Raw genomic sequence first — 72,089 nt, 5'->3', positions numbered from 1 at the left:
CGAATTCAGGTATGGTATTAGGTGCGTTATAAAAAAAACGAATAAATAAATAAAATAAAACATGTTTTAGCAGCTCTTTGAGTGCAAGTAATACATGCTGTATTCTGATGTAGAATAACAACTCCTAATCATAAGGGACCCCCGCCCCCGAGTATTATTGCTGAAATACAGTAAGTGGGAAATTCCCCACGAAACCTTAATGAAGCATAGGCTAGAAACATGTAGTACTAAAAACCTAGCATCTTGTTTACTCTGATCTCCGAATGCGCCCCTTGAAGTGATGCTAATCTCACCAGAGCATGGCAAAACAAATTCCCGGAAATACCCAAGCAGCTAATGTTTATTTCAATTTATAAAGAAACTGCAAAACATAACTAGGGAAAAAGAAAAATCCAAGAAAGCGAGACCAATCATAGGAGTTAAAATCAATTACGTAAATGCCCAGTACCCTAGCCTGCCGAAAAGCACATTTCTTCACAAGATGACAAAGCTAGTCTCGTAAAGTGCAGCACTAACACTTGCCTTCCTACTCCCATTGCACTGCGTCAATTTCATTGCTTGACAGTTACATCGAACTACACTTGGACCAATGCAATGTTTCTGTAATCGGATGGCATTGTTCATTTCTCCCACTGCATTCCCTAATCCTGCCTTTATTAGTACTGCTAGTGAAGATGCCTTAAGAAAACGCGAACAGATGTGTATTGCCTCTGACAAAGGTAGCCTGTGGACCTCTTTCAAGCACCTCTCCTAAATGTAATTGCATACCTTTAGAGAGAGAGAGATATCATGTAACTGGATATAAAGAGGAATTGTTTACTGTACTGGTGAAGTTAAATTTGTCAAAGATAAAAACACATATTGTTAGACTCTGCTTTGCAGGGCTGCATGCTCACCCTTGTGCCTGTGGTTTCTATTGAAACTTCTTTGGAACAAATAGGGGCTAATTTTCCAATCACCCAAAGTGAGAAAAGAAAAGTGCAACACCAGGCGTAAAAGTATTAGGGTCCATTTTACAGCTCGTTTTTCACTTGGGGCATTTTGCAGTTTTGGATGGTGGAGCCGGAACACAGAGGGAAATGGTCATGCCTGCCTTCCCATATCCGTTACACCGGTCAAAAAGTAACGCATTCGAGCCAACATCTGATTTTATATTATATTATATTATAATTGGTTATTTATAAGGCACTTGACACCCAGAGGTTTCGTACCCAGAGATGGAACCTGTGTTACTCTGCGTCATCTTGCTTCCAAGGCGAGAATGGTGCCCCTGAGCTATCCTCCAGGTCCCATTTTGATGTTGGCATTATTAAGCATTAATTAAGCAATAAACCACAACGGGCGGGGGGCTTTCGCAAGGGCTTTAACGTTAGCCCTTCTTAACTACTTCGTTAACTACTTCTGAGAACTTTGGCAAAGACTTTTCCGTTTAACTACCAGAACTGCTTTATCTAATACAACACTTTAGCCCATTGACTTTGGCCTATCCTATTGCATTGAATTGGTTCTGCTGGTGAACTCAAACTATTTGCACTGTCTAAGAGAAACTGTAAAATTATTTTTATTAACCTAGGCCTCTTTGCTCCTACTTCAACATACTCTGAGTGCCATTTTGCTCCTCCTTCAAAGTAGTTTAAATGCATCGGACCCGTACCTTGTAAAGTACTGAAGTATATTTGTGTGTGATATAGATTGCCTCCTTCTAGTGCATGTTTTATAACTGACTGTGAAATAAATTACTAAGTGTTTTATCAAGAAACCTTGAGCGTAAGAGTCTATTTGTATACTTATGATTGTAGACCTCTGTGTAAAATCATTACAGCTCACATTCCCCTCTTGAGATAAGCCTGGCTGCTCAGCAACGCTACCAAAACTGTGTAGTACAGACTTATACCAAAGGTTGGTTTTGCTTACACCTGTTTACACCTGTAGTCCTAGTTGTATGTAGTGGTCCCAAATGTTGTCATGCCTGATATGGATAACTTTAAACAGGAAGCCCTGATCATTTTAACAGTAGATCAACTGAAGGAAATGTGTAAGGTCAATAATCTCCCTGTTAAAGGCAAGAAAAATGAATTGATTGAAAGATTGTTGAATTATCAGAGTCTGAGAAGTGGGTCTGTTACACCTACCCCTTCAGCAAATGTGGAAAAGGTTGATGAGGATAATAATGATTCAGAGTCTAACTAAGTTAGAGGAGTCTTAGGATGTGAGCCCCTCTGCACCTCAACAAGCTCTTAAGACTCAACCTTTAACCACAGGGACCCTACCAGGTCCAGTACTGAGTCCAGAATGTGTCTCTCTTGAAAAGATGAGGCTTGAGTTAGAGTTTAAAAGACTACAACTGCAAACTGAAAGTAAACATCAAGAAATCAGAAATGGAAATGCAACATGCTCTTGAAATGAAGAAATTGGGCCTCATTACGACCTTGCCGGTCCGGAAAAAATGGTGGCAGTAAAACCGCCACCATTGTTGTTTCCGGACCGGCTGATTAAGAGTCCCGCAGGCCGGAAGTGTCACTCCCGCCAGGTCTGACCTGGTGGGATTTACACCACCTGCCTGCAGGCAGACATGGAAACACCGGCTCTCTCATAGACGGAACCTGTGTTTCCATGGTCCCCATGCCCATGGAGTCCATTTGAATGGGGACTTACAGAATTCCGCCTCTGGAATTCCTGGGTCACGGGGGTCAAAATGCCCCTGTGATTCCGGGAATCACGAAGGCGGAATGGTAATACGGGTCCGGCGGTAGCCTGCTGGTTTTTCCGGCACGGTTACCGTCGGCCCATTGTCTCTTGAAAATGTTTTTATCCCAGAGTCTTCTAGGTCTTCCAGTCCTAAGAGACCTTGCATGCCTAAGGAAGCTGTGAGAATGAATGAGGTGAAGCTTGATATTTTGGATTGGTTAGCTGCTTTTGAGTATAATTAGGGGATTCAGGGTTTCCCAGGGAATCCGTAGATTCCTTGCCTTTTGTCTAGGCTCCCCCAGGTTGCAACCGATGCTGTAATGGAGGTGGGGGAACTTGAAAGACAGGAGTATGAGAATGTGAAGCTAGCTTTGATAGCTAGATGTGGGAAAACTCCTTCCCAGTACCTTGAGAGGTTTAGGACCCTCAGAAAGCATGATGGTACCCCTTAGGGTACCTGGGTATGTGAATGTTTGAAGAACTTAGATGGTTGGGTAAAGGGTTACAGAGTTAACACTTTTGAAGGAATGAGAAATCTATTTTTGTTAGAATCTATTTTTGATGCCTGCTCTCCTGACTCTAAAGGGATTGATCCCAAGAAACTAGCCATGGATGCTGACTTGTGGATTGCCAACAGGGCTACTCACAAGGATTCTGGGGCAACTCAGAAAAAGGATGAAGGGAAGCAGCAAAAGAAAGATGGCAAAGAGAATTCTAATACCTCCAATTCAAAAGAGGGCCCCAAACAGAAAAAGGGTAAGCCACGAGGGAAACCGAATCAGGCTAGTGAAACCTCTGGTGCCAAACCAGAGGGAGGTCAGCAGAAGCCCCCGTTTGTCAAAACATTTGGAAAATGTTATGCTTGTGGGTCAACTGACCACATGAAAGGGGACCCCAGATGCAAGGGTAAACCTTCAGGGATCCACACTGCCTCCTTAGCCTTTTCCCCAGAGGGAGAAGTACATATGGCAAGTGGAAACTTTCAACTGCTGGCTGAAGACCCCACTGGAGTCTCTGCCAGTGTTTCTTTAGTGTCCCTGGGTCTATGGGAACAGCAGAAATTAATGTCTATAATTAAATTCCAGATAACACAAAAGAATATAAGGACAGGGTACTTATAAATGGTCAGGAGACACCTGCCATTAGAGACACTGGGGCCAGCTTTATAGTGGTGGATCAAACTTTTTTCAAACCTGAGGATGTTGCTAAGGCACCCAAAAGCCTAACTAAGCTTGCTGGAAGCCCTGCCCAAATGCTTCCAAGACACCAGCTCTCATCCAGTGCAACAACATGACTGTCAAAATACCTGTTAGTGTACAAAGTGAGGTGCCAGGGAGAGTTCTTTCTGGGGAATGACTTACAAACTCTTGGAGTTGTATCAAGAACCGCCAGGCCTCCCAGTAAAAGGAAACAGGAGCAGACAAAGAAGGCCAGAGAGAGTACCTTAAAAGACTTGCAAGAGGTTGTTACAGAAGAACCTATAACACCTAGTCCACAGGAAATGCCAACCTCCATTTCCAAGAAAGAGACAAAGGGGAAACCCAAGGTCTCAAGGAAAAAGCAAAATAGCACTCCTTTGTACCCAACAAGGACATCCCCGAGAGGACTGTACAAAGTCACACCTGTGACTACTTCACCAGCTGAGGCTGAGGCTGAGTGTGAGAAACAACCAGGAGAGGTTGAATCAGCTGCTGAAGATTCAGAGCTGGAAGAAGACCCTCCCCCTGTTGGAGATATGGATCCTAAAGACCATCCTGAGCTGCAGTCTTTACTGGCAGAAGGTGGCCTCTGTAGGGCAGACTTCAGCAGAGGTTAAAGAGTGTGTTCTACTCTTGAAGGACTTCGCCAACAGGCAGCTTCCCAGCTGGACGGACAAGAGCCAGGGAAGCACAGGTTGTACTGGGAAGATGGCCTCCTCTACAGTGAACCTACTGAGTCTATCCCAGGGGACTACAGAAGACTTGTAGTGCCTCAGGAGATAAGACCCCAGTTTCTACAGTTAGCCCATGAGATTCCCTTAGCTGGTCACTTAAGTTGTAAGAAGACCAACAAAAAGATTTCTATGTATTTCTAGGGCCTAAGTTGGGGTCTGATGTAAATACATTCTGTAGCAGCTGTCACACTTGTCAGACATCTGGCAAGAGTGGAACCAAGAATGTGGCATTGTTGGTGCCGCTCCCAGTGGTGAGAGTACCTTTTGAGAGGGTAGGAATCGACATTGTTGTTCCCTTAGACCCTCCAACCTCTTCAGGCAATCGATTTATATTGCTTGTGGTAGACCATGCTACCAGATATCCTGAAGCTATACTTATGAGGACTGTTACTGCTCAGGCAGTTGCTAAGGCTCTACTTGGTATTTTTAGCAGGGTAGGTTTTCCAAAGTAAGTCATCTCTGACATGTGATCAAAGTTTATGCCCCACTACTTATTTATTTATTTACATTTATAAAGCGCACAGCTGCCCTAGGGCATTGTGGCGCTGTTACAGTATATTCACTTGGGGGCAGGCAAAAACAGTGTACAGTTCTCAGTACAGGGTCATAACGATTAGCCAATAGTCAAGTTCCTTGGTTACAGTGGAACAAACAGTCATTTGAATAGTATGGTTTTCAGAGCATTTCTAAAGCCTAGGAGTGATGTTTCTTTCCTGAGTTTGGGAGGTAGTAAGTTCCAAGATTTTGGTGCCAATACTTCAAAGCTGGTACCGCCGGCTTTGGCTCTTTTAAAGACAGGGACCGCGAGTTGGTCAGAGTAGAGTTCTCGCTTGGGTTTGAGTGATTGTGCAGGGTGTATTCGATCTGCTAGGTATCGGGGCGCCGATTGGGAGAGACATCTGTGTGTGATTGTGAGTGCCTTGAACAATATGCGTTGTTTGATAGGGAGCCAGTGGGCATCTTGTCTGGCCTGGGAGATATGCTCTCTCCTGGGGATACTGAGAGCAGCTCGGAGAGCATTATTTTGCGCAATTTGTACCCTGTTTATGTTCTTGGCAGACATACCTAGTAGGAGGACATTGCAGCAGTCCAGTTTTGCTCCTATGGTGGCTCTGGCAATGTTGAGACAGTTCTTGGCGGAGAGGTAGGGTTTTACCGCATTGATGATTTTAGAGGTGTGTGCTGCTGATGAGGAGATGTAGCTAACTTGTCTATTCATGGAGAGGGTGGAGTCAAGAAAGACACCAAGTGTTTTTACTGCAGTCGAGACTGGGATGACAGTGTTTTCGATGCTGAAATTGCTGTATTTGGTGTCAAGTTTTTTTAAGGTTTCCTTGGGGCCAACAATTAGGAGTTCCGTTTTATCCCCGTTAAGGCATAGGCCGTTTGCCGCCATCCAGGTCTGGATGATTGCATAGGTCTGTTGTAGTGTTCTGAGGTCTTTCTCGTAGTCACCAGATAGAGGGAGGAGGATTTGTGTGTCATCGGCATAATTGGTGAACGTTATGCCGAGACATTCCAAGTCATTAAATAATGGCAGGGTGAAGAGGTTGTAGAAGGTTGGCGAGGTGCATGATCCTTGAGGCACTCCACAGCTGATGGGAGAAGGAGCGGCTGATGCCTGGTCTAAGAAGACCCTCATGGCACGGCCCTCTAGGAAGGAAATTATCCATGTGGAAAAACTGTGGAGTGACTTACAGGTTCTCAACTGCCTACCATCTGCAGACGAATGGGTTGGTAGAGAGGTTTAATAGAACTATGAAGAGAATGATAGGTGCTTTAGAAGAACCCCTTAGAAGAAAGTGGGACCTTCTACTGCCATGCCTTCCCTTTGCTTATAGAGAAGTCCCTCAGGAGGGAGTTGGATTTAGTCCCTTCGAACTCCTCTATGGTCATCCAGTTAGAGGTCTGTTGGCCCTAATTAAGGAGGGGTTGGAGAGTGCTCCTTCCCCCAAGCCAGTAAGAGTCACTGACTATGTGCTAGTTCTCCGGAGGAGAATGACACACATGATGACAGAAGCAGCTGATAACTTGAAAGCAGGTCAGGCTCTGGTGAAGTATTGGCATGACCAGAAGGCCAACATGGTTGAGTTTACTCAAGACCAGCAAGTTCTAGTTATGGTACCTACAAGGCAGAGGGCAAATGGATTGGACCCTTCAAGGTTGTGGGAAAGCTTGGAGAGGTCAATTATTTGGTGGACTGAGGCATCCCTAAGGAGGCCCCCAGGGTCTTTCACACCAACCGTCTAAAAGCCTTTGTCACTAGAGCAGAGGTGGGTGCTTTGCTTCTAGCTTCTGCTCAGGAGGAGGAGGAGAGTGAACCTCTGCCTGACCTCCTCAGGGGACAACCTTTAGATGGAAAGATAGAAGGAGTTAATCTCTCTTCTAATCTGACACTGGAACAGCAGCTGGAGTGCAAATCTCTGTTAAATCAGTTTGCCTTTCTGTTTTCACTATCACCAGGCTTGACCCCTTGGGGCTAGCATGATATTCTCACTGGTGACTGTTTACCTGTTAAAAGCAGAGGTTACAGGATGTCAGACCATGTAAGAGCCCACATAAAGGAGGACGTCAACAAGATGCTTGATCTCGGGGTAATAGAGCCATCTACCAGTCCATGGTGTAGTCCAGTTGTACTAGTGCGAATGGCAGGATCCAAGGAGTTGAGATTCTGTGTGGACTATAGAGCTCTTAATGCAGTCACAAAGACTGCTGCCCATCCTTTACCTAGGACAGATGAGCTGGTGGACAAACTTGGTTCAGCCAAGTACCTTAGTACATTTGACCTAACGTCAGGCTATTGGCAATCAAACTGCATTTTCGGCCACAGCAGGCCTCTACCAGTTTAAGGTTATGCCTTTTGGATTTAAAAAAAGGCACCTGCTACATTCCAAAGGATGGTTAATCAAGTTCTGAATGGTATGGAGGATTTCTGAATGACATACGTGGATGACATTGCAGTGTTCAGCCCTACTTGGAAAGAACATGTTCATTAATTAGGATATGTATTGCAGGCTCTTGAGCAGGCCCATCTGACCATAAAGGCAAGTAAATGTCAGAGCAAAGTGGTCTACCTTGGACATGAGGTAGTAGGAGGTGAAATAAGGCCATTGCCTAGCAAAGTACGAGCTGTACAAGAATGGCCCACCCCTACTACTCAAACCCAAGTGAGAGGCTGTTCAGGTCTCACTGGTTACTATAGGAACTTCACAGAGAACTATGGGTCCATAGCTTCTCCCTTGAATGTGGTCTCCTCACCCAAATACCCCAAAAAGTTCAGGTGAAATGAAGAGGGCACTAAGTCATTTGAAGGACTTAAGAAAGCCCTTTGTCAAGCTCCAGTCTTAAGAGCTCCTAACTACAGTCAAACCTTCATTGTGCAAACAGATGCTTTGAATACAGGTATAGGTGCAGTTCTGAGTCAGCTGGATGAGAAAGACAGGGAACACCCCATCTGCTTCATCAGTAGGAAACTGAAGGAACCTGTGACAAGGTAGGCAACCATAGAATGTGAGTGTTTTGCCATTGTGTAGTCTCTGAAGAAGTTTAGACTATACTTCTATTGATCTACTTTTGTGATGCAGACAGACCACCAACCCTTGAGATGGTTAATGAAGATGAAGGGAGAAAATCCTAGATTGTTAAGATGGTCAATCAGCCTACAGGGGTTTGATTTTACCATTGAACACAGGTCAGGGTGTAGTCACCAAAATGCTGATTGTCTCTCTAGAATGTATGACCGACTGGAGTAAGGAGATTCATCCAGGGTTGGATTAAATCCTCCTGTCCCTTAGTCTGGGGGAAGGGGTCGAGTGTTAGGGAGAATTCTCAAAAATGTGCTAATTCCCTTCACCTTAGAGACCCCCAGCAACTTTGCTGGATTTTGAGGACTTCCTGGAGAGAGTGTGAGCCTTTTTTCCCACTCTCTCATGTATTGTCAACGTGTTTTACTCTTGTGTTTTCTTTGGTTATGGAGTTTTAGACAAACTCCATAGGCATCATCTTTTCGTGTGTCACACAGCACTCTCAGTGCAGTGACACAGGGAAGTCTTTTTAGGCTGTCCCAAGGTTTAAATACCTTCTCTGGGATAAACTACTGTTTCTCAGAGTAAGTAAAGTGAAATTGACTTTACTAGTCTTTTTAAATTCCTAGACCCAGCACCCCCTATCTTACTATAGAGTGCTGGAGGGGTTACCTAGTATCCCCTATGTCTACAAACTCATGTAGCAGTCAAATGCTACCCTTTCCTCTCAAAAAGGCTGGTGGCAGTGGTTTTACAACAAACCACTATGATTTTCCCTGACCGTGAACACCGGTAGCATTAAATCGCGGGAGCCATGTTTTTCAAGATGGCGTCTGAGCCCCCTTTGTTTAAACAGGTCCCGGTCTTCTTTTTTCACCATGTCTTTTTGGAAAGGTCCTTCTATAGTTTGTCTCTGCGCGCCAAACCCCAGGTTTGGGTGCTTTGTTCCTACGCCTTTGGCGGGCTTCAGGACTGAAGACCGCCTCTGGCGCCTGAGTGTCTGGGTTTGGCAGGAAGAGAGGGATGTGCCCAAAACTCCCTATGCTTAGTCCTCTAGGAGACCCAAATGCACTCTGGTGTGATTGGCTGGCTGACTGTCCGGCAAGGACATCCACCCTGCTAGGTGAGTGACAGCTAGGCTGTACTGAATGGGAGAATGACTAAAAGGCGAGTCTTTTGGCATGGAAGGCAGAGTCGACCACTGGAATGAAAGAACCGAAGACGAGCTTGAAGAGGAGGACTGCTGCAACTCCTGGACCGTTGGTTTGCCCGGTGAAGCCCTGCTGCAGTTACGAATCACCAAGTTCATCCCGAAAGAGAAGCCCTGCAAGGACGACTTCTCCCTTTGAGTTGGTGGGACCAATCAACTCGACCCGTAAGCCACCTGGATACCATGCTTGGAGCGGGTTGTATTTTGTTCAGAGTGCTGCAGGAACCAAATAACCAGGGAGAGGGACACCAGTTTGTGTGCTTTACTACAGCTACCGGAATCGAAGATTTGCCAGTTGCCAGCTTTGCGACCAGTCCCAGTGCAGTTCAGGAGTCCCCCGACATCCCCCCTCTTGTCCCCACGACTGAGGCTCAGGAACAGCGATATCGGCAGGAACTGCCAGGAACAGAATTCTTCAGCTGCCTCTTTTTCTTCATTGTTAGGTACTGTGAAAACCCGACCGAGAGAACTTACCTCTCACTGCGAAAGTGCTTGAAACTTTGGCAACTTGCATGCCTAGTCAGCTTGTGACCCAACATATGAACCTTTCTTTTACAAACTACTTCTGAGAACTTTGGCAAAGACTTTTCCGTTTAACTACCAGAACTGCTTTATCCGATACAAGACTTTCGCCCATTGACTTTGGCTTATCCTATTGCATTGAATTGGCTCCGCTGGTGAACTCAAACTATTTGAACTGTCTAAGAGTAACTGTAAAATTCTTTTTATTAACCTATGCCTTTTTGCTCCTACTTCAACGTACTCTGAATGCCATTTTGCTCCTCCTTCAATGTAGTTTAAATGCCTCAGACCCGTACAGTGTAAAGTACTGAAGTATATTTCTATGTGATATAGATTGCCACCTTCTAGTGAATGTTTTATAACTGACTGTGAAATAAATTAATAAGTGTTTTATCAAGAAACCTTGAGTATAAGAGTCTATTTTGATACTTATGATTGTAGACCTCTGTGTAACCTCATTATAGCTCACATTCCCCTCTTGAGATAAGCCTGGCTGCTCAGCAACGCTACCAAAACTGTGTAGTACAGACTTATATCAAAGCTTGGTTTTGCTTACACCTGTAGTCCTAGTTGTGTGTAGTGGTCCCAAAGGGTACTGCAAACAAACTCTGCCTAACATTGCCATGGAGTAGGGAGAGTCCCTTCTCCCTCTCCATGGTGGCCATTGCCATAACAAAGATGAGCCAGGAATGCCAGTGAGGGACAAGGGTGCACCAGGTAAGTGGGGTGCAGTGGGTTGCAGGTGAAGGGCATGAAAATTGGGGTTAGGGGCTGGGGGAAGAAGGGGACAACGAACACAGCGCACTTACCTTAATTCCCGGTGGGAAGATGGCAGCCTCCCGCTTCCCTTCTTAGTGGCATCCGCATTGTGCACATGGCAAGATAAATGTACACTTGTTTAAACTATGAAGTGCAAATAATGAACATAATGCCAGGCCAACCAGATTTGAATACATTTTGGGTACTTCATCATGCAAAAAAGGACAAATTAATGGAGGGGGAAGCAGTGGACAAAAATTGACACGTTGGCTGTCCCTCAATGCAAGATGATTTTTTGTTTAAATGGGAACCATGGGAATGAATGTGTTATTACATCATTAGGGCGCATTATGTAGCCCAAGGAATGCCGTACAACTACATCTTGATGGCAGTCATGGGTTTGAAGTAGAAGCTGCACCACCACCAGCAGATGCTCTTTCTGTGATCGCTGATGACACTTGATCCACTATTGACGTTGGATCTAGGGAATTTCAATGTCCTTGCTAGTAATGGTTTCTAAGATGCCACGTGTTCCGAGAATGTAAAGATTCATTGTGCTTGCGGAGAACAGCTGAAGAGCCAGTTTGGGATTCATAAAGAAGGATGCATGCAAGCATCTCCAAATTCTCTTCTTTTCAGCTAGTAACATAGAGTTATGTTAAGTTATGGGTTTGGGGTTATAAATAACCACTCGGGAGCCTTGTTAGATTTAGGTATCTTTAGTAAGTCCACAGGAACACAGGTAAGTACATTAGGAATAATACAGAATAAGTTCATAGGATAGAAGCACCCACCGGTCCCCCTGTGCCAAGCTCAAGTTTCCAACTGGCAATAAAGGAACACAGGCACTCACATCCAAACATTCCAACCAGAAAACTCCATACCAAACATTCCAGACTCAGGCACACATACATACAGGGAATAGCCACATAGTCAGGATAGGTAAAACACAACAAGTTAATAGCTCCCTACTATGGTTTAGTCCAAAGGAAAATTGACCAAAGACTTTATCGTGGATGGCAACTCTCCCTCAATTTATGCGGCAATTTTACATTTAAATCACATAATTTTTGTAGTCTAGTTTCCTCTCCTTTGACAATATTGTCTAATCTGAGCGGGGTTGGTGACATAACACAGCTTCATTATGTGCCCCAGTGGACTGGAGAAAGGAGTTATATGCATAAGGCTAAGTACAGTTTCTTTCTCTGACAGTTAAAAGAAAGGCCTTACCTTTTATTGATAGGTGATAAAGGGTAGTGGAAAGGTTTTCTCTTCTTGTAGGTACCCCATTGAATGCCACTACAGCACGTGAGTCCATGCTCATTCACACATCACACAAAGGGTCCCATTGTCCAAGTTGGGACTTGTTGCCATAGCAACTGGTTGTCTGGGAATGGGTTATGAGCAGGAAGCTAGTCCTGCGGTTCATTTGTTCCACTCGATTGATGTTTTCGGTAAGTTTATTTTTATTTCACAAAAAGCATGAAACAATATGTGATTGCATTCTATTTTTTTTACTTCCCAGATATATGTGCAGTATGAAATGTTAACCTGTTTATCTTGGTAGTACTTAAACACAAGAAAGAAAGGGAAGTTACACAGTGTTGCTAGTGGTGGAAAAATACATTTTCGGATCACTGTATTTGTTTGAAGTGGTAGTACAGACATCATGGGAAAATCTCTTCCGCCACGCGCATACTTTCAAAAGTCCAACACAAAGTGGAAAAATAATGTCTTCTACTGCATAATATAAAAACTGCCACTGTCGAATTTAGTCACACATTAATTTCGATTTGTTTTCAATTTGTTTCAATATTGGCTCATGTATATTTTCTCATTTGCAGTTTAGTAGGACCGTTCGTTCCATGTTATAATGTCACCGTGATAAAGTCGCCAGTTAGGCAACTTTTTTTTCCCTCAGCCCTTAAATTCCTTCCCCAAACATTCTAGGGGGGGTATAATTATGTATTATTTCCTTCAATCCTAGAATATTTGGGGAAAGTGTTTGAGTGTCTAGAGGGTACCGTTTTTTGGGAAATGTCGCCACCTGGAAAAAACATTATCATTGGATACCAGTAGGACCTGGTCTGTGTGTCTAAAATGTTCCTGCACCTTTTTTGTCACGATTTGTTTGCTCTTTTTTTTCTTTTCATGTAAGTAGCGTGATCAATATGTCTATTGTTTGTAAATAAACAACTTTCAGGTTGCTCTGCAGCAACAAAGAAGGGGCGATAAACCCAGCCGGTGCCTTTTCATGTCGTCTGCATTTATGGCAATACATTTTTAGCGCCTGATCTCGTCAGCTAGGCAACATGTCCTAATTTGATACATAATCTAAAAGGCATAAAATACACTGCACATTATGTGACCAAAAGTGGTAATTGCACGGTGGGGCCGGCATCCGGATGCACTTTCCGGAAAAAGGGAGCCATCCGTCCAATTTTCAAAATGTCTAAAACACACAGTGCAAAACAAAGGTGTTACATCTTGTGGTTTCAGGTCGGCGTGTTGTTTCTCACTATGTTCTGGGAACATTGTAAACGCCCCCCACTATTAACGATTGGAGGAGGCATTTACAGGGTATTTCTACGCAACCCACCTATTTTTTCCAGGTCTAAAAGTTCGGTGGATTCCATAGCAATCCGTTGGTTCAATTGCAGCATTTAACAGCATGCGAGTATTCAAGCTTTTAAGCAGGTTCTATTTTAAGGTGGAGCGTAAATGCATGGCGGCCATGCTTTGAGCCACGCCTCCACTGTGCTACAAAACACCGCGAGAACGCCATGGATCGGGAAAACGGCGTTAAAACGTGTGACACGTATGCGTCTGTTTATTGCACCTTTCGTTCCAATCTGATATAGGAAAAATGGCACGCTGTTTCGGTTTCTCGTCCGGGATATAAGAGAACTGTTTTTTGTAAATAAATGCTTTTGGTAAATTACCAGTTGTGGAACTTTTCATCGATTGAAAATGTTGTTCTCAAAAGTCAATGGTGTGATTTAAAAAAAAAAACACTAGCACTGGGACGACATGCGTTTGCACTTCTATGCAAAAGGCCCCCTCCGTGCAATTTGCAATTTTCACACTACGAAGTGCAACAGTAAAGTGTGAAACGGAGGTGAAATTGCCTTTACCCTTTACTTTTCCACTATGTTTGTGAAAACGTGTGGAAGCTTCCTGCATTTAAGGATTGTGGGACACATTTACAATGGAGTGCTATTGAATCCCAATGCTTTTACATGGTGCAAATGTCAGGCAGATGACACAGAAGCTTGTTTATAAGCGACTCTATGGGACTCATTATGAGTTTGGCGGTATTTTCGGCTGCAAAGCCACTGAAATACCACCTAACTCAATTACCGTTGCTGCAGGCTTCAATGGCCAGTAATGGAACCCGGGGCGGCGCGTTAAGACCCAAGCGAAGCAAGGGCCCGTGACTTGGGCCCGGGCCGTTACTGGCTGGTGAAGCCTGCAGGGCGGGTCGTTATTACTGAAATAACAGTTATCTCGACGGTTTCGAAAAATCAACCATCACAGAACCTAGCAAGTCATTCCTAAAATTGCTCATCCAACAGGTTATTGGTATCTTTCTGACTAACACAGATAGCATAGAATTACAAACTACCTCTAGTTCCACATGCGAGCACATGGTCATCACAATTTCTTGTATCTTTTTTTTGTTGCGCAGGGATTTGGGGCTTGACATTCTCTTATCATGGGGGACGATGATGATAGTGATGACGATGACGATGAAGAAGGGTAAGATTTTAATATATGAACTATATAATACAGATTGCATGGGATCATCAATAAGTCATGTCAGAAACACCACGCGGCATATGGGGAAGCGAGTGCAGCTTCTGCATGCTCACACGTACTAACACAAATGCCATGACCAGTTTGACCATTAAGCCACAACTCTATGTACACAAACAGAAAGTATGCCACCCATATTATTGTCCAGTATCAACATGCTCCCCTGCAGTCATGCCCCAGCACCAAACAGCAGTGCACAGTCCACTTGTGGTACTGCACAATACAGGGCACGTGTTCAGTCTTTTTGGAACTGCAACGAAGTAAACCTGAGGTAGCCATGCATTGCATTGTGCATAAGCAGTCATCTTGAACAGCACACATTTGCAAACACGCACAAGCCTGCATGTCTTCTCATTTCTTCTGCAGAAGGAAAACACACAGCCTCCACTGCCCCTCATCTTGCCCACAGCTCTTCTACTTTCAGCGGCAACCTTTCTCCAACGGTATGTTCCTCAACAAGGATCAAGGATTTCAGGCAGTACCAACTTTTCTCACTTCTCCCTCACCCTAAATGCAAATGTACTGCTCCAGAATCCACACCATACCGCACACGCCTGTGTGTACATAAACTCCACATGAATCCGTAATTTGCATCATGACACACACTATCCACCCTTGGTATCCTGTGCCTCCTGTATAGTTCAGAACAGAGTTCCCATCACAGGCAGTTGCGGCTGCTATGTAAAGTGTACTGGTGCCATGCAGATGAGACTGCACCACAAAACACACCCATGCATACATCATCTTTGCACCAAAACCCACATCCACGAGTACATCAACATCACCCCTCTTTGTGACTATTTGGGATCAGCGCCAGGGGCGTTGCTAGGGGGGGGGCTAAGGGGGCTATAGCCCCTGATCTTTTGGTTGTAACCCCGGATAGAATCTCAGGAGCTACAGCCAAAAGACTAGCTAGCCCCCAGTCCCAACAGTTCTCATATCAGCTTAGCCCCGGGTCTATTCCAGACCTAGCAACTCCCCTGATCAGCGCCATAAGCATTGCGTACTGTCACAGGGTTGCCTGGGACTAAGAAGGGTGCCAAGACCATCGACTCAAGTTAAAACGTTTATTTAGGAAATATTATCACAAAAAAAGGACCAAATTGAATATAAAGGGAATCTTCTCAAAGTCAAAAATGCCAGGATAGTTCTTCATCATTAACTAGGTCTCTCCACCTCTCGGAGGTCCCTGCGATGTCCACCCTGGATATCCCAGGCTTTCGTATCCTCCTGGCTTCTTTAATATCCTTCCCAGTCCTTACCTTTCAAAAACAAGGTCCATCAACCTTTTCAGTCCCCTGGGTGTTGCAGGCTCTAAGGTTTCCTGAACCTTTCATCAGGTGATGGACTTGGTGCAAGCTTTCTGGAGTCCCATACCCAAGGAGTAACTCAGGAGTGTAGTCTTGCCAGCCGATGGGCCAGCGGAAGCAGCAGGTGGGGAGAGCTGTAGAGAGGTCCATTTAGGCCTTTCCTTCATAGGAACCATTCTCTTTCTGCCCCTCTTACTGTTCTGATCTTACCATATCCCCCATTGCCAAATCTCGATCCACCTCCTGGTCCTACTTACCACTGGCTCTACCCTCTGGAACTTGTAAACTGCAGGACTACTACCCTCATTGTATTCAGTTTTGCTCTCACCACCTGTTGTTCCCTCCTCTTACTCTGCACCACCCACTCCTTCTGATGGTATCACCTTCTTTCTACCACTTCTCCTGTTGTTACTACTTCCTCCTCCACAGTACCACCCTCACTTCCTGAAATGACCACCTCCTCCAAGTCCGTACCACCTTTAGCTCCTGATGCTACCACTGCCTCTGCACCGCCTTCACCTCCTGATGTTACCACCTCCAGACCACTGCCTTTTACGCCTGATGATTCTATTCCTACCTTCTATGTACCAGAGAGGTCTTCATGGGAGGACAAAAGGTCACTTGTCCCTGGGCCCCACATCTTCATCAACAATCTTCATCCACTGCCTATGCTAGGACATGTGTAGCTTCCACCTTGCTTCCAGATGGTCTCCTGTATCCATGCTTGAGCACTTTTGCATTCTGTGAGGCAACTGATCTGAGCCATCTGTCTATTTTGGAGTACGTGCACCTTTTTCATACGATCGGTGTCCTGCATTTATAGTATGGCCCGTGTACCTTCCTTGTGGCTGCTGTTGATGAAACGTGTCCTGTACCTACGGTAGAACACAATGCTACTTGTTTATCATTCTGATTACAGCAGCTGAGGGTAGGGGGATTGAAAGGGAGTACCCAAGCTGATTTTGATCACTGTGAAGCAGCATATCAAGATAGGGGTTGCGATCGCAGCAAGGGGGGAGTGTGCCCAGATAACTTTGGATCCCTTCATTAATTTGGTTCAGTGGAGGGTGTCCCAAAGAGGACCATGACCTGGGCCCCAAAAGTGCTTAAGATGGCCCTGCCTTGTACCACTTTCTCCATGAGATGTTATCACCTCCTGCTCCTGTCCCCCTGGTCTTACCATCTCCTCCTGACTTCAACCTTCTCCATTTTCCCCAACAGATGTTGCAACCGCCTCCTGTCCCCTTTGTTTTACTGCTTCTTCCTTTAATCTCTTAGCTCTCACCAACTCTCAACACCAACTCTTCAAAATAACACCCTCTGGGCCGCCCTAAGTCTGTCCAAGCACGACCATGTCTCAGAAACCAGAAAAGATGCCCACTGGCTTCCGATCCGTGAGCGAATCAAATTCAACATGCTGTCCATCCCACACCGGTGTCTCCCCAACACTGGCCAGGCTTACCTCTCACGTCGTGTGGAAAAATACATCCTTCCATGCAAACTGATATCCACGAACTGCCACTACCTCAGAGTAGCCAGCTTCAATCAAAAGACTGCAGGAGGCTCAAGCTTTCCTGTCATTGCTGCAAAGCTCTGGAACAATCTGCCCATCGCACCAAGAAAATAACTATCCTACTGAACTTTTAGGAAAAACCTGAAAACCTGGCTCTTCACCTAAGACGCCTTGCTCTAAAGACACATTGCTGTAGCAACGTCTCCCATAATGGACACACCAACTCTTTCATTGACTCCATGTCTGATTGTGCTGTCTGATACCTGCCACCCTTTTCCCCCTCCCCATTGTACTCATTGTGCCTCCTTCCCCAATGTAACTAGCACCCGAGGGTTCAATACGCTGCCACAAATGCAAGAATAAATAAACTCGGCAGGCTCTCCACTGACAGTACCTCTGCAGTCACCTTTTGCTCTGCATCCTCTGCTTTCTCCAACTCTCCCCAATTTGCATTCACTACCAAACTCAAGCCTCCCGCCCTTGCACTGGCTGACTGTGGTCCCTGGGTTGTGTATTGTTCTCCCTAGATTGGACTCTTGGCAATTGGCTGCATCCGTATCAGGTAATTAGAGCAGGGTGGGTATTGATTTCTTACTGCTCCTGGTGGTCAGTGGCTTCACATTGGGCCTATGGAACCAGACTAAGCCTTCATCTTGCCAGTGCACCTCAATGCTACCTCCCAGACAGTCTCATGTCTGCATGTGGAGGTCCCAGGTCCCTGCTTCTCTCAGCGTTTGATTTGCAGGTTTCAAATGCTCCTGGTAAATGAAAACCTCTTCAATGTAAAGGAACTGGAGTCTGGCAGTGGATTTGAACCATTGTATCCTCAGTGAGGGAACACTGCTGAGGGACAATGACTTGGTAACTTTACATCACATACAGAGAGGTCTGCGGTGAACAACTGCAAGCTTGTCATATTATATCATGGGTAGTTTCTGGTGCACACATATGGAGAAGCCTGCAGTCTGGATACCGCAACTTGCACAACTGTATCAAGCACAAGTAGGCGGTAGCAGTATCATGACAACGGAGTGGGAATTAAACTGACTCTGCATAGAGCAAAGTGTCTTTTTTCCTGTTCAGAATTTTGGGTCTGCCTAGAAAGAGTTTTCCGTTCTCACTTCTTGTCTGTGAATATCCACGTCCTCATACCACACCATCACGCATAGACACCCCTCCATACATGAACTCACCAGCAAAATTAAAACAGTATATTTTCTTAAAACTATTCCATACAAATCTACAGCTATAAGAACAACCTAAAATAATACATAATTGCAAATTATGTAAAACATGAACGTATTACGGGAGACATCTTAAAAAAAAAATTCCTCACTTACAAAACACACCAAACCACAGTCACAATTACATTGTATTTTTAATTGGTCTGACATGGCACCTGACCTTGTGCGTTCAAGCCTATTGCATGGTGCCTGTTCCCTGGCCACATTTTGAAATGGAAACTTGAAAATGTTCTCAATGATGTATATGTTTACATTTTGAATTACTGACTTTCATACATGTTCATGTTTTTCAATGTTTGCAATTATGAATTTGTTTTTGTGGTTGTACTTTACTAGTTGATTGTTTCAATTAAATATATTGTTGTTTAACTTTTGTTGGAGAATGTGTTCTGTTTAGAGGGGTTTATGAATGCGTGTGTGTTTGAAGGCACACCACAGCCATTTGTATCTGCGTGTTGGGGTTTGTGTGTGTTGTGGCGCGTATTCCAGATTTGGTCATTCCTAGGAGGAGCACAGGGGTGTGTATCGTGGTGTGGATCTCTGGCCTCGGGCATTCACAGTGAGTGAGGACAAGCTTTATCTGTGCAGCTATGGGTTTCTCATGGTGCTGTCCAAATTCAACATTTTGCCAAAGGGACAAGGTTTATGTATGAGAAGGTGTTTGTCATAGTGCTGTTTACAGATTTTGTATATTCAGAGATGGTCTAGGTTTGTGTAAATTGTGGGTGTGGGGATGGGGGTGGGCACAGGGGACGAAGATTATGCATGTGGGATGCACGTTGTGATGTGTATTCCAGATTTGCATATTCACACAGAGGAAATGACGTTTCTGTACGCCATATTGGGGCTCATGTTCTATTCACGTAAGTGAAGTAAAAGCCTGGCAAGGCTTTTACACCATTCATTCACGTTACGGCTCATATTCCATCATATGTATGGTGATGAGATGGGGCGGAACGCAACTTGTGTTTCCGCCGCCTCCCTTCCTCTCTGCCATACAAATGCTCCAGCATTTGGGCAGGCATGGGTTTCTATGCCTGCACAAATGCTGGAGATCCCTATGGGGTTGCCAGCTTTATGCACCAGCATAAAGCAGGCGGACCCCATAGCGATCCATTGTATACGCTGCTTGCCATGCGAGCAGGCAGTGTGTATGATTACAATGAAAAGGAAAATGGGATCCAAAAATTCCCCTGCACACCTTTGTACTGGAAAATCAGCCAGTCATTAATTATGAATTCACATGTTTAAGATATGAACATTTCTTGACTAAATCTTTCATGAAAAATAGTTTCTGTAATACTTAAATGAAATATAAACTCAGAATCTTGATAGATTTTTCTTTAGTTGATTTATTTCGAAAAAGGTTTCTCAATTTATCATGTATCATTTTATCAATCTGCTAATTAAATTTAAAAAAGAATGTATAGAATGTCACTTAATAAAGTTCAGAAACAGTTCACGAAGCCAACAAATGTAGTCAAGATATTTCCAAAAATAAGTGCATCAAAAAAGAAAAATTCCAAAAAGTTGTTCTGGTCTGTACAATCCATATACCTAGTTATTCCAATGTATAGCCAAAAAGTAAAAGGCATAAGCAGTGTCACTACCTGTAACAGGACTTTAGACAGGTGGAGATCTAAACAAAATGGAAAAGACTATTAAATGTAGTCTCTCACAAGAATGTAGGACTAAGTAAATCAAAGTTGTATAGAAAACGTGAAAAAGAGGCATGTAGTACCTGTGTAATTCAAAGATCGGATGCCAATAAAAGTCAAGCATTCCTAGACTCCATTCATCTAAAATGTAAATCAAAATGGTCTAAAAATCAGTACACCATGTAAGATGAATGAATGGCATAAAAGCCTTAGGCTTTTACGTCATTCATTTACGTTACATGCTGTGAGGGTCTATGAGTAAGAGATGCACACAGAGGTGGCATGATGTTTGGCAAAGACTTTTATCACCAACAAACATGGGGGGGGGGGTAGTTGGAGGAAATCCTAACTACGCCTACCTCTAAGAGGGTTTTCCTGCCTCAACAAAACTAACTAATGCAACTGTCGGTGTCAGAATGTCCCAAGTAAAGTTCGCCGTCCTGGGTCCAAATCCTAACCTGTCCCTTACACAAAAGGCGAAAAGGGAAATGTCTCTTGGCTGTCGCCCTGCAGCCCCACTCCAGCTTCACAATTCCCAAAACACAAGTTCCAAAAAGTTGTAATAAAGCAACCAAAGGTTTCAATGGACTCAAGGGTTTGATTCCCTTTCCATGGTCTTTCTAGCTTTATCCAAGTTTATCTTCTGTGAGCAGGCCCATCCCCTAGGTACTGCGACATGGGGAGATAGCTTGGTTCTCTTCTCCCACGCTCTGCCCTGATCCTCAGTACCCCTCCTCTTGGCACACTCTCCTGCCAAGTAGGGTACACACTATTCTTGTATTCTCAGTTCTGTCTCTCTGCTTTCACTTACACCAACAGCCTTAGGTTACTCTCCTGCCAAGGTCTCTGAGTGTCATTCGTATTTCTCTTATAACTCGGGGAGCACTTCCCCAAAATGGGTCCCAGACCCTCTGCACTTGATCATTCACAATATTCTGTATGTCTAATTTCCCTTTGTCCTATAGCCTAGGTTTATTCTTCTGCCAAGGTTTATGAGAGTCGCTGGTGAAAGCAAAGTTTGTATTTCTTCTTGTTGTGGTTAGGAGTGCGCTACCCCAGTATGGTTCGCAGACCCCCTTCACTTGTTCATTCTTATAGTTCTCTTTCTTTAATTCCTCTTCACACCACAGCCTTGGTTTACTCCCGTGCCAAGGGTTTACTCCCGTCAAGGTCTGTGGATACTACCTGTGCACATAAAGTTCATAGCCGTCTTAATTCTGTGTGTGATATGCCTTCCCAGGATGGGTCCCAGACCCCCTTCACTTTGTACTTCTTCCCCAGTGAGTATTCCTTCTGTATTTTGTTTTTTGCTGTACTTGCTTTCTGAGTCCCCCTAACCCTCAGGTATCCCAGGAGCTGCGGTTGCAGCCTTTTCCGGTTCTCTGCACATCTCGTCTGTGGTTCAGCAGCTTCTCGGGTACACCGTACCCTCCTTCAATCCTCTGCGCATCTGCTCTGCAGTTCGGCACCTCCACGGGTTCACCAGAGTTTCTTCTGTGCCTCTGCATGTCACGCGGCAGCCGATGCCGTTCCAAAAACGAAGACGCCATCCTTCTCTTCCCTCTCCTACTTTGATTGGGAGCTGACCAATGACATTGCTCAAAAGATTAGAGTGTGAGAGTTTGTTCTAGTCCTTAATCCTGTCGGATAAATTTGGACACTTTCCTTGCTGTCACAATTTGTCCACATGTTTCCAACTAAGCATCTACAGACCTTGTACTGTGCATTTGTATTCTAGACAAACCAACAACAAACCAGACACAATAAGTAACCACCACACACTTTCACAGTTATGCTCTTTTTTATGCATATTCATCAGAAAGAACAGATATATAATCAACCCAGTTGAAAACATGGAAACATGTGTGGTAAGTGTTTGCATTGGACACACGTGAGGAAACAGAAAAACACACTTTGCATCTATAATTATTTTCCATTGGATCAGCATAGCACCTCAAACGTAAGTGATTTCCCGCTAACCTGAGACATATTAGCTGGGGTTTTTTGGCTTTGAAAGCAATACACTATGAATACAGTTTCATTTCTAATTTACTCTCCTGCCCGTATCTAAGGGGGATTAGTAGCAAGGTTATGATATTGTGAGATTACAAGATTATGAAAGTGTGACCCCCTCTGCGTGAAAGAGACAACCCCCAGCTATCATTTTGGATTTTGGCTACTTTGGACCCTTTGGTACCAGAAGGATTAAAAATGTTCTGCCTTCTGTGATCAGCCGGACACTTTGCCAATTATAATACCCTGCAGAAGTCGGTCCTGATTGATAGTCGCTCTATTTATACTCACACTGACCCCTTTTCTTTTCAAACCACCTCATCTTTGACTCGACAAACCCTTTTTGCAGCCTAGTGAGATACGGCCCGTCTCTGGCAGGACACTGCCCCCCCCCCCCCGATTCAAAACCCAGCCTTCAAAGCACTCCCTCGCAGCTACATCGGTCTCCAGCCGAGAAAACCTCAGAGACAGCTCTCCGACCAGCCAGAAACGGCATCTTAGTCTCCCCAGGAAGCTAGAAGCCCGGCAAGGCCCCAGCAGCTCTCCCTCTCACCAGGAAGCTCCAAAGACCAGGGCACTCGACCCAGCAGAACCCAGGAAGCTGAAACCCAGCAGAAGAACCCTCTGTCCTCCTTTTAAACCTTTCAGTGGGAACTGCCTCTCATAACTATGTCCCCTTACATTTCCTTTACCATTTGCCAACCTCTTTTGTGGTGTCATCTGTCATACCACGTGCTAGAACTTTCCAGCACCTACCCTGCCGCATCTCATCCCGCTTGTGTAATTTCAGCCCCTGGCGTCATGACCTTTGGACAATATTCTGCATAACAGCTCCCAATAATGTTGCTTATCCTTCCTTCCTCTCTTCCTGCTCTGAACAATGATCGTTTATTCTCAAGAACCATCGCGCACATTCTGCCTTGCAAAGCACTGCTGTGCAACTTTCCATTTTGCTTTATTTCTGAAACAAGCAATAATCAGTCAGAGGTGTTCATATGCCTGCTGCACATTATTACACTCAGAGCCTGTGGCCTAACAAATCTAGCCCTTTCAATTCACCCCTATGATAAATGTTAGTAACCAATGTCACCCCCTTCTTATCCCCAATACTAAATGTTAGTAACCCATGTACTACACTACACACAAACTACAAAATGCTGCACAAATTCATTAGCACCTAACCTTTCCTACAATCCTCATTACTCGTTGTCCCTTCCTCTTCCAAGTGATTTTTACTTGGTATGTGTTATAGAAGTACATTGGGGAATTAAGGAACGGGGATGTTGAGGGGTTTTGAGGAAAAGTAGGTGGGTTAGAGGGATTGGTAGCAGCCTAGCCCAAACTGCTAGGGCAGGTCCCCTCTGAACGGAAACACAAGCCACCCCATGCATGTTCTGGCCTTCATGCAATGCCAGTGGTTCAGATTCATTCAAAATCTTCCACCCATCACTTTTGTGGTTATAGTTTGTCTCACTATGTGACAGAGAATATGCACAGACGCGGGTCCCTTGCTCGCTGCGCTATAGGGAACCAAGCTGCACCACACTGAGGAGGGCCAACAAGGCCGAAACATGTCAGGGGTTGCTTGTGTTTCCATGCAGAGGGGACCTGGCCTAGCAGTTCGAACTGGACTGCTACCAATGTTGGCAGTACCTGACTAATTTGCATATGGTTGAAATGAGCAGAAATCGTGTTTGTGTGCTTTTGTTTTAACATGGCTACTTGCCTTTTTCCACGTGTGGCTTCTTCTTGGGGCTGCATCCTGCCTCACTCTGATTGGCTGTGACTCCCCTTATTGCCCAATCAGGGCCACCGTGAGGCAGGAGCTGGCACCATCTACCAAGGCCCGCTTCTAAGGCCCCTGTCAGCTTTCGGTCCACTTACAGGGCACTAAAAGAGACTTCTGCCACAGACCAATCCTCCCTGAGGCAGCTACCCCTAGACTATTGGACTACTACGACTCTCTAACCATATTCTGCATGGGTTAGCTCCCTCCCTCTTGATTTCCCTGTACTTCCTTTCTCGGCGGGTACTCTCAGCTCTCCCTGTTATGTACTCATTTGAAGCTGTTTCTATACTCACCTTTACCATCTCACCCCCATTTTAAATTCCTTAACTACTGGGCCCTCATTTAACTTGAATGTCAAACTTGTGTGTATTTTGCATTTAACTTGAATATCAAACTTGGATGTATTTTGCATTTAACTTTGGCCATTGATTGTAACCTGCTAGCCCAGTGACTGTTCTATACCGCTGTACTTGCTTACTCCTCCCTCTGCCTCCTCTATTCCCATTCATGGCGCTTTCTGTTTCTCCCATCTATTCTAACTGCTTCTCTATCAACTATCCTTCCCTTCTCACTAAGTCTGGAAAGAAGAAGTTTAAAAAGGAAATCTTGGCCTCCAACCCTGGTCTCCCTATCGCTGATACCTATACCAGCGCCTCTGCTAGAGAGAGCTTCACCGACATCCTCTATGCTGTTCCTTTGCCGGATGTATGGACCCCCCATATGATCTCTGTGCTCTGTCCTGTCTCCGTCTCTCCCAAAAATGGTGGCACTCGCTGGGAAGTCCTCATGGCTTTTTTCGACTCCTCCAGAGTTATCCTTAATGTCCACCTAAATGGCACTGTCATGGTCCAAGGTCCTCAAGCCAATCTCCTCCTCTTCGATAGGCGGTTCCCTTGCCTCATCAACTTCCTTTCATCTCCGGCTGTCTCCTCCTCTCATTCCTTGGCTACCTTGCCCACTTTTCCCTCCTCCTCTGCCCCTCTTCAGGCCACCCCCACAACTCTGCAGGGCGTACCTCTGATTTGTACCCCTCCCCGGAATGTCTTTAAGGCCGGCAACCTTCTTCATCTTGCCACTCTCAACTCTCGCTCTGCTGTCAAACACTCCTCTGACATCTGCCACCTCCTTGAAGAACTGGACCTTGATGTCCTTGGTCTTACAGAGACATGGTTCAAGGGCAGCTCTGTCCCGAGCTTTGATACTCTCCTCCCAGATGGCTACAAGATCCTCTCTGCACCCAGATCCACCCAGCCTGGAGGAGGCGTAACCCTAATCTTTCCTGAGTGGATTCCTGCCCTATCATTCAAACTCAGATTTACTCCTCTTTCGAATGCCTTGTCTGCAGGCTCTCAATCTCTCCTAGTCACTCTCTTACTGATGCTACTCTCTACCGGCACCTGGGCAAATCACCTCTTTTCTTTCTGAGTGGGCTGACCTCTCGTCCTCCCTCCTGACCTCAACCACTCAACTCCTCCTCCATGGTGACCTCAACATCCACCTCGATTCTCCCTGTAACTCATCTCTGCTCTTTTGCGACCTTTGTGATTCTCTCTCCCTCTCTATCCTCCCCCTGGCCTGACGCACTCTGCAGGACACACACTTGATGTCCTGATCTCCTCTGGCCTCCCCCTCTCTATCCCTCTGACCACTCCTCTCTCCTGGAGTGACCACTGCCTTCTCTCCTCTCATCTCTCACTCTATTCCTCCAAGCCAAGCTCACCCCAACACTGCCTCCTACCTTCTCGGACATCCGACCTATGAAGCATGTGTCAGTTGAGGCTTTCGCTGCCACCTTCAATTCCCCCCTCCTCCTCTGGGAGACTCACACCTGGACAACTCTGTCCCTTCTCTACTCTTCTATTTCTGATACTCTTGATGCTCTTGCCCCGGTCATGAGAATCCACTTGAAGTCCAAAGATAAGTGCAATTCCTGGTATGACTCTGACCTAGCTACACTTAAACGTAAGTGTAGGGCGGCTGAGAGGAAATGGAGAGCTTCTTGTTCATCCTCTGACAAACTGGCCTGTCACCTGTTCCAAAGGCAATACCGACTCTGTGTCCGTACAAAAAAGAGAGTCCACATTCAAGCTCGTATCTCTGCAGCATCTAACAACTCGGCTGAACTCTTTAAAATCTGCAAGGAGCTCGCCAACCCTGCTGCAGTCTCTACCCCTCCTCTTGCCTCTCAGGCTCTCTGCAATGCCCTTGCTTCTCACCTTATCTCAAAAACCCAGGACATCCTGTCCACCCTCTCCTCCCCTGCCACTCCTATTCCCCATCAGTATGTGCTTGCTGACCCCCCTTTAAATGCCCCCCCACCCTCCTTCTCTTCCTTTCCTCTTTTCTCCCCTGATGAGGTCGCTAGACAAGTCCGATCTATGAAAGCCTCGTCAAAACAGGTTCATCCCTGTTCCTCTAAAACCATCAAGTACCACATTGACACCCTCGCTTCGGCCCTTGCTGATTTCTGCAACCATTCCTTTGCCTCAGGATCATTCCCCTCCCCTCTGAAGCACTCCCTTGTGCATCCTCTTCTTAAGAAACCCACAGCTGATGCTTCCTGTCCGGCTAACTATCACCCAATCTCCATTACTCCCTTTCTTGGCATACTCCTGGAAAATCTGGCCATCTCTCATCTTAACCTTGATTCTGATTCTGTTGGCCATCTCCATGACCACCGGTCTGGCTTCAGATTGGCCAGAAGCACGGAAACTGCTCACCTGAACATCCATGAAGATCTGCTCTCCAACCTTGACTCTAACATTCCCCCTGTCCTCATCCTACTCGATCTCTCTTCTGCCTCCGACACGGTCAACCATACCATTCTGCTGAACCATCTGTGTGATAACCTGGGTATCACTAATCAGGCTCTGGCCTGGCTGACCTCTTTCCTCTCTGATCGACTCTCCCAGGTCCAACTGGGGTCCTTCCTATCATCTATCTTCCTCTCTAACTGTGGTGTTCCCCGGCGGTCTAACCTCTCGCCCTGGCTTTTCAACCAATACCTGGCAACTCTTGTCCACTGTATTGCCATTTTCTGCTCAAATTTCCAGTGCTACACTGACGACACTCAACTCATTTTCAGGCTGCCCTCAGCCACCTCCTCTACCTCTCTCATCTCTGATTGCCTAACTGCCATTCAAGATTGGTGTGCCGCAAATGATCTTTGTCTGAATGCAATCAAGACAGAGATCCACCTCACCTGCACACTTTCACCATCCTTTCTCCTCATTCTCTTGCCGGCCTCTCTTGGCCCTGCTTCTACCCCGACCTGCGAGGCTAAGAACCTTGGGTTCATCTTTGACTCCACACTTTACTTCTCTGCCCACATCTCTGAGGTCTCTAAAAAGTCAAACCTCCTACTACACCTCCTCAGAGGTACTCTGCCTTTCCTCTCCTTCCCTCAGAAGGTCACTGTCTCCCAAGCTCTGGTTCTCTCTAGGTCAGACTATTGTAACAGCCTCTTTCTAAATCTACCTGCCTCTACTTTCCGCCCTCTGCAACTAATCCAGAACAAGACTGCGAGACTTGTCCTTGGCCTCAAGCCCTGGGATCGTATCTCTCCATTGGCTCCCAGTGGATGCAAGGATTAAATTCAAAATCCTCGGCATTATCCACAAGGATTTCTGTGGCCTGGGTCGAAAATACCTTCAGCTATCCCTCTGCAAATACCTCCCCTCTCCAGCTCTTTGCCCCTCTACCTCTAACTCCCTCAGGGTCAGTCGTTTTTCAAAGAAACAAGCTGCAGGTAGATCTCTGTCTTCAGCTGAGGCCTCCCTCTGGGACAGCGTCCCTGCCACTCTAAGACTTGAGGAGAACCATCTCCGGTTCCGAACGCACCTCAAGACCGTCCTCTTTGCTTCTGCCTTTGCCCCCCCCCCGTCCCCTGCTGATCTGCTCTATCTTGGCACTGTGCATCTGGCCACCCTCTGTCCCCTGGGCATAGGTACCTGCTCACTCTGCCACCCTCCTGCACTGCCTCCTGGCCCCCCTTGCACTGTGGGCTGTATCTGTACCCATACAGTCCCCCACCTCCCACATTTTCTCCTTTTTCTCCACTTATCAAACTTACTCACTTCTGCTTCCGTAAACACAGCAATTGCCAGTTGCTGGCTGCACTACCACTGTTTATTGCCTCCATTATCTATTCATTTGTATTTATTATTATTTATCTGTTCTGCTCTGCTCTGCTCCGCCCTTTCCACTCTCCCTCTTCCATGCACTTTTCCCCTTTCCCTTTCCCATGCACTTGAACATTCTCAATGTCACTGGGCCTAGTAAGATCGCTGTTGTGTTCTCCCCTGCTCCCTTGCCTTGTCACACTCTGAATCACTTGTGTACGAGCGCGATACAAATAAAATATCATATCATATGGCTGGACCATTTTTGCAATGGCGCAGACGGACTCAAAACACTGGTGCAGAAGGTTACCCAGAGCAATGCCAGTGGTTCAGATTTATTCAAAACCTTCCACCCATCACATTTGTTGTTTTAGGGTTAGAGGGATACCATGTTCTCCCAAGATGGTCCCTTCTCTCAATGGGGTCCTCCCTCCCCACGAGATCCTCCCACTGAGCACCACCCCCAGGCAGACTATCCCTGGCCTTGTGGAAAGGGGCTCCCCCATCTAAAGCATGACGACATCTCGGGATTCGTCAGTGCCCATAGAACATGAGCCCCATTGTGTGTTGTGGTGTGACGTTTACACACACAGGGTGTATTCTGGATTTATATATTTGCGTGTGTACTCTGGTTCAGATTCTGGATGTGGATATCCGCATGAGGAAGGAATTATGTACTCTGGTGTTTGTGTCATGGTGCATCATTTAGGCGTTAAAGAGGTAGTCCAGCTAAAAATGTTATTTAAAAAATAGATAGGCAACATTAAAAAAAAAAATACTAGCACTTTTTTTTTTAAAACTTCCTATGTAAAATTTTGAGCTATTCAAGCTCAAAATTCGCAAAAGCAAGCACATTGGCGCATCCATTTTGCGAAATGGATGCCCGCCTGTGCTGGCTTTTGCTTTTGCGGCACTAATGAAGGAAAAGCCAGCCAGCTGTAGTAAACAAAAGCTACCGCTGGGTGGCTTTTCCTTCATTGGTGCTGTACGCAGAGGACGGGGACCGGAGACCAGAGCAGGAAAGCTGCAGCTGAATCTCGGTAAGTGCTATTTATTTATTTTTTTAAAATAAGCACTAGCTGCGTTTTTTTTTCTAAGTTTTCCGGGCTGGAGGAGCCCGGAAAACTTAGAAATAAAACCGCAGCTTTAAAAACATTGGGCCTCATTACGACCCTGGCGGAAATGGAAAAATGATGGCGGAAATGCAATACCGCCATCGAACACCGCTCGTTGCGATTATGACCCGTCACCGTAAAGTACGATGCCATTAGCGACACCGCAGTGAACGGCAACGCTAACTGCACCAAGTACGCGCACGCGCGCCTTGCAAAACCGGAATCACCGCCATGGCGCAACGGTACGCGAATTCTGACCCTAGCGGACATGTACTGAACGCCATCAAGCACGTCGTAAAGTACCATTCCGCCATGGCGAGAAATACGGCATCGTGAACCAACCGTAAATGGCCCACTGAGTGCCTGTACTCCACTCCCTGGCCACATTGCACAACTCCTGGCAGGCGCAATGTACTCACACTATGCAACCAGTGAAATCTACAATTCACCCATGCATGCCAACGTAGAAATGCATGCAGGGGCTCAAAGCGCCCCGTGAGTGGGCATCCATGTACGGCATGTCACCATAGCCGTACTGATGCAGCACAGGCATGTGAAGGTACAATACATCAAAATGAAAATCAAGAACACATGACACAAAACAACAGTAGTCCCCCATCGCTTGCCACCAGCGCAAGGCAACATCCAAAACAGCATCCTGAGGGGGATTGCACCAGCCCTGTACTCTTGCCAGTAAACAAACCAACCATCAGCAGAAGCATGTACCACACAAGTTGGCAGAGTGACTGAGCAGCCAGGCTCATCCCAAGAGGGGCCGATGGGAGCTGCAGGGCACAGATGGCATGAATACAGAAGCTATTCCAATGGACATGACCCCAGTCCCCCTCCAACAAACGCACGCAAACACAGGCACCTGTGACCAGCCACATTCTGAACATCCCATCATTCCACCAATCGACCTGGCTGACAGGCACCAGTCGGCCAAAAGCCAATCCCCCGCCCCTGAACAGCACATCATGTAAACAGTCACAATGGCAGCCCCTATCCGTGACCATACTGTGCTACGTAGGCAAACGCGGCCAGTACTGTACCACACAACTCAACTCAGAAGGCGGAACACAATGCAGATCATCTCGCAATACATACCGCCACAAATCGAAAATCGCCACATCACCTGCAAAGAATAACGCAACACGACAAATATCGGAATACAATTTAAATGCACATCCAAATGACAAAGGCCCCACAGCAATTTGCAAAATAACACCAAAACATCCATCATCACCGAGGGCTGCATCTGCAATAATTGACCAGCTTCCACTTGTGTGACGCCCTGTACCATCATGGCACACAGGGCCTACATCAACGTTCCAAAAGGCAACATGGAAGCGGCAAGAACCGCAGGTCCGTCCCATGAGGCAGGCACTAGTCGAGCTGAAAGGCCGAAATGTTGCACCTAGCCACCAGTACAGCGTAAGGGCATGTGGCCCATTGGCGATCGTCCCATAAGATCGAAATGGTGCTCCACTGATTCACCCGAAGCTGCAGGTGTCGAGAGTAAAACCCATCTGGAGGAGTGGCGTAGAGATGGCATCTGCAATAGGGCAGGAGATACCTGTCACCCAAATGAAACACAAATTAACCGATTGCATTACGGGACTCATGATGCATTACAATCTTCATTCAACACACCAAATCCACACCCATATGCATGCTAGCCCACTCCAAAGGAATATACACACCCCTAAATCAGTATCGATTCATAACGAAATCAATCGAGGTAAATACACCATTGGCAACGTCGGTTACTGTGCATGCGTCCGTCAAGATAGAACCCATGACATGGGATTAGTAACGTGCCTAGACACAAGTGTATGAAGGCGCGTCGAGACAGGGAGGATCCGACAAGGGCAGATAGACGTAAGTCCCACTATGGCAGCCTTGCATCACATAGCGCAGGGGAAGGGGAGTGATTCAAAAAACCCATGTACATGGCAGACCCTAAACGGAATCATCTGTCCATGCATCCATTCATCATTCCCTCATCCCGCAATGAAAACGCATGAATATTCACTCACATAATATGTGAAACTTCCATCGCGTCTGTGCGTAATGCAGTCTGCAAAAACCACTGTGCTCCTGGCCGGATCTGTAGTGTTGTGAAGCAAGATGGATTTGGGAACGTCCTGCCTTATCGTCCACTACGCTATTGCGCATCCCATTCAATTCATATCATTCATTGCTTGCTCGTTATGGGCCATGTCCCAAGGACATTCTACAATAGAACGTTACATTTCCAGCCAGACCTGTGGGCGTATCCTCGCCGCTACTTCAAAACCAAAAATGCTGGCCTTCGAATTCCTCACTTGCAACATTACGTCGAAAAGGCTTCTGTGAACGCTTGCATTCACAATTACATCAATGTAGTGCGGCTGTGTGTCATAATGCTAACTGGCTGCAATCACAAATGGGACGCCACGCCCGTCGGTGAAGTACGTTACTGTGCTGCATGAGGGTCGGCCATCGATCGAGCCCTACATACCACTGACTCTTCACAGGTATGTAAGCGGCTGCAATCATAGCATGTGTAACAATGGGAGCATAGCATGAAAATCAGTCAAAGTACATCACACTGCCATCGGGATTTGATACATGATTCCAATCCCAAGATGCCATGCGGCCAAATGCAGCCTTACGTGCGGGACGTGCTCGGCCAGAAGGGATTGCATCTGCCACAGATTCATTCAATCAGCACAGGTGGAGGCCATACAGGCCGACAGCACATATATAGCAGACCCAAACCCCTCCCACAACCACTCCCACTCCAAAATGCTACCGGCAGGACTAGCGATGTTGGGCCTGGGGGACCAGATAGCACTGCAAGTGCTACAACTACAAGAAGACGACGAACAACAACAGGTACAACAACCGGGCGCACAGGGGAGACGGAGGAGAAGGAGGAGGAGGAGGGCAAGGCAGGGTCAGCAAGGCCCACAAGCACTGCCACTACCACCACGCAGGCGGCCCGCAATCCCACGCCTCCGAGCTGATCCGTTCAACCTCACTGCTGAGCAGATCCACACCCTCTACCGTTTGGACCGGGACACCATAATCGCCATTGTGGACATGACACATGCTGACCTCGTGAGCATGATAGATAGCCCAACCGCCATCCCACCCCTACTGAAGGTGGTGTCTGTACTCCACTTCCTGGCCACAGGCACCTACCAGCACACAGTGGGACAGTTGCATGGCATTTCACAGCCACTGTTCTCACGGACACTCTTCCAAGTGCACGATGCCCTCCTGAAGCACGCCGACGACCACATCACACTACCACGCACGTACCAGGAGATTACCAACGCAAAAGTGGGATTCCATGCACTTGGCGGCATCCCGGGTTGCATTGGTGCCATCGACTGCACCCATGTTGAATTGGTTGTCCCACATGCCATGGAGGTCCAGTACCGCAACCGGAAACAATTTCATTCAATCAATGTGCAAATGGTGTGTGACTCCAACAAGATCTTTACGCATTGTTGTGCCAGATTTCCAGGATCTACCCATGATTCTATGGTCCTGAGGAACACAAGAATACCACGCTACATGGAGCGACACGCAGGGCACAGATCCTGGCTACTCGGTGAGTCTCATTCCATGCATGACATCGTGGCCCATTTGATGCGTCAATGACCTTGCAGGAGGGGGGGGGGGGCTACTTAGCACTATCATTCCACTGACACCCTTTATTCGTCTCATACAGGTGATGCCGGGTATCCACTGAAGAGATGGCTCCTTACACCAATCCGGAACCCACAGAACGAGCATGAGGAGGACTACAACCATGCCCACTCACGTACCCGTGTGGTCATTGAACAGGCATTCGGCCTACTGAAGGCTCGTTTCCGCAGCCTCAGCAGGTCTGGCGGGGCACTCATGTACAGCCATGAGAAGGTTTCTAAGATGGTCATGGCATGTGTCATGCTGCACAACATGTGCATACGTAGGAATGTGCCCATGCCCCCTGACGCTGTACTGCATGCACCTGAAGATGATGATGATGATGAGGGTGGGGATGTGGAGGCACCTCAAGGAGTCCATGAGGCACAGGATGCACGTGCAATCCGACAGAGCATCATAGATGCATGCTTCTAGCAACCACGCATGGTGCCTATTACACGGAAAGGGGACCTGTGGCACTGTGTGTGTGTAGTACAGGCACATTGTGGACTGTACGCCTATGAAGGCCTCGTACGCAAATATCAATGTCCACACATGTCATTGGATGATAATGAGGTGCTGTATTGTTAATGTGATTTGATTTATACACCCTATGGACCCGCCACCCAGTGAAGCCCAACACACCCCCTCCACCCTACTACCTCCCCCCCCAACACCAGTGTCCAAATATGCATGCTGTCCGTGGGTAGACGCTATTGCAAGCCCCCTCTACGGGTATCAGGGGCACCCCTGCCCGTGGAGCGCAGGTTCCTGCCAGATCTGCGTTGGGGGCTGCCCTGGACGGAACTTGCCACGGATGATGTCTCTGCCTGCTCGCGTCCATGCATGTCTCTGAGGGTTTGTGAGAGCTCCGAGAGCACACGGCGCACAGCAGCAAGTTCAGCACAAACGTCTTTGGACGTCGCATGCAGTTCCCCCCTCAGGCTCTCGGTGCTTTTCTCCATTTGTGCTCTCAGGCTCTCGGTGCTTCTCTCCATTTCTCCCCTGAGGCTCTCACTACTTTTCTCTATTTGTGCCCTGAGTGTCTCGGTGGATGTTTCCATGGCTGCCCTGGAACCCCCGCATTCATTTGCATGGTCCTTGAGTAGCGTGGACACTTCCTGCTGTTGCTCGATCAGCAGGTCGAGGGACTGTTGCCTCTGCTGGGCCATGGACATTTGCGGTGGTGTGACAGGGGGGCTGCTCAACACATGTTGCCTTGGCACAGGACTTGTGGGGGTTGGCCAGTCGTCGTCTTCAGGGTGCCCCTGCGTGGTTTCGTCATGGTGTAGGGGATGGAACATGCAGGGGGATTGGGAAAGGTCATGGATGGTACCTACGTCGCCAGCACTGTTTTCCGTGTCGGAGCATGCTGGCATGACAGCTGTGTCACCTATGGTGCTGCTACCACCAGAGGCAGTGCCATCAGATACGTTCTTTGGGGGGACCTGTGGTGCTGGGGTTGTGGACTTGCTGGCTGCTGGGGTGCCTGTTGCAGTCCCCTCCAGTGTGCTGCCACTTGATTCCTGCTGCTGCCGTGTCTTGATCCTTGCACCTGAGGTGGAGGCTCTTGGGACGTTGGTCCTGGCCCTCTTTGCAGGCGTGCTGGTAGGGGTGTCCTGCAGCTCGTCGTTGGTATCGGACCCTGTGGTGGAGTAAAGAGGGGCGAGCGTTAGTTATGGGTCTGTCGGATTTGGAATGGCAACGTATCAAATGCATTGGGGTGGTACATGAGGCTGATTTGGGACTGGGCCTTGGAGGTGGTCTCATTTTCGTGTGGATTGAGGATGCATTCATTTGGCTGCCTGCAGTTAGGGGGTGCATGCTGCACATGTAGGGGTTGTTTATGGCATCTTGATTGATTTGTTTATTCATTCTGACTTTTAGAGGGCGCTGTCAGGGCAAAGTATGTATTGCACTATGGGGTCACATGGTACTGCACATGTTCGTGTTTTGTGGATTTCGCATTGTTTCTCTTGGCCAACCTACCTGATTCTCCGGATGTCGGCACTCCTTTCTCCATCCCTCCGACTCCCTCTATGCTCTCCATTCCTATGGTGGAGGCGCAGATATCCTCCCAGGGGGTCAACTTGATGGGCGACTCTGAACCCCCCCCGGTAGCTGTGGCGATGTTCCTGTTCGCAGAAAGTATGCTGCGTACGCGGATCCGCAGGTCGTCCCACCGCTTGCGACATTGCTGTGGCGTGCGGGGTGTTGTCCCCACCGCACTTACGCGCTGTGCCACCAGGGCCCATATGGCCTTCTTGTTGGCAAGGGCCGTCCTGGTCATTTGACTGGAGAAGACGACGGCGGCATTTTCCTGGAGGGTCTCGGTGAGCACGGTCAGTTCCTCTCGGGAGAAGTGTACCTGCCGCTTGCGATCACACGCTTTCTTGGCTACCTTTCCCATATTTATTTTTTTAACTGGGGTTGCTAACGGGTTGGGATGTGTGTCAGGGTCGGATTTTTAATGGTTGTGTTGGGATTCGGATTTTATAGTTGTGCGGCGTGCTGTTTCCCGTTCCGGCCACATGCTTTTACTTCCGTTTCCGTATATTTACGGTGCCCGTAATTTGCGGTGCCCGCTCGTTACGGTGACCGCTCATTACGGTGACCGCTAAGATGGGTGGCGGTATTGCACCTGGTGCAGCGTACGGCGGCGGTAAGGGCCGTTTTGGGGTCATTTCCGCCATCGCAGCCTTTCGGATTCCGCCATGGCGTAATGCTCGTGCCCGATGGGTCGTAATTAGCCGCACTTTGCTCCTTCGTGCAATGGCGGAAACGCTATTTATGCTGTTGCGGTCCGGTCAGTCACTTTCCGCCAGGGTCGTAATGAGGCCCATTGTATTTATGTTTGCGGTCGCTTTTGAAGCGACCGCAAACATAAATACAACGTTATTGTGTTTGAAAACGCTGCGGTTTTTCTTTCCAAGTTTCTCAGGCTCCTCCGGCTCGGAGGAGCCTGAGAAACTCGGAAAGAAAAACCGCAGCGTTTTCAAACACAACCACGTTGTGTTTCTGCCTGCTGTGGCTATCACTTTGGGTCTCCGGTGCTCCCCCAGGGGAGCACCGGAGACCCAAAGTGAAAGCCAAGGCAGGCAGAAACACAACGCGGTTGTGTTTCTGCCTAAATCTGCTTTCCCATTTGGGGCTCTCGGGCTCCCGGGGAGCCCGAGAGCCCCAAATGGGAAAGCAGATTTAGGCAGAAACACTGCAGCATTTAGCATTTCCCATTTGGGGCTCTCGGGCCCCCCGTGGGGAGCCCGAGAGCCCCAAATGGGAAATCAGATTTAGGCAGAAACACTGCAGCATTTAGCATTTCCCATTTGGGGCTCTCGGGGCCCCCCCGTGGGGAGCCCGAGAGCCCCAAATGGGAAATCAGCTGTAGGCAGAAACACTGCGGCATGTAAACACAACCGCGTTGTGTTTCTGCCTGCCTTGGCTTTCACTTTGGGTCTCCGGTCCAAGCCGGAGGAGCCTGAGAAACTTGGAAAGAAAAACTGCAGCGTTTTCAAAAACGACTGCAAACATAAATACAACGTTTTTAAAGCTGCGGTTTTAATTCTAAGTTTTCCGGGCTCCACCATAAATAGCACTTACCGAGATTCAGCTGCAGCTTTCCTGCTCTGGTCTCCGGGCCCCGTCCTCCACGTACATCACCAATGAAGGAAAAGCCACCCAGCGGTAGCTTTTGTTTACTACAGCTGGCTGGCTTTTCCTTCATTAGTGCCGCAAAAGCAAAAGCCAGCACAGGCGGGCATCCATTTCACAAAATGGATGCGCCCATGTGCTTGCTTTTGCGAATTTTGAGCTTGAATAGCTCAAAATTTTACATAGGAAGTTTAAAAAACAAAAGTGCTAGAATTTTTTTTTAATGTTGCCTATCTATTTTTTAAATAAAACTTTTAGCTGGACTACCCCTTTAATGTTCGCTAAGAGGACAAGGTATATGAATGTAGAGGTAACGGATGCTGTTGGGCAGATTCAAATGCAGGAGTTTGCAGAGGGGAAAAGGTTTATGAACCCAGAGGTGTTGTAGGAAGAAGTAGCTTCTCTTCCCGTTTACAAATCTTTATTTTTTATTCTGGGCCTTCAGCCATGCACCATAAGAGTTAGTACTGGGATATTTTGTTAATTAGGCCCATTCACTTCTAGGCGCAAAGAAAGACTGCTACCCTCATTGATAATCATGAACTATATATGGTCAATCTCATCAGCTATAATCAATCACTATGGTTACATATATTTGTGGTGCATACATAAACTGTAACAGATGAAAATAGTTTTATTAAGGCACACATGCAGATTCACATTTACTCTGTCTTGGCATTCAAAGCATATACGATATGTTAGACATATGCATTCATTTGTTGCTACAGCGATGTAAATACATTTGTTTTTCAGTTTTCTGTAATCCTCCTTTTCTCATTTATCATTGGATGGCTTGTTATACTATCACCCTCTGCACTAAAGGGACAAACTCCCACTCAAAACTTTACATCCAACTTCATTAACCTTTTGGTACCGTAAAGTTTAAGGAAGGGTTGCCCTGTGTCCAATCTGACACCTTGACAATTATTCTGCAGACAGGATTTTATTCATTTAATTATCTATCTCTGATACTCACCATCCAAATTATTTCCTGTCTCTGTCTTTTGGGTGGGCTGTCTAGCCATGGGGCCTTTTCTGCATCCACGCCCATAGCACGCAACTCCTTTTCTGCAGCTAGAAAGCCTCAGCTTATCCTTGCCAGTACCAACGCCCCTGCACCAGACCTTAAATTCTCCCCAGCCACAGCCTTCAAACAACTTCAACTCCCTGCGCAGCCGCCAGCCAGCTCCCACTCCAACCTCCCCCCATTTCTCCCCTATTTCATCCCTTCGTTCATCTACAGTCCCTTTACATGCCTCGCTGTACATTTTCTTTACATTCCTCCAACTTCGTCATGAAGTCAGCTCTCACCACACCACGGGTCAGCTTGTGTCATTTTCCAGCTTCTAGCTCTCGCAACCTTTGAACATTATTCTGTTTGGCACTACTCATCCTGCCCGCGGAGCAATGTTCCACTTCACTTCCACCCTTCTCATCTTCCCTCCTGTACTAAAAATGATTAGTTCCTCCCTCAAGGCCAGTTTCACTTTACATTGCTCAACTCGCAAGGCCAGTTTCACTTCTGTTACATTGCTCAGCCAACAAGGCCAGTTTCACTTCTGTTACATTGCTCAGCCAACAAGGCCAGTTTCACTTCTGTTACATGGCTCAGCCCACAAGGCCAGTTTCACTTCTGTTACATTGCTCGGCCCGCCAGGCCAGTTTCACTTCTGTTACATTGCTCAGCCCGCAAGGCCAGTTTCACTTCTGTTACATTGCTCAGCCAGCAAGGCCTGTTTCACTTCTGTTACATTGCTCAGCCCGACAGGCCAGTTTCACTTCTGTTACATTGCTCAGCCAACAAGGCCAGTTTCACTTCTGTTACATTGCTCAGCCAACAAGGCCAGTTTCACTTCTGTTACATGGCTCAGCCCACAAGGCCAGTTTCACTTCTGTTACATTGCTCGGCCCGCCAGGCCAGTTTCACTTCTGTTACATTGCTCAGCCCGCAAGGCCAGTTTCACTTCTGTTACATTGCTCAGCCAGCAAGGCCTGTTTCACTTCTGTTACATTGCTCAGCCCGACAGGCCAGTTTCACTACATATGCCATACAAAGCAATAAAATCAAGGATATCATTCGAGATAGATGGAACATACTTACAAGTGATGCACGAATTAAAGATCTCTTTCCACAACCGCCGATCTTTGCTTACAAAAGAAGCAATAACCTATGCAACATGTTGGTAAATACGAGAAGCAAGGATTCAAATAGGAAACCAGACAAACATCCCGGTACCTACCCTTGTATGAGTTGCAGTAATTGCAATAACGTAATGAAAGGCAATACCATAATGCACCCAAAAACTGGAGCCAAAATTAAACTAAGGTATCATGCGACATGTTTGTCAGAAAATGTTGTTTATGCCATCAAGTGTCGATGCGGGATATACTATGTGGGAGAAACAGCTCGAAAGATACGAGTCAGAATAAATGAACACAAGTCATGTATTCGCAATCAAAACATGACCTCAGAGTAGCTAGACATTTCATGACAAAGGGACATTCTATTGCACAACTTAGATTTGCAGTACTAGAGGTACAACCCACCAAAATGGCTACTAAAGATATGAAGAAATGGAGGGCACAACAGGAAGCGTTTTGGATTGATAAACTTGACTCTTTATCACCTGATGGAATTAATGAAGAGTTCGATCTAAGTTGTTTCTTATGATATGCATGTTGGCTATGTTCATTGATGTTTTGGATGTTCTTATGATTTTTTTCTAATTGCAGCGTATGGAATGTAGAGTTACATTTTGTCACACTTTTTCTTTGCTATCTATATTTTTCATTTAGCAATCAGAGAAGTAATTTAGAAAACATTGAATATTTTGACCTTGTAATGGTCACTTCCAAGTAGTGGTTCTGCTTCATTTCTTACTATGACTAATGGCATTACGAAAGCTTTCAATTTCCTTTTTTCCCCTTTTTTCTTTCTTCTTTCTTCTTTTTTTCCTTCTTTTTTTCCGTTACCACCACCTGATGCATTTACATCATAACTAAATAGTGTTTTGCTACACATTGAAACCAAGAGCGAAACGTTATAGTAGATCGTAATAAGGTATAAGCTTACTATGAGTCTTTAATATCAGGACACAAATACTGATCCCTTGCGACCTTTCCTTACTACTTTTGAGCACTTTGAGATCCATCCAACCCCCCCGTCCTGCAGTCGGCATTTTTTCCAAGTACCACTTTTCCGTGTGTTAATGGTAGATTCCACTTTCACCGACAAGCTCGCTCTGCAGTAAGTCATGGGATTTATCACATAGTAGCATAACAACGACTCTCTTTTTTCATTTTTTTATAATATTTAGTGCAGTCAGCCAAAAGGGAGGTTCATGCATCTCTGACGGTTTGAGGTTCTCATTATTATAGGACTTAATTTTTACAGGAGAATATTGCACTTAACGAGAGAGAGTTTATTTTTATTTATTTTTTCAATTGGTTTGCGGTAATGTTGATGGAAATTACTATTCCTTCAATACATATTATATGTTTCACTGGTATTCTAAAGAAGTCGGTTTTATTACAAAATGGCCGCCACCTTTATTCACTATTCTCCTCCTGTTTTCACGTAACCATAGCAACTTGAAACAATTTAGCTGCTTGCTAAGTAACGCGCGTCCTTGCGGTCTCACTCAGTCTTGTGATCGTTTCGAAGAGGAAAGGTATGAATGAGCATTCGTGTCAAGTTCTTTTGTTCAGCCCGAATATTCTTTAGGCGAACAGATGTCATACACGTATATTTACAGAGCGTTCTGATGAGTGCTAGTTTTATGCACGCACACAAGACATCGCGCAGGGAGATTCTCCAGTCAGCTCTTTTCATGCACCGTTTCAATAAAAGGGAAACCAGGTCAGTTTTTATTGCAATAAGCTTGTAACGATCATGGACACGTTCTTTTCTAGAGTAATGATTCATTTCCGTTCATATCGCTTTTTTCTTCTTTCTTTTTTCCAATGGTGATTCACAACTTGTAATTGCTGCGTTTTCCTGCAATTTATCCGTATGTATATATCTCTTACCTTATACACAATGCATGATTATGTATGGCTGTTTTCTCTGCTCTGTGATATACACTTATGTAATGGACAAAAAATGGTGTAAATAATGCTTGAATCCATGTGACATACTAATATCATGCGCGAAATTGATATATACAATGCGGGTCAATACTGTTTGATCTCAATGTTGTTTTACAATGGTGATGTCATTATGCTGTATTTGTGTTATGATGACCTTTACTAGGCCCTGATGAAGGAAGTAGTATTCCGAAATGCATTGGCCACCCCTATAGGCACCTGCATGAACAGAGTTTTATTTACCTCACTATATTTTGAATTAAAGCTAACTACATGAAAAAGAATCGTAGTGCATATAATTCTTAAACTTTTGGGACTCAAATCCATTACTAACTAAAGGAATCCACTATTTAGTGGGTATAGGAGTGCAGCCCACACCGCTGGCTTCACAGCCAAGGTCTTCGAACACAGTTTCACTTCTGTTACATTGCTCAGCCCGCAAGGCCAGTTTCACTTCTGTTACATTGCTCAGACCACAAGGCCAGTTTCACTTCTGTTACATTGCTCAGCCCGCAAGGCCAGTTCACTTCTGTTACATTGCTCAGTCCCCTAGGCTAGTTTCACTTCTGTTACATTGCTCTCCCCGCTCTAAATTCTTCTTTCACGAATCACTGCTGTTTTCATTTTACTTGATTTTTCGAAACCCGATTACGTTTATGCATCTGCAATTGTGCTAGCATTTTCTTGGCCTAAGCAAATCTACCCCCATTCTACGTGTTAATGTAAAGTCTTACTCCTTAGTTCATAAATTCTCTTAACAGTGTGTGTGTGTTGTGGCATGGATTTAAAATGAGGATATTTGTGTGGGCATGAGGCTGGAGTGGTATGTTAGTAGTTTCCGGAACCTTCCATGCATTTCGGGGAATCTGCTTCTACTGGGTCCATTCGCCTCTTGGAGAAGATTTAAACAATCAGTGTTCAGCCACGAGCTGTGCTGGGTTTACACCCCTTTTGTAGACACATGCACCTTTCCGACACTGAAATATGTGCCATGCCCCAGTCAACCCAGCCCTTTACAATGCTGAGAAGCAAAGCAGATTAAAGCCAAAGTTTCCCGTAGGCCCAAAGTGTGCACCAAATGGAGGTGGAGCAGGCCATGGGGTTGCAGATTGCAGAGCGCAGATTGGCCAGGTTTTGGGTGCAAAAATTGTGCATTCATTCATTTTCTCTTGTGAATTCACCTTAGAGTTGAGTGTCTGACCTCTCTGCCTTCTCGCCAAGACTTGCTGTTGATAGAATCATATGTGGCTAGCACTGTCTATCCATCAAGCCTGCAAATAATGTTAAATAGGCTCGAAAATCCACAATGCATATACTTGAAATAATCATTGGCCAGCTAGCCAAGAACCCAGTACCAGGAAAGATGTGAAAACGTCAACCAATTTACTATGGAAGAACTACAAAGAAGAAAAAGTGACTGATTGTGTTAATAGTGTACAATCAGGGATGCCTCTAATAATCTTTTGTTAGGAGGCACAAGCAGAACTATGGGCACTGACACTAAAGGATAGAGTATTTTCAAAAATACATATATTTTAAAAATACATTTGCCATTATTATATTTATTGTGGTATTTACTGAGTGCTGACCTACCTTCGGGAAGCAACAGAGCGCTTTACAAGTCATAGGGGAAGTGCGCCACGAGCAGATCACGAGGGATCAATAAACGGGAGCATGGAGCTAACAACGGGGATGGGGGCAGCGGGCATTTTAGCAGCAAGAGATCTACAAGCAACCAGGGGAGGAACAGAGGGAGCAGATCACCCAGCCTCAGGAAAGGGGGAAAGTAGAGGGTGTGTGGCCCTAGGTGCTAGGAAAGGGACATTCCTTGAAGAGGAGATCTTGAGTTCCCTCTTGAACTGTAGAGCGAGGGGGTGAATCTGGTGTTGACAGGGAGTAGGTCCCAGAGTCTACTCTGGGCCCGTAGACAGACATGGTCCGTCTTCTGGTCCTTTCCTTCCTACACCGGTGGAGTTCAAGTCTGAACATAGCTTTACTTCTGGTGGATCGTAGGCCTCCGGAGATGCTGAGTTTCTCGGTCAGATAACTTGGGGCTTGAGGGCGACAGCCTTGCAGTTGATGCAGCAAGATTTCAATGTGATATGTGCTTGCAGTGGGAGCCAGTGCAGTTCGATGAAGGTCGAATTTGCGAAGACCTTTGATGAGTTGTGTTGCAGCATGCAGGAGAAATCTCGGGAGCTCCAAGGTGGTTGCCAGAAGGCATAGCAGGAGGTCATTGCCACCATACAGGTCAGAGAAGACCAAGGCTTTGGCAGCACATCCGAAGTTGTTTTCTGCAATGAAGGGAAAGCCATCAAATATCATTTACCATTTCTAGGAGGAGTGAATCACGATCCACAGATGACATTCCCATGCGCAAGCTCAAAGACAATTGAGCTTGCAGTGTGAGCTTTATAAATGGTGAATGTTATTCATATGAGCAGTATGACTCAAAGTGCAACATATGTCTCAAGTGTTTCTTAGCACTACAGAAGAAACAGCACCGTAGCCTATTAAACTTTGTAGGTTTGTGACTTTTCCCATGTCACACACTGATCAGTAACACTGCCAAGTGATCCTAATTAAGGACTGTAAGGCACAGTGTGAGAAACTGAACTGCCCAGGATCACATAATATAGACTAGCCGGAGAAGCTGGGATTCAAGCACTGGTTTCCTGGTCCCATAGTTGGCATTTTAGGCGGCAGACATCTCTGTCCCTTCACAAAGAGCTGAAGAGCACAACAGACAGTGCATATCTGCAAAAAGATTAAAGACTCCAATGGAGTGAAAATGCAACCTGTGCTTTCCACCCTCATATGATCTCAAATGCAAGTAAAGAAGAACGATGTCAGGGTCTTTTTCCAATCCCCTGAAGTGTTAAAACATGCAGCCAAGCCATGCATACATGTTTTACACATGTTTTAGCACTCTGCAGGATTTCAAGTTTTAGGGTGGCTGTGCTGCCACGAGGAGCAAAAAGTACATTTCTGCCACCCTCATCCGCTCAAGCCAACAAAAAACAAGTGATTTTCATGCTGCCGCAAATGCATCCGTTTCCTGTGGAGTCCCCCCCACCCCCAGAGTGCTAGAAGCTGTCAGCTTTCATGTTAAATTCTGTCTGCCACGCATTCCTGGCTCAAAGCATTTACAATTGTTTGCACTATAAAGTACAATGTATGTATACACAGGTCCACCTGGATTTGCATGCATTGTTTACACTTGATAGTGCAAGCAATGAAAACTGCACGGAGCAGACAGCGGTAGAAAATCAGCGACCTATGGGTGTTAACATCAGGGTGCATCACTGATGCACCAACAGTAACTCTTTGAGAAGTTGACAAACTCATTCATAACGATCGCATTTCCTATATCTAATAGGTGATGAGATGTTACAGTAGCAACACAATGAGGCCTTGAATCTGCAGAGCTTGCTCCCGTGTTACATGCTGACAAGCTACAGTCAGCTGGGCGTCGTTAATGCAAGCCCTGCCGGCTGCGTTCACATTGTTTAATCCGTAATTGTAGCTTCACAACTTTAATTACCGGGCCAGGGGCCTGGGTAAATAGGCGAAAGATGCCACGGGGCCCCAGAAGGATGTTATACTATTTTATCAAAATGTATGGAGCGCACGTACAACCCAGGGGCATCTTGGCACTAGGATGGATATGGGTTGTTGGACCTAAAAAACGTGACCTACTACCTATTTGACTGAATTTCTTTGGTCAAATAGTTTTTGACCTACTGCGGAGGGAGACGCCCTGTAACCCCTCTAACGCGCGGGGAGACTGTTCTCCGCCTGCCCCCCGACTCCCCTCTACCTCAACCTATTCCCTTACCCCATCCCAAAACTATATTTTTACCCCATCCCAAAACTATTTTTTTAATTAAAATATACCATTTGACCTACCGAATTCGACCAAAAAGATGCAGTCAAATCGGAGTAGGTCAAGTTGGCATTAGGTCAACTGTGCCAATACCGCTAAGCTACTAAGGCGGACAACACTAGCATCCTGATCTAGAATAGGATCATTTTTAAAGAACGACAGAATTGAAGGTGATTCTTCAGAATCCGCATTGCTGTTGGCAGCTCGCTCCAGAGTTTTCCCACTGCAATGGAGGAAGCCCGGCCACCCTACCGGGCCCACCGAAATTTCTCTATAATCACTAAGTTAGCCGCCTCAGAGCAGAGAACCCAGGCTGGGGTGGAAGGCCTGAATTTGTCCTGCAGAAATTCAGCACCAAGATTGTAGTAAGCCCAGTGAACCAAACAGAGGGCCTTAAATTTGATCCTCTCTGTCACCAGAAGTCAATGATGCGCACGGATCACCCGACTGATATGGGCTCCATACAGCGAATCAGTGGCGATCCTTGCCGCCATGTTCTGCAGACATTGGAGCTGGTGAATAAGTCCCTTTGGTTAAGCCAGATGGAGGGCATTGCAGTAGTCAATATGACTGGTAATCAGAGAGGCCACCACCTGGGGGCATAGGGCCATCGATAAGAAGGGAAGTATCTCGGGAAGTAACTTCAAAGAATAAAAACCCATTTTACACACCGTACTCGCCTGCAAAGCCATAGAATAAAGTCGATGAAAGACAAATGCCCAGGTTCTTAACTGACAACACTGGGGAGAGGGGTCCCCTAGGGCAGATGGCCAGAAAGAGGGGGTCCAGAGAGAGGCTCTAGAGGGAGAGCCCACCACCAACAACTCTGACTTGTCCCCATTAAGCTTAGGCCAGTTGCTATCCATCCAGCCCTTCACGGCTAACAGGCATCGCACAGCCCCGATGACACTTCAGATTGGTCAAGATCTAATCTAACCAAAATGTGAGTGTTGTACGCATAGCCATAGCACCTGAAGCCGTGAGAACAGATGAGAGCAACCAGAGGCTGAACATGAATATTAAAAAGAAGGGGGGACAAGGCGGACACTTGGGGGACACCACAGGAAAGGACGTGAGACACCGAATAGAAAGGACTAAGAGAACCAACTCCATCCTGGTCTGCCAGCATGGTCAGGTCATCCATTGCCGACACCAGGACACTCTCAGTACCACGCCCTGGGCGGAATCCTGACTGAAAAGGATCAAGACCATTAGAGTGTTCCAGACAAGAATAAAGAAGAGTCGCCACCAGAGATTCTAGCAGCTTCACGCAGGAAGGAAGGAGTGAAAAAGGCCAATAGCAAGAACCGTGGGATCCAGTGACGGCTTTTAGTAGAAGAGGGAGAACAATGGCATGTTTGAGCTCTGGGGGAATAGTACCCTCCTGAAAGGAGCCTTTTACAATGGTTGCTACCCAAGTAATTACCTCCAGGAGGATGTCAAAGCATAAGGCCCTGCCCTATTATTCCAACTCGCCCAGCAGTAAAAACATGTTTACAGAAAAATTCTTTATTGGGTAGAGTTGGGGAGAATTTTCATTTCTTGTGCCAATTCCCCTCAATCTGAGAGGCCCCCAGCACTTTTACTGGACTTGGGGATTTTTTGGATCAGTTCTCCTGCCTGAGTGGAACGTTTTACCACTCACTCATTCTTTGTGCTCTGACATGGGAACCCTGTAATGGATTGTTGCAGCACACAACACCCTATGTGCAGTGTTGCTGGGGAATCCATTGGGCTTCCCTTTTATTATTTTCCCATGAGAACTAATGTTCTCAATGATGGTAGGATACATTTGATCTTACTTACCTTTCTTTTGTGGGATCAGCACACACCCCCTTATGTGCAGTGCTGAGGGGCCACACTGTAACTCCTTTTCCACTGCTCTTGTAACTTTTATAGTCACAGTAACAGACAAACCTAAATGGCTGGTGGCAGTGGATAGATTTTTCTACCTTTTGTGTTTTTCCACAGCTGCAGTACAACACCCACGGATGACCATTTTGTCAAAATGGCACCAGTCTTCTTTTATTGCCATTTTTCATTTGTGTGTTCCTTCTCGGCTCTTCCACCATTCCAAGTGGAGGTGGGTCCTCTTTGAGTTTTACCTTTGGCAGGATCCCTTTGTGAAGACCGCCAAGACTCCAGTGTGTCTGCTGAGGCAGGAAGTGAGGGAGAACCACTTTGAACTCGGCAGCTGGCTGTCCTGCAAGGACAGCCACCCCCAGGTGATTGACAGGTCCATAGGACTGAGTGAATGGGTTCCTGCATAAAAGGCAAGGCTTTGGGGACATCAGGCTAAGTCAACCACTGGAACTGAAGCGCCAAAAAAAAGAAGATGACCAGAGATGCCTGTAGCACCTCCAGCACCCACAGACGCACTGCTGAAGTACCACTGCTGTCCTGATCCCGTGTTTTAATCAAGAGGGAAGCTCCGCCAAGGACGACTTCCTCATTTGAGCTGCGGGGCATAACCAGCCTTAAGACCACCTTCAATTTGAGCCATCCCCTGATGTCCTGCAACCTTGCTGTGCTGCAAAATCCCAAGACCTAGGGTAGCTCGACCGTGTTGGAGTGCATCATCTTGCCATTGATGGATCTTGCAGGAACTTCAGTGGCATCTGTGTGAACTTCCAGAAGCAGGAACTCTCTCCCCAGAGTCCCCTCACCGGAGTGCAGGACCGAGAAAAGGAGAAGATTCCAACCAGCGGTGACTGTTCGTCCCTGGCACTGATAAAAAGGCGCCAAAACCACAAACCAACGTGGGAGTAAGAAGAATTCCTTGCTGGAGAGTCTCTCTCTCTCGACTACCACTGCAGCATCCCATCCAGGGACCCCCCCTTTTGTCACCACAACCCAGGAACAAGAGACCAGGTCTGCACCGGTGCATCAAGAAGGCGTCCAGCTGCATCATCTTCTTCACACTCCAGGTAATGTGGGATTCAAGGTACACTTACCTTGAGCCATTCGTTTCACTCCTTTGTTCTTGGAGTACCATTTTTGCTGTTTGGGTCTTCATCCAAATCCAGTCACCCAGGCCTAACAGCCTGTGCCCCTTCAGGAAGGCTTCTGCAAAGCTCCTGTGCCTCTTTAAGGAACAACTAACTTGCTACATACCTGTACTAAGAAGATTTTCACCAGAACCGTTGCATTCCTCTTGACTTTGGCATTGCTGGTTCCCCTGCAATCAATCTTCCATTCCTACTTCTTTGGCATTGATTGTTTCACTCAAAAACCTGAACTGAAGAACTTTTTTCTAATTAGGGAAATATTAGTTTTATGAAAGATATTGATTTGTATATGTATAATATGTTTTTTATATGATAATCATTTTCCTTTTAAAAAAAATGTATGTATAAAGTTTCAATGTAAACAATAAATATTATTATTATTACTATTATTATTAAAATTAGGGAAATACTGCCTAAACCTTGCAAAGAATTGCCACAGTATTGAATATCTGTTAATGTTGCTTCTTTACAATCTTGAATTTCTTACAACACAATATTGCTGAGTTAATTCAAATAGTGCTTTTACTGACCTAACTGAAGTCACTCTGTGTGTGGCTAGAAAAGTATATTGTCAATTATTTGTTGTTAGCAAAAGACAACCTACTGCTTGACAATACATATCTCATAGAGTTTCATAGTTTGAACAAAGCATCAGTTATCTAAATTTTAAAAAAGCTGGACTTGAGTACCATCTGAGCCTCAACAAATACATACATACACATCAATGTAAACAGAAAATGATTGTTTAATACTGCCCAAAACGTATGTTTAAATTAGGGGCGTGTTAATTGAAAGCAGAAGTTATACATTGGGCTGAATGCACCAAAGTTAATTGAAAACACAAATTGTACATTTGACTGAAAGAAACAGCTTCAGAAGGATAAATAGGACATCACAAGGCACACACACATACACCATAAATGCCTTTTATTGATAAGGCATAGAACAAACACATATGTGTATGAAGTGAAGACTGAGCTTTGAGAAAAGCAAACCTGTTTACATGACTAAGACAAAACAAATCACAAAAGTACAGAATACACATGTGCAATGTGACCATTTACACAAGCACATTTCTTGTATATGTAAGACGTACACTGAAAAATACAGTGTAACTGAATCAAAACCTGAAATCAATCCTATATAGTTCAAGAAAAGGACCCAATATGGTTAAACCACCGATCCCTGCCAACACATAAATGGGTAACAACACCCAAAGCAGTTGTCTGTCGTCGACTCAAGGGTATCGGGCCTGTGTGGGGTTCCACATTTTCGCCGACGGAATGTGCCCGGACCTCTTGAGGACGTGTGGGTAGTGACTTTGGACCAGGTACAATGGTGTGTGGGTGGACACTTATTGTCTGTGATTCCCAGCAACCTTGAATGCTGAAAGAGACAGACCAAATGAAGATATGTATGAAGGAAAGGGCTCAATCTGATTGTAAGATATAGGGTGGGCTAAGATGCCATTTAAATGTGCAATCAAGTACTTGCAAAGAAGAGATCTTGGGACCTTACGTTCATTAAATGTACAGGTGGTTTCCAAATAAATCTGAATCCAGTTCCACCGTACTGGGAATGAAGTAAGGACACTCAGCACAGAATTCAAGGATATGTCAGGTCCCACTCCTGTGGGGCAATGTAGAAAAAGTTCTATGTCAGAGTGTGAAGGCTGAGCCACCTTGGAGTGAAAACCATGTCTCTGGTCAATAAAAAGGAGCTTACATTGTCAAGTACTCACCTACTTTATTCCTCCTTATTATCCTGATGTGTGTTTGATGTTATTAGTTGATTCAGGATTTCTTTAAGCTACTTACTACCTTGTGCATATATGAAATAAATATCTATTTTTATATAACTTTGTGTTTAAGTGTTTTTTTGGATCTATGGATGTTCTGATTTTTATATACTGATTTACAGCTCACATTCCCCCTCCTAAAATATGCCTGGCTGCTCTGCCACTCTACCAACTTTCGGTAGTACATGCCTATATTAGAGGTTGGGGCCCTGAAACCAAGGGATACGTCTTGTAGAGTCCAACCATAATTGGACTTTAGAAAATCTTACCTAACAGGTAGTATCTCATTCGATGATGTGGAAAAGAAGCAGGTAATTATTTCAAAAATATCTCCAGACGGTGTTGGTTAAAACATTTTTCAAAGTCAGGAGGTTTGTAAAGGAAGACTTTAGCAAACATTTAAAGACAATTAGGGCCCGGGGCGGGCATCGCAGTAAATCAACATGCTCAGATCACAGGCTGAATCCCACGATTCAAGCACGCTTTCCAAGCAAGCTGAAGGCTGCTTGCACCCGCCCTGCCATTACATTTACCCCCACCTGACTTTCCCACCGCTGGCCGGCTCCACCTTCCCCTCCCTTCCTGCCTCCCTCCCATGTACTTCTACCTCGCTGCAGCGGGTGCCTCTGCCGAGCCGTTCCTCAATCCTGGGCCGCCATGGAAGTGGAAGAGGGGCTCAGCATGGAGCCTGTTGGGTATTTTGTGAGGTTTCCTAGCTTGCCATAAAACACAGGGCTAGCTGATGTTATTCTTACATTGGGGTCACTTGCTGGAACGAAAAACAGGATTTAGGGCTGCACCAGGTACACAATGTTCTACCCTATTTATATTGGGTTGCCAGGTAATTACACAGTGGAGTATTACCATGTTACTTGTAAAATTAGGTGCTCATAACATGGGGAAACCAGTTTGCAATTACCTTCACTTTATCTGGGGCCTCTTGGGGAGAGACTCATATTCTGACACAGCGCTGGACATGTAACATCTTTATCATGGAAATATACTTGCAATGAACAGACATACGTTTCTTTTTTTTAAACCGTGCCCTTCGACGTTTATGTATATTAAAAAAATATGGACAATGCCTAAATGCTATTTATCAGTGTCACTAGAAATACAGTGAGAAAGAACATTTAGCAGGAATTTTATATTTCATCTGTGTTCTACATAGCTCAATGAAAGGAAAAGTATTCTGTAACCCTTTTTTCTAATAAAGCCTGCCACAAAAGGTTTGCTTGCAACTGAATACCCTTACATAACACTCACCCCACAACATTCTACTGCACACAAACACAATATAATGTCCTCACTTGGTTACTTATATGTTTACCCAGGTGCCTGAAGGTTCTGTGCTTGCAGAGCTGGCGAAGGACAGGCCCTGTGCCTTCGGTCTTAGCACAGCTTCGGGTTCCCCCTCTGGCTCCCTCCTTCTCTCTTCTGCAGAAAAGGCCTCTTTACCACAGTCAGCCCTGGTCTGTATGCCTCTTCCCTCTTTCGGCAGCAAAAAGTTAAAAACAGCAACCCCAGCCTGGCGCTCTGTGTCTCCTTTCTAAAGCCTCCTTTCTACCTGCCCGCTTCATGTTTATTGCCCTACACAAAGTGTAAGATCTGCCTGCCCCTGACTGTTATGTCATATGTCAATTAGACACCTCCTCTGGATAGCCAAACCTCCTGGAAACTACCCAAAATCCCTAGTCTATTCTACTGTCACCTTTGAGCAGAGTTTTAGTACAATGAGCGCCGGAATCAATGAGTTCAATTTCGTATTCTTGCTTCCTGCGCTAGAGCACAACACAATGCACAGTGCTAAGGACTCAGCTGTTCCATACTACACTAATTGTGTACCCAGCTACTGGTGTAATAAAATGTCTTAACCAGGTCTGCCTTCAGCCACTCAATGTATAAGCACTATGCATGTCCTTCACTGAAGTCCTGTTAAAAATAAGCATTGGCAAAGCCACACGTTTTATTAGATGGCCATGTACTCACACCATTTTACAACTGCTACCATCACTGGCCAGGTAATACCAATACGGCCGCGTCTGACAAGTGTCTTTCCCATGCCTACACAAAATACCAAAATGTTGGCACAGGCAATGTTCGCGTTGCAAAAATAGCTCAGTGTGCGAAAAGCACACACCAAACATCTCTTCCGTGTTTTATGTTCGGTACTGCCAATGCAGGCCCTCATTCTTTGAATGGGAATAGGCTTAGTAACATGAAGGGGAAATAAACTGTATCACTCTGTTGCAAGCACAGGACCTCCCTGCATCACTGTGCATAGGTCAAAAAATGTGTGTACACAAGCATTCTATTGATGCACACAATCAAAAGAAATTAGAGGGAAGCATTGGTTATGTCTATGTTTTCTCTTCTTGATAAGGCTTCTCTTGCTGGTAATCTGTTCCAAATAAAGGAACAGTACCTTTTGAATAAGTCACCTGCTGTCCATTTGAAAAGGTGAAGGTTACCGCAGACTCTCCTTTCCTCAAGGGCTCTGGTTGAATGCCCTTGCAGCAATGAGATTTATTTTAATTTCTTTGTTTTTTTTATTGAATTAGCTGACATAAATCAACTTTACAATTTATAAAAACAATCAATTTAAAACCTTCAACCTAAACATTGAAAATGACCATAAAACTCCAATACAATTACATTATCAGCCATAAAGAAGTTAATCTTGTGTCTACTAATATAAGATGTGATGTGCAGAAAATCATAGCATTATTAAACTGACATTGGTTGATGAATCATAAGGCACAGGTTATTTTAGGTGCAGTTGAGATGCATCTGTCAGTTTTAGTTCTATGAGTGAGAAACCCAGAGTGGAATCATCTGCCAGAGGAACTCAGGGGACACCACTCTGTATATTTCCATTGCTGTTGTAAAATGTTTTATTCGCTGATCCAGAAGCATGACACATTCAACTAATAAGTGTCTCAGTGTCTCCTTCTGATCAGATTGCTGACAAAAGCGGCAGAAGTTCTCTGATTGCTTGATTTTCTTCGGTCGAGCTAGAACATCCTTTGTGGGCCATAAGTTAAATCTCAGTCTCATGACATCCCTTCTATGTGACTGAGACGGCGATTTCAACATATATTGCTCCGAGTTGCTATATTTTTGAAATGCAAATGGATGTTCTTTGGAATCTCAATATGAATTACATTTATCTCTGGTAGCCATACAGTCCCTTTGAAAAAGTTTGGTTTTTACTCTCATTGGGTTTGCTAATAGAACCATTAGCGAGACATCAGCCAGGGCCAAAGCATGTATTACCAAACTTTGCCATTTTGATATAAATGCATCTTTGGAAGAAAAAACATATTTCGACAACACTCCAAGGACCGTATTTGCTTGCAGTGCTAAAATGCACTTCCTAAAGGGCTATATAAATTCAATAAAATACAAATAAAAAACAAAATAAATAGAGCCACTAGCTGCCACAAATAGCAAGCATATAATGAGATCAGACCGAGTTCGTTTAATATCCACGCAACCGGGATACAAGTAGGAAGATGTAAAACACTGCGCCAATATAGCCCCGCAAGTTCTACCCATTCTTTCTCAGCCAAGATGATTTTAGCTTCACAGGCGTATAGAAGAATCGGTGTGACCTTCTGGGAGAAACATGTAATGGAAGGAACACAGGTAAATTTGCCATATTTGGCCTGAATGATTCTGGCTTGATGGATTGCCGTTAGTGTTTTAGCTTTTAGGGTTTTCCTATAATCCTCTGCTTCCCCCTGGCATTCAGCTTAATTGACTATCGCAATGCTTTCAGAGCTGCATCATTTTTTATTTTCAAGATTAGGGTCAGGCACAGATAGTGCATACATTCATCATACAGGCAATACCTGAGATTTTCCCTAAAACCTAGAGCAGGCTGCCGTCTCCGGAGGCCAGTGCACCACCAAAAGCCACAACATCACCATCGAACTGCCGGAGGGGGCAGACACCAGGAAACGGGCCTTGCCCTGCTAACAAGTCACCAAGACTGCCCGCCTCCACCGTACACAACAGGAACGACCCGAACAACCTACGCCCCCAAAGAACATCCCATCGCTGATCACAACTGCTCACAATCTTAAATCTCCCACTCCGGAATGCCCCCTTGGTCTGATCACCTTTTTCATCCCAGATCCCCTACTTGCGACCGCCTGGTTGGGTCCCCTATGGACAGCGCTTTGTTGCGTCCTAGGTAGGATTGTGCTTTAGTAATCCCATGCATACATAAGCATCATCCCATCAAAGAAAAGGGACGAATAAGAAAAAAGGCACAGGAAAAGATCAAAGAGAAACTAGGAAATTGACTGCTTACATTTTCATTGACTCTAGGAACCTGCAGGAGAGTGGGTCAGATGTGAGCTGGGTGGTGTGGGAGACTAGTAGGACTAGAGGGAGCAGAACAAGGTTGCTTTTGTTATTGTGTTGATGAGTGCAGATCAGCAGGAACCAGGCTCTGTGCGCGGGCACGCTTCTAAGTGTTTCTGGTTGTTCTGTCTGCTTTGACTGGCTGAGGTTTACCCAGGGGTTGTTTGTTTGCTAACAGGTGTGCATTAGTGTGCTGTGCCAGTCAGCTTGCTTCATGCAGCTCCTGTGTTTGGGAGTTAGTGGGAGGTAGTGGTCAAAGTTGAAGGGACTGGAGTGGTTCAGGATTATTGTGGTAAGGGGTAAGTGAGGATGCCTCTTTGGAATCCGATGTGTTTTGTGCATTGGTCCAGTTGGGTCCAGGTATTCAGGAGGTTGTGGTGTTTTTACCGGTATTGCACAATTTGACCTAAAGCCAATTTGACCTACTCCCACTCTGACTGCGTCTTTTTGACCTGATTCGGTAGGTCAAATGGTACCCTTTAATTAAAAAAAATAGTTGTGGGTTGGGGTAAGGGAATAGGTTGAGGTGGGGGGGGGAGTGGTGGGTGGAGTGCGGGTCTCCCCCCGCATTAGAGGGGAATGCAGGGGGTCTCCCTCCACAGTAGGTAAAAAATTATTAGGTCAAAAAAATGAGGTCAAATGGCAGTAGGTCAGGTTTTTTAGGTCAAACAACGCAAATCCTTTTTAACAGGGTGTTTTAGTGTTATGACGATGTGGTGAGATATGGTCTTGGTTCGGGTGGGTGGCTCCAAGTTTGGTTGATGGTTCGCACTAGCTTATGGTGGTAAGGCACCACAGGGTGACTTCCAGCTATCTGTACCGCTGACGGTACATCGGCACTTCTGGAGATGGCCGATGGCACATCTGGTGTGCTGAATGCTGTTTGCTTGAGAAATACTAAAAGACGTTGTAGTGTAGAAAAATATGTTAAAGTATGAAAGATAGGATGAAAACATTAAAAGCTGAAGAGGCGGTAGTCAGAAAAAACAGCCAGGAGGACCTGAAAACAAAATGGGCCTAGGATAAGGTTGGACAGTTCTTCTGTTTTGGCATAGGTAAGGGCATTAAAAATGTGTGATGGAATCTTATGGAGCTTTTATCATGCTGTAATGGCACCTAAACAAATGCCAGGAAGCAAAGAATGGGAGGGAGTCTTTGAAACATGAATACTCTGTTCATTTATGGGGAAACTAACGTGACTGCCTAAAAGGGGGCAGACATGTGTTCTGTGAGTCATTCATTAGAAAGGTTTTTTTCCATGACACCAGTCAGTGAGAGCTTGGATCTGTCTAGCCTTAAATAACTATAGTCCAAAACGTTGTTTTAGAAAGTTTTTAAAGTTTCAAAAGAAGTCTTCGGAGAACCTCCAGTGGCACCCTGGCCTGTTATAAGTTTCCAACTCTATAGAAGAAGCGTATGTAGCATGAGCTATATGTAACCTAGACTTGGACAGTAGTGCACTGTTAGTGGTGTGACGATGGATGAAACTTTCTCTAACATGTTTTTTTTGTCTTTCTGTCTTCCCCTCCAGTGGTGGTTTCGGCGTGAAGTGTTGCATATGTGGGTGCTTCTGGTGCTTGCTTCTGATCAACCTGGCATATCCGATCAGTTTTCTACTGGGCATTGCCTACGTCGCTGTTGCCCCTTGTTTTGCCTGCTGTGGCCTTGAGAGGTTCCCAGCGGTGCTTCTGAAAGGGTTGAACATTGGCGTGACCTGCGCCAAGAACGCGAGGAAAGGGAAGTCGCCCTGCTAGTGGACCTGGAGCATCGTCCACAAGGCGGAAGTCACTCGAGGAACGCAAGGAAAGGGAAGTCACCCTGCTAGTGGACCTGGAGCATCGTCCACACGGCGGAAGTCACTGGAGGAACGCGAGGAAAGGGAAGTCGCCCTGCTAGTGGATCTGGAGTATCGTCCACACGGCGGAAGTCACTGGAGGAACGCGAGGAAAGGGAAGTCGCCCTGCTAGTGGACCTGGAGTATCATCCACACTGCGGAAGTCACTGGAGGAACGTGAGGGAAGGGAAGTAGCCCTGCTAGTGGACCTGGAGCATCTTCCACACGGCGGAAGTCGCTGGAGGAACGCAAGGAAAGGGAAGTCGCCCTGCTAGTGGACCTGGAGTATCATCCACACTGCGGAAGTCACTGGAGGAACGCGACGGAAGGGAAGTCGCCCTGCTAGTGGACCTGGAGCATCTTCCACACTGCGGAAGTCACTGGAGGAACGCGACGGAAGGGAAGTAGCCCTGCTAGTGGACCTGGAGCATCTTCCACACTGCGGAAGTCACTGGAGGAACGCGACGGAAGGGAAGTAGCCCTGCTAGTGGACCTGGAGCATCTTCCACACTGCGGAAGTCACTGGAGGAACGCGACGGAAGGGAAGTAGCCCTGCTAGTGGACCTGGAGCATCTTCCACATGGCGGAAGTCGCTGGAGGAACGCAAGGAAAGGGAAGTCGCCCTGCTAGTGGACCTAGAGCATTGTCCACACGGCGGAAGTCACTGGAGGAACGCAAGGAAAGGGACGTCGCCCTGCTAGTGGACCTAGAGCATCGTCCACACGGCGGAAGTCACTGCTATTCACTGGAGTAACACGAGGAAAGGGAAGTCACTCAGCTAGTGTCCCTGGAGCATCGTCCACACTGCGGAAGTCACTGCTGTTCACTTCAGGGAAATCGCCTCTGCTACCTGGAACTCCACACTGTCTACATATTGTCCTGCCTTTCTATGCAATTACACGTATTATTATCCTGTACGGGTTTCGTTCCTGTTTTTTGTTCTAGCCAGGAAATCAGGAAACGTGCGACATAACTTTCTATTTTCCCTTTGTGATGGCTTCTTCTGAATTCCAGCAAATGTTTTGTTTTTTGCAAGTCAGGTAAGCTGTAATTCCTGTTGAGATCTGTGTCGCCTTTCATCATCTTTACACAGTAGGCTGTCAACCTCCTTCAACTTAGCAACACTGAAGAGATCTCACAGTAGGAACATGCTTTTCAAGAGGACGGTATTCGGCAGTGGTAGGAAGGAGAATGCATTATAAAACCTTTTGGGAATTAGGGAAAACATACATCCTGGAAGGTTGGACAATTGAGCCGTTTTAGTTCAGGCAAACAAATAGCAGACCCATATGGCAGAGTAAACTTTAAACTGTATAGTTCAAAGGGAACCAAATGGATAACTGACGTGTTAAGAGCTCCCCTCTGAAATGGGCTAAGCCTCCACTTCACAAGTTGAAATGCTTGGGTTCAGCTTGGAATCCTGTTATGGTGTATCAATTACATTGCATAATGGCAACAGCTGTTTTTACATCAAGTTCTGTCTATATGTCTGATATTATTAACAGATGCATGTCACAATCGGTGGCTTGCTGACGGGGGAGACACACCTGCCTCTGCAATTATAGGCAACAGTACCCTAGATAGGAAAAGGGAGGTCATTGAGTGTTTTACCCAGAATGCTCTGTTACACTTCTTGCCGCCATACCTTTGAAGAGTTCACGCGTGCTCCCTGCTGCCTCAGGTGTTTTTGGCAAGCATGAGATCAATGGAGATGGGGTCACCACCATTTTGTTTAGGGGATTGTGGGGCACCTGTTTCAGTTACCACCTTGACTTGCGGTTACAATCCTGTACCTGAAACTCTGTTGAGAGAACAGATTACTCCAACGTCCAGGTGATTCCTTTCTGTTTGCACCTCCCAGCCAGGAGAGTTGTAGAGCACACTTGCAGGGTTCTGCCATCGCCAGTGAGCAGGGTACTGGGTAGCAGTGTCCCAGTTTCAGTAGGCATGGTCCAGCCACCTTGTCATCCCAAATATGCCCTTGATATGCCCTTGACAGACAGCTCCGAGGCAGAGGCAAGCTCTGTTTCCTGCCCGTCCCAAGGGCACATTTGGGATGACAAGCTGGCTGGACCAGGCCTACTGCAACTGAGACACTGCTACCCAGGACCCTTCGCACTAGAGATTGCAGAAACCTGCAAGTGTGCTCTACAACTCTCCTGGCTGTGAGTTGCAAAAAGAAAAGAATCACCTGGACTTTGGAGATCCTGAATTAGGTCTCCTCACCACCCAGAAGCCAAGTAGCAGCTCTAGATCCTGTGCTCCCAGCTTAAATTTTTTTTTATTTCATTTTTTTATTTTTATACAGTTTATTACAAACTTTTAAAAAGAAGAAGAAAAAAATAAAAAAGAATTGAAAGTTAAAAAAGAGTCAATGAAGAGAATCGACAATTTCGTCAAAAGTTTCGGTCTACTCAGCAATCTCTGGTGGGAGGTTAGCATCCAGTCCCATTGCCACAGCTTGATTTTGACCTTTTTCGGATTCAACCACAACATTTCTTCCGCAACGTTCAGTATCTCCAGCATCCTTTTACAGTTTGCCATCCACAGCTTTTGTATCGATTGACCACAGCTTCCTGGGCATGATTTCAGAATGCGGAATTGAGAAGCACAATTTGGGTCTGTTATTTTCCCAAACAAGGATAACGAATTCCATATTATTTTTGCTGTAATAGATCTTAAACCTAGCTCATATCTGATACAGGCTTTTGGGACTCCTATTCCTAAGTGCAATATTTTTGTCCAAAAAATATGTTCACAGGTTTCCCACACCTTGTAAGAACAACCAAATGAAGTCTCTGTGCCATAGATTAGAGAGGGCACAACTTTCATCTTGTAGAAATCCATTACTAGTTCCAGACTGAATTTGCCATATTTCTTATTGATAAGTGAGCCTTGAGCCATCAGTAGTTTACCTTTTGCCTTTACAACTCTCATCATAGGCTCATCATTAATTTTTGCGCTTATTGTCGCTCCAAGATATCTTATTTGTGTGGATTTTCTTAAACTGTTTGAAAATATCTTCCACTGAAAATTCACTTTTTTTGTTGTTCTTTGGCCTTGTAAGTTCTTCAATTCAATGATCTCAGTCTTAGCACTGTTAATCACCAATCCGATCTCCATGATGTAGGATTGTAGGGCCGTTAATTTACGTTGTAGGTCTATCTCCGTTAGGTCCAACAACACCATATCGTCCGCATACATCATCCACTTTATTTTAGTGTTGTTAATTTTAGGTGGGTACGATGTAATCTCTTCGAACGTAGTTCCTATGTCCACGATGAAAAAGTTAAACAGGATTGCACCTAATGGGCAACCCTGTTTCACACCCCTTTCTGTTGTTATTGATCTTGATAAGGAGCCATTTTTATCCAACCGGATTCTAATGTTCGTGTCAGTATAGAGCTGTTTTATTGCATGGATCAAGTCCTCTGGACAGTTCTTCTTTTTTAACTTTTCCCAGAGCAGTTCGCGGTCCACTGCATCAAAATCATGCGCAAGATCAACAAATGCTGCAAATACGGTTTCCTTTTTCCTTATCGCCTCCATTTTTAATGCGTTGATTATGAATTGATTCAGGTCACATCCGACACCTTTCACGAACCCTGATTGTATTATGTCGTATGCTCCAGACTCTGTAATCCACGATGACAGTTGTTGTTGAAGTTGTGTAGCGAAGATCTTTCCAACTACATCGAGAAGTGCGATGGGCCTGTAGTTTTTTGGATCAGAGCGAATACATTTTTAAAAAATTGGAACGATATGGCGCTCTTCCAGGTCAATGGGATTTGTTTTTTTTCAATGACAATGTTGAAGACAGTTCTACAAAAACTGGCCCACCCATCTGGATTTTGTTTCAGCATGTGGTTTGTTAGACCATCTGGTCCACATGCTTGCGAGGAGCTTAATCTTTTTATTTTGGCTAAGATATCCGATTCGTCAATCCTCAAATCCCATGGTTTTGTTTCATCAAGTATCACAGATTTTCTTTCACCCTTTCTCTTATACAATTCTGTGTAATGGTTGATCCAGGCGACTTCACTTACCATGTTACTAACTAGGGCATTTTCGGGGGCTTCCAAATTATTTATTAAGGCCCAAAACTCACTAGTTGTTTTCTTTCTTAAACAGAGCTCCATTGCTTCTGCATCATTCTGCAGAATTATGTATTTGTGACTTTTTATCCAATTAGTATATGATCTTTTCAATTTTAATATTTTATCACGGCAATTCACAACATCTTTATTTTTTTTTAATTTACGAGTTTTTTGATGCATCTCTCTTTTTTTCTTCATAATTTCCTGATCAAAAGTGTGACAAGGTTTGTGTTTAGTTTTCCCGTGACTTGATGTCAATTCTTTACATTGCTCCAAGAGTGGAGGATAATTCATTGTGCTGTTATCCTCGACTTTTTTTGTCAAGTCCAATATTTTTGCGTAATTTAACTTGAGCCTATTCCGGCCAGGGACTACTTCAAAATCGTGCACATAATTGCCTTGATTATTGATTCGTTGATAGTCTCCAATCTGGAACTTTATAAGTTCATGATCACTCTTTTGAGTCTTTTGGACTTTTAGATATGATGTATTTTCCAATAAACCACTTGATACAAAGATATAATCCAATATAGCTCTTTGGTTGTTCCTAGCCCAAGTTGGTTTCGGTGGTATATCACCTGGAATAAGTCCATTTAGACAATGAAGACCTCGACTAGTTAACTCTTTTTGTATGTATGTTGCTAATTTTACTTTTGCGGTTAACTTAGCACCATTCTCCATACCTGCTGTTTCATCGATTATAGCTATTAAATCAAGGTTCCAATCTCCACATATAATTATGTTTGGATTTTCAGATTCAGACATAATGTTATCGATTTCATCACATAAAATGTCGGCAAAAGTCCATGTCTCAGTAGCCTTTGGTTGCCAATATATATTGATTAGATGTAGCCTTTGATCAATGTCCATATCTTCTTTCCTTCTATCCAGGGTTGAAATCATGATATAAGGTGATTTAATTACTGTCTCTGTTATTCGGTATCCGCTTCTTCTATGAACTAAAGTGAGTAGTCCAGACATTGGACGCCCCTTTTAAGGTTTTAAGGTTTTAAAGCTGCCACAAGCAATAGGAGCTGCTTTTGACACATGCTGCATTTTTATTTGCCTTCTATACGCGAAGCCGCTGATTTGCACTAATCACCAATTCATCTGCATGCTAATTCTCCTAAACCTCTCTTTTCCATTCTTAATAAGATTTGATCTTCTCCCCAGCCGGCCCCTCTTCATCTTCCTGTCTTTCTCCTGATGATTTTGCCTACTTCTTTGTGGCAAAAATGCACAATATTAGATCATCCTTGTCTAATACCTCTGCTTCTTCTGCCGGTTCCTCTTCCGCACCCTCTGTGTCCCTGATAATCCTTCACCCCTCACTATTCCATCCTTTTCTTCCTTTTCCATCATTACTGAGGATAATGTTGCTGCTGTCATTTCTCAATCACACCCTATGGCCGCTCCTTCTGACCCTCTCCCTGCGACCCTGGTGTAGCCGATCCTTTCCGCCCATAACCCAGTTCTCACTGACTTTTGTAACTTATCTTTGGCCTCTAGCTCATTTCCCACTTAATTTAAATCTGCAATTGTTGTTCTACTTCTTAAATAAAATCTCTTTCTCCTCCTGATCCTTTGAATTTCCAGCCTATTTCTTTGCTCAAATATCTTTAGTAATTACTGGAGTGCCTTGCACATTCTCAACTTTCTCTCTTTCTTAACTCACATACTCTTCTTCCCTCTACTCAATCTGGATTCCGTTCTGTGAATTCTACGGAAACTGCTCTTCTTTCTGGCTCCGATCACATTCTTCATGCTCGTCACTGTAAACTCTCTTCCATTCTGATTCTGCATGACCTCAGTGACGCATTTGCCACTGTGGCTCACTCTACTATCGACTCTTTCTTTTGGGTTTGCAGGCTCTGTTCCCAAATGGTCTTCTTCCTATCTTACAAATCGTTTCTTTTCTGTTTCCTAGAAGGGTTTAACTTCTCGCTCACCGTCTCTCTCCCAAGGTGTTCCTCAAGAGTCTGTTTTGGGTCGTTTTATTCACGCTTTATACCTCTCCACTGTTCTTATCACTAACTTCGGTTTTCAGGTGCACCTGTATGCTGACGATACTTAGATTTTCCTGTCTTTTCCTTCTTTCATAATATAACATAACAAGGGTATTTGAAGAGTGCATGTTGACCCCCAGAGGGGCATCCTGGCACTATTGAAAGATCAAAGATGTTTATTGTTACCCAACTTAATGGTACTCATTTCATTGACCTCAGAAAGATGAAGGGCTTAGTGAACCTGCCGGGATACGAACCTGTGACCATGAGGAAAACACAGGCCCCTGTATTGGATGCATCAGTCCACTGAGCCACAGACCCGGCAATGACTCTATCCACTCACGCCTGTCTTCCTCTCTTGCATTTCATCTTGGATGTCTTCTCGGTTTCTTTGTTTAAATACTAAGAAAACTGGAATCTTATTTTCCGTCTTGTTCTAAAATCTCTCCTTATCTGTCGATTTTATTCCCTCCTCTGTCTCTTCCTTTATCCTCTTAAGCACGAGATCTCAGTGTCTTATTTGATCCTTCTTTTTCTTTTCAGATCCAAATTTCTTCTGTTGCTTGCTTTTGTCGTTTTCATTCATTAACTTTATGAACATTCATCGCCTGCTTACTTTTTGTTATACAAAAACGTTTCTTCAAACCTTGTTTTTATCTCGTTTGCACTATTGTTGTTCACTTTATCTTGGTCTTCCGAAATCTGCTCTTCTTCCATTACATTTGATTCTTCTCTCTGCAGTTTGGTTTCTTTTTTTTTCTCCTCCCGCCCCCGCCTTCCACATTTCTCTGTTTTTGGCACGCCTTAAGTGGCTACTGGTTCAGCACTGCTGTGAATTCTATTTTATCTGTCTGGACTTTAAATCTATTCACTCGCTTGCTCCTCCTTATCTATGTGCTTTGATTTCACTTTACCATCCATCACGTAGTCTTCATTCTGACTCTCAGTTCCTTCTTTCTGTTTCTCATGCACATTGTGCTACTTACCGCTTTCGTTCTTTTTAACAGCTTGCTCCCAAACTGTGGAATTCTTTCCCTCTGGACATCCGTTCATGTTCTAATCTCTCACAATTTTTTTTTTTTTTAAAGAATCCATTTCCTTCATCTTTCTTTCTCTGAATAATGTTTTGGAACTCTTTTGGTGATTGTTTGTGACTCCTCTACTGTTGTACCATTTAATTAATTTATGAAGAGCTTTGGATAAAAGCACTATATAAATGCAGTTCATAAGTAAATACATTTGTCCCATCAATTGCCTGCTCTCCAGCGCCTGCGAGTCAATCGCTGCCAAGGATCTGCAAGTTGCTGTTGGACTTTCTCGAGCCGAGTCAACTGATGTGTGATGCCGACTGGACCCTACACTTGCCTGCCCTTCGTCCGATACATCAGATCATAGTTGCAGAGACACAGTGCACCCGTGGACTACTTTGAGCTGACTCAACCTACCCCAACTCCCACGGTCTACTGGAAGCACCAATTAGAACGCCTCACTGCAGACTCATCCAAGTAAAAGTGCCAAGAAGCTTAGCCAGCCTCTGTAGCGCCCCAGAGACAAGATAGAAAGGTATTTGCAGTGGTTCTGTCCCCTGATCCACCTAAAAGGGCCCTAGTGGCTAATAAAACCCCACCCATTGCTTTTCTTAAAAACATATCCTTGAACATTGACATTTTCTGCTCAAATAATTTGTGGACACAATTCTGTTTAACCCAGAGTGGCCCTTTATCTCGAAGTCTGCATTCTCTGTGTTTCCTTTACAGTCGAGGATCGCTAGTGTTTTCAATTAGTTCTGTTAATAGCAAGTTCTTAATAAAGTTCCTATATTTATAGAACCTTGGTAGAACATTCTTTTAATTTGGTACCACTGTAACTTTGTTGCATGTCTTGCAAAGTATCAGCTCACACCCCTCCAGTATAGCCTGCCCTTGCCCCAAGTTACCAAAAGGGGCAAAGGATGTATGGCCGTCAGGCTGTGCCTGTTTCACCTTTATCACTGCGAAAAAGGAGGTATGCCCGTCAGGCTGTGCCTGTTTGACCATTATCACTGCGGCAAAGGAGGTATGCCCATCAGGCCGTGCCTGTTTCCCCTTTATGATTGGTATGACTGCTGCTTTTACAGTAGTATGGGGCTCAGTAGGCGTTGCAGGCACAATTCTTCCCTGTACACCTGCAGACCAATAGCCATTCCATTCCACATGCAAACTCTCCTGTGTTGAAACAACTGCCACGCAGGAAATGGAAGAATGAGGCCAGCATAAAGTGCAGCCGGCATCGTTCCACTGGCGGATTCAATATCAACCCCACACACACATTCTGCAGTTACTTAAAAAACTACAGTGATAACCTCCCAACACCTTGCAAGGTCGGGGCGGGGGATGGTGGTGGTCTCTCTTGCCCAGACACAGATGGTAACCCATAGCCAGCTGTGTACCACCACTCTGCCCTCCACCTTTGCCGTAAGAATGTGAAAAACAGTCAGGGTGTTTTTATAACTGAATGCATGCTAACAGACTATCATGGCCCTGGTGAATAATACTGCCACTGTCATGGCTTGTGTCTTCTTTTTGGATCGAAGGGGTAGGGCTTGTTCCTGGAGGAAGACAACCTGTCAACCTGGTACAAAGCGACCGGGGAAGATTCCCTACATACAAATCGCAAACTGGAGAAAACCCTCTAAGGGAAAATAAAACACCAGCTGGAAGGAGGGACAACAAAAATAGGAGTTGAATGATCCAGATCAGGTGTGGAGGAGCAGGATGTGTCCAGCTATTCCTCTGTGAATATCATTGATGAATGTGCTTTTGGCCACAAAGGGAGACTAACAATGACAGGGGGGCCAAGGGTGCATATTCCTTTGGCGCTGTTTTTAGCATGCAGTGGTCTGGCAGTGCTAACAGATTTCCTCTTAGACCAATTCTCATCATTGAGGATAGAGTTACCTGGTTTCTGTTGCAAAATAATGACAGGCTAGATGGTGGTGAGTGTTTGCCACTTTATTGGCTCATTTAGACCTTGTTGGCCAGATAGTTGCAGGTATCAATTCCATTCTTGAACCACTATCGCAACTTGTCGACTTCTTCCTGCAACCAGAAATACCCTGTATGCAGTCTTACATTAAATATACTACTGCAGTGCTTAATCTGATAAAAGATATTCCCCTTCGATCCACACAAACAGATACTGGTTACTCTAGACAAAGTGTCCCATTACTCCTCCATCCCCCAGATGGAGACACTCTTGGTGATTGACAACATTCTGGAAGAACAAACACCTCCTCTGGAGATTCCACGTCTGCTACTATTACAGTTTGCTGAAATTGCCCTAACTAAGAATGTCTTCATGTATAAGGATGAATTCTACAAACAGAAGCGGGCACCACAATGGGGGCAATCTTTGCTCCACTACTGGCCAGGTTTTTCTTTACTTCGGTATTCAATAATATTTGCAAAGCTTTTCATTAGTTTGGTATTCAATAATAGTTGGCTTTTACTTCAGCATTTTTTCGTAATGTTCACAACCCCTCACATTGGGTTCACCGTCACTTTCACACTTAATTCCATTCATCACCTTATGCCCTGGAGCGCCCGATACAAGTGTCCCCTCTGATTTTACTCACCGGTCCTCGGCAGCTCCTCTGAGCGTTCTCTCTCTTTGCTCTCAGCTCCACGCACACTTCTCTGGAGCTTTGCAAGCAGCGCTCGCCTTCTACTGCTCTCACTGTGGGTTGCTGGTAGCTACGCCCATCACTCACGCACGCTGCTGGTGGCCTGCAGCACTTGGGATTTCTCTGTCTCTCAGCTCTGGCTGTGGGCTCCAAGCAGAGGGGACTAAATCAGCTTTGAACCTCTCACGGCCCGCTCGGCCCCAGCATCACAGTCTCTCCTTGGCAATAGCCAGCGTCCTGGCCGCCAGGCAGGACCCTTCTTGGCAGCCCCCTTCGGCAGGATTTCTCCCCTCTCAGGCCGTCTGTCACAGCCCGTCATTTCTCCTGCTGGTTTCCCTTTCCTTGGTGGTGGCTCCACCTTTTATGCACCTGTGACCACTTAATTCCATTCATTCGGCATCACCTTATGCCCTGTAGTAGCCCCAGGAGGTCACTGGTATGAGTGTTCCCTCTGATTCACTCACCAGTCTTCAGTGTCTCTTCCAGGTGTTCTCTCTCTTCGTTCTCAGATCTTCTTTGGAGCTTTGCAAGCAGTGCTTGCCTTCTGCTAATGTCGCTGTGGATTGCCGGTAGCTCAGCCCGTCACCCGCAGATGCTATCGGTGGCCTGTGTGCTCCAAAGAGAGGGGACTCGATCAGCTTTGACCCTCTCATGGCCCGCTTGGGCCCCGGCGTCACAGTCTCTTCTTGGCAATTGCCGGTGTCATGGCCTCCAGGCAGGAACCTTCTTGGCAGCCCCCTTCAGTGAAGGATTTCTCCCCTCTCAGGCCTGTCTCTCGCAGCCCAGTATCTCTCCTGCTGGTTTCCCTTTCCTTGCTGGTGGCTCCTACACTTATGCAGCTGTGACCTATTAACAGGCTGCAGTTGCAAGCCCTTGTGTCCAATTGCCTGATTACAATTACTGGTGTTCTCTGGACATACCTGACTCTCACAATAGTTTCCAGGCTTCTTCCTTGTCTCAGTACCAGAGTGGTGTAACTGCATGTTAGTGTGTACAGCCCCTAGTCCCCTCTTCCTTGTCTCAGTACTAGCGTGGTATGACTGAGGGGAAGTAAGGGAAAATGATTGGCAATAACCTTTGAAGGTAGAGGGAGGGTATGGTTTACTATCACAAGGGAAAATGGGATACCATGACTCGCCTGAAGACCTCTCCCCAATCCCCAAGGACCCTCCACACAGGTGATCCTCCCTCGCATCTCCACACCCAGCGTCAGGATCCAAAGGCGATGGCCTTTCCCTGGCCACCTGAGAAGAGGACCCAAGAGGAGTAGATATGAGGATGCCCTCAGGTTTCTCACATACCCTTCCCCTATACGGGTTGGACCAGGATGCTTCACATGGAAGCTAGGAGAGAAAGTCCACATTAGCTTGCTCTCGGCCCTTCAGAGTTTCCACTGTGAAGCAATAGGGTTGAAGGTCCAAGAACCACAGCATGACTCTAGGATTGGATTCCTTTCACACTAAAGGGGTGTGGTCCGTGATTAGTCAAAACATACGACCCAAGAGTTAGTATTTGAGATGTATTATCGCCTATTTAATTGCCAGTGCCTCTATCTCAATGAGTGAGTAGTTCTTCTCCCTGTGAAACAACTTCCGACTGATGTACAACAGTTCCAATCCATCATGGTTTTGAGGTAAGAAGGTAGGGGGAGGGTAAAGTTTACTAACACAAGGGAAAGGGGGATACCATGCCTCGCCTGAAGTCCTCCTCTCCCCAATCTCAAGGACCCTCCACCCAGGTAATCCTCCCTCACATCTCCACCCCCAGGGTCAGAAGGATCCAAGGGGGTAGGTGTGAGGACACCCTCGGGTTTCTCACAATTACAATCTAATCACCCCTCAGGATGTTTTTCCCAGGTATAGGCAAGGGACCTCCAAACATCATGATGAAATGGGCCCCCCGCCAGCTGTGACACACCTTCAGCCGGCCCTTGCTGCACTTTGCGAACCAACTCACACCTTGCACTGCAGTGGTCCTATGGCAACTTGCTGCTGTGCTAAAATACCATTAAACTAATGCATGCATTTTGTGGAAGTTCTTCTCTGTTCATGCTGCTCACCTTGCCTGCTTCTCTCTGCTTTTTTTATATACAATTTCCGGCACCTGCCCTGAGTACTGCATTTGGCTTTCTTCCTCTCACTTTTATGTATTTTCTTGTATAAAGCGTTGAAGCGTTTATAATGGCTCTCTTTTCACTAATATCTCTTCACCACCACAAAGACTCCTTCCTCCTTAAAAGACTCCTTTGACTTTCTGCGTGTTTGGAGGCAATGACATAGCATGGGCTAACATTGGTACTGAAGGAAAGAGCAATTATGATAGACATCCCTAGCAGACCCTACTGGGTGTAGCAATTATGCTAGACATCCATAACCAACCCTGTTGGGTCTAGCAATTATGCTAGACATCCATAGCTGTCCCTGTTGGGTCCAGCAATTATGCTAGACATCAATTGAAGACCCTTTCAAGTCTAGCAATTCATCCATAACAGACCCTTTTGGGTCTAGCAAAAATGCTAGACATCTATAGCAGAGCCATAGCAGACCCTGTTGGGTCTAGCAATTATGCTAGACATCCATTGCAGACCCTGTTGGGTCTAGCATTTATGCTAGACACCCCTAGCACACCCTGTTGGCACAGAACATTGAGCACTGTTGATGGGCATGGTGGCAAGCAGCTTTCATTCTCATTGAAACCATTCTCCTTCACCTCCTGGTGCGCCGCTGGTCCATTGTGCCACACTACAATGCTGCAGAGCATGCAGTACAGCACCACAGAAAGGCACACCAAGTCCACGTTATATTCTAAGACCACAGAGTCCTCTGCAAAAGGGAAGAAGCATAAATAATTCCGGTTTCAGGGGCAAAATGCAAATACATGTTTATTGTATTATGATTTGCATTTTCAAATGTGCTTCTCACTGCCATTTACTTTGCAAGGCATAAATTAGTTTCCAAAAATTGATTAGCAGAGTTTGCTAATGGAAATGTTTTTGATTAGCTAACAGATCATTTGATTAGCAATTTTGTACTAATATTGTTAATGTCACCAGAAGTTATTTATATATTTATATCGAAGACATGAAATGAGCAACAACACAGCAGTTTTGAGTACCGCTGAAATAAATTTGTGAGAGGAGTCAAGCCCTGCAAATTCGTTAAACTTCAGCTAACAGAGGACAACTAATTTTAAATGTTGTTTCTGTAAAATGGTGCATGTCACTACAAACCCACTTTGTTTGGCACACTGCTGCCACCCAGAGGCCAGCCATGCACAGAAACCTTTATTTGATGTTTACTGCAAACAAAGTAGATGTATAATATAAGTTTAAAACTGCTCTTGTGAATGCTACTCTCCCTTCATAAAATCTACTCGACTGTTTGAATGGGCAAACCGACTTTGCAAAACATAGCTGAGTGTCTGTAAAATGTAAAAGGCCAGCTACGTGAATGGACACAAATAAATAGATATGATAAAAAGGCTCTGAAAACAGTTTGGCCAGCTGTCTTCTGCAGGTGGTAATATGTCATACAATCATAAAGCAAGTGAGCTCTAGAGGCTAAGTACAGTGTTTGGTATTGCAGTAGATCTTTAGATGTACAGATTGGATGGAACTATTGATCACTACTTCGCGCAAGCATTTAGTTTGCTTTGTGCATTTATTATGAAAGAGGAAAGAAAGAACTAAGCCGATGGATTGTGTAGCAGGCAGAGAACTGGTCAAACTAGGTGGAATATTATAGTTTGTGGTCATCTCACTTTCAGGGTACCTGGTATAAAGCAACAGGGTGATAATATAGAATGTCAAGGAGTATGGGTTGAGCACCAGTTGCAAGACGCATGCAACCTGCAGGTTACAGAACTAGGTTTGCCATCAAAAGCATTTGATCGTGTGATAATGTTAATTTTTAAATGTTTACTAGTCAACATGATGCATCCTCCCCAACAAAATGAAAGTTGATACTATGTAATTCAGATACACTAACCTAAGCTTTACTGTAAAGCATGGAGATGATGCAGGAGTTTACATTTTAAATACTGTAATGATGTATTATTTAACAACTTACATTTTAGGAATGGAATTGCATGACTCTCTTTTTAAAAGAAATAAAGTTTACACATACTTGTCGGTGCCAGACAAGATATAAAAAGCTTAATAAAAAGTATCATCCTGATTACTTCTGGTTTGCAATTATTTGAAAAAGAAATTCTTGCCTAGCACTCCTACACATGCCTTTGGCACTTGAGTGGAGGAGAGGATTACTGCTGCACTTTCCCTCCATTAGCACTGAAGTGAACAGGGAAAGGGGGGTGAAGAGAGCACTGACTGCAAGAGAGGAATGCCGGGTGAGCTTTTTCATCGAAGAGGGCAATGTAAATAGCTAACTTTGCTACACAACTGTTCATTTGATTAGCAAACCTACAGAATTGCATAGCAAAATGCTATGCAACACTGCTTATTTTATGCCTTGATTTGCATTCCCAAGCCAGGCATTCATCATTTACTAGTGTATTCTAAACTACAGGGCCGTCATCAATCTATCAATCTTCATCTTTGTTGCAATTGATATCATGGGGAAAAGAGTTGGTTACATTGTGATGTTTCTGTGTGCACGTGTTCTGCAGATCCATACAGGGTTGTTAGGGGCAACGGTGGGGGGCGCGCAGGTACGCTCACGCGCTCCTTGCATACTTCGCAGCCAGGCCTGGGTGAACACTTGGACCTCAATGATATCATATATATGGCAGCAGCTACTTCTGAGGAGAATGGAATCATGGGTGGAGCTTTGGAAGTGGGAATGACAAGTCCTGATACACAGATTTGCATCACACATCATCTGCCTATTGTCAATGTCCTGCATCCATCTGTTGTGGTAGACCTATTCCTTGGATGCTGCTGGGATGAAAGCCACAAGGGTGAAGTGCAGTGCCACCACATCATTGGAGAAAACCGTGATTAAACAGAACTTTCCCTTGTCACTGTCGAACGAGTGCTGGTCGTTTTGAGGTTGCATGTGTCTTTCCACCTATCACAGCAGCACATTAAGGCTCTACTTTAGAAGTGTAGAGACGGTGAGCTGAGTTAAGCCATGTACCAGGGCAACCGCACTTTTGAATGACCCAGTAGCATATAAATTGGGAATAGTCTAGAGGTCGGTTAGAGGGCAGGTGGCAGTATGGATGCTGTTGTTGGGCTCATGCCTTTCAGAATCTCACTTGTTAGTCTGGGTGGTTTGCATGTTGAAACAGTAGGTGGTCAGGATTTGTCACTCAGTAAAGTCAGTGGGTGACAGCCTAGGCCTGTAGACCCCTGCTATCATCCTCCTCTGGCTGGTTTGTCTCTAAGCTTCCAGTTTCCTGCCCTTTCGCTGGAGTGCTGTACCAATCAATATGAGTATGCGCGTGCAGGAAGTAAAAAGATGTCGTTGCAGTGACTGCTAGGGGCGTGGAGCACGATGGCTGCGTGAGACGGAGCTCTGCACCCCACTAGCATTACTGGCACTGCCCGATCCCCCCCCCAGGGTTTGAGAAGACTCCCCCCGGCAAGCGGAAGAGAGGCAAAGTCGAGCGGACCAGTTCCCTGTAGCAGCGGGTGAAAAACAACAAAGAAAATAGCAAGAAGCGACAGAGCACGATTAAGGGACAACCAGCAGGCCACGAACGGCGTACCAGGCCGAGTGGCAGAGAAAGAACCAGATCGGAGGGAGGACCCAGCACACAGCTGAAGCAGAGGTGAAAAGCCACCAACGACATCCCTAGGCGTAGAGCTCAGCAGAGAGGCCGGACCAGAGCGGGGACCCAGTGCGAAGGAGAGAAAGGGTTAGGCCAGAAGGTGGACCCAGCGCCCCGCTGTAACAAAGGACCTAACCACCAACGGCATCCTGGGCCACAGAGCAGCCGGACCAGAGGGAAGACCCAGCGCCACACCTTATCGGAGGTGAAGCAGTAAGCAGCTAATGCCTGGCTCAGAAGAGGAGGAGCTGGGGGACACTGCAACAGAGGCTGTAGCTGCAGTCAAGGAAGCAGGGTACCCGGGCCGGCAAGCAGTGAAAGTTTGATACGCACCAGCAAACAGGGATGACCCTGGACCAGGCAAGGGAGCAGGGTACCTGGGCCAGCAGGAGTTAAAGTGCAACACGCACCAACAGACAGGGGCGACCCCGGGCCCTGAGGTGGTGATCACAGGTGCATGACAGCAATCAAGGAAGCAGGGTACCCAGGCTGGCAGGCGGTGAGAGTGCAACACGCACCAACAGACAGGGACAACCCTGGGCCCTGAGGTGGTGATCACAGGTGCATGACAGCGGTCCAGGAAGCAGGCTACCCGGCCCGGCGAGCGGTTAGAGTGCCACATGCACCAGCAGACAGGGATGACCCCGGGCCCTGAGGTAGTGAACACAGATGCATGACAAAAATTGAAAGAGCATGGCAAAAGGACATTGTGGGCGGCGGAGCACAGAGACACGCCCGGGCCAATAGGGGTGAAAGGACAGCACACCACTGTGCTCTACAGTGAACCAGGATGACAGAGATGCTGCGAAGCAACAGCCGCGGAGCGAGGCGACACCCGAGGCGGCATCCTGTGAATCAACATAAGGCAGTGGAAGGTGAGGAGGAGACCCATAGCCCTTGCCGCTGGGGTGACCCTAACGAAAGGAGGTGGAGCCCCCTGCCAAGTCATCTGACCCCCAGCCCATGGTGGTGACCCACTATGCCTAGAAGGGGTGCAAGTGGAGGAAAGGGGAATCATGGCGACAGGAGGACTGGGAACGCTGCAGAATGATGTGCATGCGA

The 72,089-nt window shown here is 45.7% G+C and overlaps 1 long non-coding RNA gene across 1 annotated transcript; it reads left to right on the top strand.

The window, feature by feature from the left end:
* The first annotated feature begins 12,017 nt into the window (after window positions 1-12,017).
* LOC138527252 (uncharacterized) lies at window positions 12,018-56,445 on the top strand. The gene is made up of 3 exons (XR_011283831.1): window positions 12,018-12,090; window positions 14,325-14,395; window positions 55,228-56,445. It is a non-coding gene; the product is annotated as an uncharacterized lncRNA (long non-coding RNA).
* Window positions 56,446-72,089: the final 15,644 nt, after the last annotated feature.

This window comes from Ambystoma mexicanum, chromosome 14 (genome assembly GCF_040938575.1).
Source record: "Ambystoma mexicanum isolate Mex_15411 chromosome 14, UKY_AmexF1_1, whole genome shotgun sequence".
NCBI lineage: Eukaryota > Metazoa > Chordata > Amphibia > Caudata > Ambystomatidae > Ambystoma > Ambystoma mexicanum.
This window is presented reverse-complemented; position numbering and strand designations above follow the sequence as displayed.